At 38.6% G+C, this 72,089-nt stretch overlaps 2 protein-coding genes across 2 annotated transcripts; both read right to left on the bottom strand.

The window, feature by feature from the left end:
* Positions 1-13,312: 13,312 nt before the first annotated feature.
* Positions 13,313-59,945, bottom strand: LOC136679487 (major facilitator superfamily domain-containing protein 3-like). Its single transcript, XM_066658024.1, has 5 exons — positions 59,249-59,945; positions 35,869-36,016; positions 28,791-28,891; positions 21,304-21,413; positions 13,313-17,470 (listed from the first exon to the last, which is right to left on the bottom strand). The coding sequence occupies exons 1-5, from the start codon at positions 59,937-59,939 to the stop codon at positions 17,267-17,269; spliced, it is 1,254 nt and encodes a 417-aa protein (XP_066514121.1). The 5' UTR covers positions 59,940-59,945; the 3' UTR covers positions 13,313-17,266.
* A 2,687-nt stretch (positions 59,946-62,632) lies between these two features.
* On the bottom strand, positions 62,633-69,928 carry LOC136678143 (annexin A1-like). The gene is made up of 13 exons (XM_066656030.1): positions 69,850-69,928; positions 68,906-68,975; positions 67,922-68,006; positions 67,441-67,535; positions 66,715-66,828; positions 66,184-66,274; positions 65,691-65,770; positions 65,508-65,564; positions 65,026-65,119; positions 64,485-64,580; positions 63,590-63,648; positions 63,333-63,455; positions 62,633-62,832 (listed from the first exon to the last, which is right to left on the bottom strand). Exons 2-13 carry the CDS (start codon positions 68,960-68,962, stop codon positions 62,773-62,775), a joined length of 1,011 nt encoding a protein of 336 aa, XP_066512127.1. The 5' UTR covers positions 68,963-68,975; positions 69,850-69,928; the 3' UTR covers positions 62,633-62,772.
* Positions 69,929-72,089: the final 2,161 nt, after the last annotated feature.

Raw genomic sequence — 72,089 nt, 5'->3', positions numbered from 1 at the left:
GAGAGAGAGAGAGAGAGAGCGAGCGCAGTGGTGTGAAGGGGTGGAGGACGCCAGGGGAGGGGGAGGGGCAGAGCCACAGACAGAAATCATACAAGGCTGCAGATACGCTTTCTTTACAGCTCTCTCTTCCTCTCACTCCCCCTCGATAACCCTCCCCTCTTCCTCTCTGTCCCCACTTCTCTAATTAGGAGAAATACCCAATACAAACAGTGCTGTGTGAAGCGTTTAGTGTTAAAGAGGTTCCAGTGTGTCACTGTGAATCAGAGAAAACAAACACCCCTTGGCTTTTGTATTTTGATCCCTTCATTTCAAAGCAAAAATCGACCTAAAATTAAAGGCCAAACATGGCACGGTTTATTAAAGCAGTCATTTCACTCATTCATTTTTTTATACAACTGCTTTATCCTGTTTGAGAGTTGCAGTTGGTCAGGTGCCTAATAAATATCACTGGGCAAGAACGAATTAAAAAAAGGCAAGAAAATATTCTGGACAAGGCCCTAGTTCATCACAGGACATTCCACCCCACACACACCCTGTTCTTCATTGCTCAGGACCTCCATACAACTGCCAGAGCGGGTACTGATGGACTTTAAACTGGTGTGTTCGCTTGAGTTTTTAAGCATTTTATTGTGACTGCTGAACTGAGAGTAGTCCACAAGCCATACAGTACATGCTCTGTGGTGGTCCTGTGGGGTGTTCTGACCACTCAAAAACAGAGTGGTCAGAACGTATAGCACAAAGTATGCAGAGCATCAGTTCAAAACTGTGTGTAATTGTAAAACTACAAAGTTTTAAGAGAAGCAGATGCAGTGGACAATAATGCATAAAAGTTATGGCTGATCAGTGTATGCTGCTACATATATAATAATGTATTTACACTTGGATAGTGTAGGAAAATGGCAGTAATGTTTATTCTAAGGACTGTATCTGTCAGCTTTTGTAAAGGCATAGCTTTAATGTAGTGTAGAGCTCCATAAAAACATACACAAAAAAGCAGAGAAGAGATAAACACACACTCTAAAATATTCATGGTGTTTAAACACGCTACGACGTGTTGGATGTGTTACTCCAGTCTCTATTTCTTAAACCAATATCTTTCTTCACTTGTTGGTGGGACGTCTAGAAGCTCAAAACATACACATGCAGGCACGCACACACGCAGCCTATAAACACACACACAGTGTCTGCCACTCCCACCTCCTTCCCTTAAGCTTGGTTAATAATGACAGATAGAATTCATACTTATCCATTCATTCATTATCTGTAACCCTTATCCAATTCAGGGTCGCGGTGGGTCCAGAGCCTACCTGGAATCATTGGGCGCAAGGCGGGAATACACCCTGGAGGGGGCGCCAGTCCTTCACAGGGCAACACAGACACATTCACTCACAAGACCTTTTGAGTCGCCAATCCACCTGCAACGTGTGTTTTTGGACTGTGGGAGGAAACCGGAGCACCCAGAGGAAACCAACGCAGACACAGGGAGAACACACCACACTCCTCACAGACAGTCACCCGGAGGAAACCTACGCAGACACAGGGAGAACACACCACACTCCTCACAGACAGTCACCCGGAGGAAACCCACGCAGACACAGGGAGAACACACCAACTCCTCACAGACAGTCACCCGGAGCAGGAATCGAACCCACAACCTCCAGGTCCCTGGAGCTGTGTGACTGCGACACCGTGCCGCCCCATACTTATCCAGTTTAAGGTTAAGGTTTGTAAATACGCCTTATAAAGAGTGAATTCCCCCAGATAAGAATGGGATGGTCTGGAGGAGTTGTACATGAAGCCTAGGTCGCCATGCCCAATGTCAAGTGTCATGAAAGAGGAAGTATATTGTAAAGAGTTCTAATACACTGGCCAGTGAGGGTATAATGTATACTATTGTACACAGGGACAAAATATTCTCAGTCCGTGACCTTCATGACATCTAGAGGGAGATGGGCAGTTCCAGTTAAAGGCAATTTTAATATACATCTTGGGATTCCACCTGTCCATCACGGCCTTATCCTGTCCAAAAAGGGATCAAGGATACAAGATTTTGACACCAGTGTAAACAGGGCTGTCACTTTGGTGATTTGTGCTTCATGAAAGATGTGAAAGCAATTGCTGGTATTTCTCCAAAGAAAAGAGCATCTTTTTTTTACACAATATGTGTCTGACCAGATATTAAACAAGAAATCAAGACTTAAGTAGTGTCAAAGAAAAGCATTTTCCAGACAAAGCACTGACAAGGGATGAGCAAAAATAATTGAAATACAAATCACAGAATAAACATGTAGACGGGGAGTGGTGCTGTGATTCCGAGTTCCCCCCTCCCTCTCCACTGTTCTGACTTTGAGAGGAATTAAGGAAATACGATCAGTGACATTGGGACACTCACAGATTCCCTCTCATCATCCTAACACATCTCTGGATCACTGTTTAATTATATTTGGACATCCTGACGTATCCCGCTTCCTTGGGCCGTCCTTGAGACAGTCCTCTTGCAAAGTCAAGCACCGCCCCCAGCAACACTGTACTGTAGGTGTTTTGTTTTGTTTGTTTAGGAGGAGCCAGTAATGACAATGACATACACTTACACAGATCAGACATCTTGTTTCTACACCCACTGTCCGTTCTCCCAGCTCCATGGTCCACAAGAGGACTTTGTATTGTATCTCAGTGCTACAGTGATTGATGTGATGGTTACACGTTATTGTGTGTGTGATGCTGGTACAAGTGGATCAGACACAGCAGGGCTGCTGGAGTTTTTTTTAACCCATTAGTGTCACTGCTGGACTGAAAAATGTCCACCAACCAAAAATATCCAGCCTACATCCAGTGTACTGTGTCAACTGATGTAGGACTAGAGGATGACCAACACAAACTCTGCAGCAACAGATGAGCTACTGCCTCTGACTTGACTAGGGCTGGCCATGAATATCCAGCTGTTCGTTTGTTGGGTAGGAATTTGGTTTATAATTTTGATATTCTTTTTTTTTTGATAAATGTGGCAATAAAGGCAACCCTCCACCCCACATGTCAACATAAAAGTCTTGAAAGAAGCCTAAAACAGCCTTACATGCTACAGCAACCGACTTACAGTGAAGCAATTGCAAAGCTACAGTTCATTTTGTCAGCTTTAAACCTCAAATTAAAACACTTGCACACGCTGTGCCCTTAGTGGCAGTGTCTGCACCAGTTAGCAAATGACTCCACCAAGACTCAGCGAGTGGAGCCATGCCGGGAGCCAGAGTACAGCCTTAATTTTAAAGCAGGCGCTGAGTGCTGATTTTCCGAACAATAGGGCCGGCCCAAAATTTGTTCATTGGGTATGTATTGGGTTTCTAATTTTGAGATTTGGATATTCAGATTTTTGGATAAATGTGGCTATCGATAAAGGCAATGCTCCACCACATTCAGGCTCCAGTGCTCTCCCCTCTCCACCCGTATTCAAGCTCATTAACATAAAAGTTTTTGTGCAAATGAAGCCTAAAGCTCATATAAAACAGCCTAACATGCTAAAACAACACACTAGTTTCCTCCGGGTGCTCCGGTTTCTTCCCAAAGTCCAAAAACACACGTTGTTAGATGGATTAATGACTCAAAAAAAGTGCTTGTACGTGTGAGTGTGTGTCGCCCTGTGAAGAACTGCAACCCCCTTCAAAGTGTGTTCCGGCCCTTTGCCCTGTGATTCCGGGCAGGATCCGGACCCAACGTTACCCTGAACTGGATAAGCTTTTACAGACAATGAACGAAAAAACAAGTCTGTTTCAAAGCTACTTTTAGAGCAAATGAGTTCACCTCACTTCAGTTGGCATTTTCATCTCATATTTTGACTGAGATGATGTTTCTGTTTCTCTTATGGACAATAGAAAGCAAGGCTGATATCACTTTCAGACTATGTGCTGTAATTCAGGTATAAATTGCATATCAGTATGACTAATTGGATGGCATTGTACTGCAGGTAATCTCTGCCCTTCTCTACAGGTGTTAGTGTGAGATTAGATGAAACTCAAGCCTTGCTGCCCTACTGGCACAGTTTTCCAGGAGCATACTGCTGCAGAAACCACAGACATCCACCACTCTTACGTTTACAGCAACGGAATTAAACTGCAGTGTGTGTTACATCAGTCTCATGTGGCTACATGCATGGTCTACAGTAATATGGAGTGACACTGGCCTCCAGTGTTGACCACAGGCGTTTAATTCACACTTTTCTGTCTTCATTTTGTCTTCTGTGCTTGGTACTGTAGAAGGGAACCGCACTAGAGGCCCACCTGATTATAGATAATCCTAATTGGTGAATTCATTTACTTAAAGTGCACACTTTGTGGACAAATCAATTTTCTAATTTCTACAGAAAAGAACTGGCAATAGAAGGGGATACTTTACAGTGTACAGCAGCAATGTGAGTCTGTGACCACCGTCACACAGCTCCAGGACCTGGAGGTTGTGGGTTCAAGGCACGCTCCAGGTGACTGTCTTGGTGTGTTCTCCCCGTGGGTTTCATCCGTGTGCTCCAGTTTCCTCCCATGGCCCAAAAACACACGTTGGGAGGGGGATTGGTGACTCAAAAGTGTGCGTGTGTGTTGCCCTGTATAGGACTGGCGCCCCCTCCAGGTTGTGTTCCTGCCTTGCGCCCAATGATTCCGGGTAGGCTCCAGACCACCGTGACCCTGAACTTTGATCTATGTTCCAGGGCATGATTTTATTTTATTTATTTTACAATTATTTGATTTTAAGTAGGCAACCATTAAAACATATTCTTGTTTACAACAGCAGCCTAGCAACATTTTAAAGTGGCCAGCTGGTGTGACACTATACCTGAAAATTCTAATGCACCTGTCTAGCCAGGTGTAGTGTCAAACTGGCCAGCCATTTTAGTCTGAATCAAATCCTCATATTTGAAGACCTCTGTAGTATACTGTCCACAGCAGCTTGCTTGGCAGTGTGTTATTTTATTGCCAGCTGTTTTGTTATTTTTGATCAAACGAGTTTTGAATTTGAATTTGATTTCCCGGCTCTCAATTGTCCTGTAGTGCTTTTCAAGAATCCAGCATCTTCTCTAGTCTACAGCAGCTTGCCTGACATGGTCTTCATTCATTGCTAGATCTTTCGGTTTTCAGTGGAATGTGTTCTGAATTATGATTTCATTTCAGTGCCTCCCTAATTCTTGATACTCGTAGTACTTTCCTTTAAACCATCCAGTATCCAGTCTTTCCACAGTGTCCACAGTTGTTTGCTTGACAGATAAGTGTATATGCACAAATGAGGTATTGAATAAGTGCCCCCCTCAAACTGCACCCCAAAAAATGCTTCTGCTTTGCTCAACTCTTTGTAATCCAACCAAGGAGCACGCCATGATGTCATGAAGCACCCGAGCTGAAGGGATGGCGGGAGAGAGGACAGACGAGTGGGGGGTGGATAGATTGTATAGGGTAATGAAGGAGGAGAGAGGAGGATGGGCAAGGCATGGAGTGAGTGTGTAGCATGTAGACGTCTCCTGCCACTATAGTAATGGCCCAAACGAGCAGGAGGGGCGAGGCAGGAGCGAAGGCACGAAAGACATGGAACTGACTCAGCCTCCACGCCATATGAGCTGGCAGCATGTCATAACTCAACCCATCACACACACACACACACACACACACACGGTTGGCTGTTACCCCACATAGCGGCTTAGACCTGCTTGAGACCAGTGCCAGTGGAACCGACAGATCAGCATTAACCAGCGCTTACTGTCCAAACCATCATCTACATCACTCTAGTTTTCATCACATCAGTCTGCCCAGTGTTTGGCCCCCTGACTTAACAGCTCGTTACCACAATCATCATCATCATCATTATTAGTAAATTCATGGGGTGCTGACCACTGTTCAAACATGTCTACTACAGTTGAACCAGATTTGTTTCCACAATAAATTCCAGATTTAACCTTCAACCTTCTTTGTACTGATCTGTGCTTTACCTGAGCAGGGAATTGGACCCTTGTCATCAGCTGTGTGCTGAACTGGAAATCTTTGAATAGACGTCGGTGGCTTTACCAACTACACCAATCCACTCCCCACAACAAGTTCCTTTTTCTGAAGAAATCATTTCATATACAGATATGAAATGCAGTAATTAAGATATAAGATGCCAAGACACTTGTACTTACACATGTAGTTTCACTGCAGTTTGAGCCTGTAACTGTCTGTCAATCACACTGTACCTGAGCATGTGAAGATGAGGTAAATAGAAACAATTATAAACAATGGAATGGGTATTCTGCAGTGCTAAAACTACATTAATTCAGACAATCGCCTTCATTTTGGGGAGTGCAGGATGGGGTGGGGTAACTGCCATACACGCAACAAATTACAAGTGCTGTTAAGCAATAAACAAACTATTTATGGCCAAATTAAACTTGTCATTGTATTACAATATTATTTCCTACTTATATACATGTTTTATTTTAGTTGATTTGATCATTTCATGTTGTCAACGGTATCTATTTTTCTTTTCCTCTCTCCCCTTTTTGGTATTTCTCTTTCCCACAAGTGGCATCTCCTGCCTGCTTGCTAGGCTGCCACTGTAAATAAGTATTTCTTCTTAATAACTTGCCTGGCTGAATTAAAGGTTAAATAAAATAAAAGTGCTACTTAAGGTTCAGACTTGAGGGTCAGTGCAACCTAACCAGCATCAGCACATAATCATAATAAAGACCACAAAAACAGAGACTTCACTGTAATCTTGGGGAAAGGGTCTGCACTCGAGAAAAGAGCCAACATTTGGTGGAAAAAAAGGAGGCTGCAAAAAAATAATATATAAATAAAACAGGATAATAATTTAACAGTGTTATTATCAAAAGAGATATAAAAGGGGGTGCCTCAACCTCTCGGGTCAGCGTGATCCTCTTCTTCTGCTCTCTCCATTAAAAGACCAAGCCTTTATCACTGGGAAGGTGATGAAAAGTCACGTAAACACTGCTAGTTCCAGCCGTTGGGGAGCAGTGAACACGTAGATGATGATGCCCCTTTTACACAACTGTACCTCTCAGTGAACACAGCGTTACTCAATCCGTGTTAACACCTCAGCTCCCTTCCTTAAGCCAACACCAAGCAGAGGTGCCATTTACCAAATGAGCTCAATTAAAGGGAGAGAAGACCCAAAGGTGAAGAGAAACCGAATGATTAAAATTACACAGTAAAAATTAAGGATTTTAATTACTTGTTTGCACACTTTAGCTCTTCTTACAAGTTGTTGGGAAATTGTTGCAAAAATCTGACTGAACTAAAACATCAGTGAGTACTGATATAAATGATTAGCTCTGGATCAAGACTGTTTACCACAAATGATAAAAAACATATCAGTAATATAAACATGGGAAACACCTTTTAGTCAGAGATGTACATACAGGACTGCACTGGGAATTACACAGGAGTATTTCCAGACCTCCTGACGCTCCTGTCAATTGGGCCAGAAATTCTCATTGACACACACTTCCTTTGCAATGCACTGAGGAAAGAATCTTTTTGAACGTCTTGTCCAGCCTCTACAGGGATCAGCTGTGACGTCCTCAAACGCTGCCTCCATAGCAGCCAGCAGGGTCATCTGAGTATGCTGCTGGCTCCTTACTTATTCTGGGGAGTTGAGCCTGGTTATTTGGTCATTGTTCTTCTATTGTCAGAAAACGTGTTGTGATCTGTCTATATATGTTTGGTAACAGAAGGTTCACGAGATGCACCTCTGAGCTATTGTAGAGGACTGGTTGATCACTGTTTGATCTAAAGCTTCAAACACTCCCCTTTATCAGTGAAAGTCATGATTCACCTGAGAGCTAATCATCAGTTCAGTAGACATTTACTAAAAACAGAAATGTATAAAATACGCTTCACAGCTCATGACAACTAGATTAACATTTCTGAGTGTACTGACATAGGCAATGGACTGTACAAAATCATCCGCATGATTAAACCAAAGCGTGTGCTGTTTATCCAAAATCAACGAGAAACATCTGAGTGCTCAAGTAACTAGATGGTGTCGACTTTGAACAAGACATTTTGAGAGATTTAATTACAATCTGAGAAATGCTCCAAAGCGACTGAGAAAAAACTGTAAAAACGAAGGTGTTACAAAGGGGTCTTTGAGCGATGCCATAGAAGAACAACATTTGGTTCCATAAAGAACCATGTTTGTTAAAGAGATGTATGAGTGTGAGGAACCTTTTAAAGATATAAAAATCCATCATTTGATCTCAAGTCTAAAATCATTTGATCTTAAATCTAAAAATGGCTCTTTATGGAGCCAAAAGTGCTTTTCTATGACGTCACTTAAATAATCTTTTGTAGCACCTTTATTTATTTTTTAAGAGTGTTGGACTGCTTTAAGGTGATATATTGTGCTATATTCATGCCATAAATAAGACTGGTTACAATACGGTGCCTGAAATTTTTAGATACTTGCAGCAGCTATGATTAAGCCTGGCACAACTATGATCCTGATGGGATATGACCACCCTAAATTGTTTGCGAACCAGACCTCAGAGACTCACAAAAATGTTACTAACACAAGCCCAGTGTTTCAACAGTGCCTCCTCAGGCCTGGCAGATGTAGTAGTTTTCTGCATTGCCTGAGCATCTTAAACCCGCTCATGGACATCTGAGCTCAACACAGATCCAATCAGGAAGGCAAGCATTTAACACCAGCTCTAAATGGGCCATAAGTGTTAAGAAACTGAAGGCAAAAAGAGCCTGAATTGGATGGAGAAAGAAAAGAATGAGGAAGAGTGTGAATATAAGAAAGATAGGAGATACAATGTGTGTGTGTGTTTGGGGCAGAAGGGGGGGGGTGGAAGAAAGAGGGGTTAGCCGCGTGTGGAAAGCAGATCTGATCTCATCAGGTTCTACAAACAAACAAAAAAGGCGGGTAAAATAGCAAGGGAGAGGAAACGGAGGGGGTCATCTGATGCCGGCGCGTCCGCGCTGGGCCCGCACCTCCCGGCTAGGATTTCCCTCTCCAACAAAGAGCCACCAGCGAGTTCTGCCGGCCGTGGCACAAAAGCCGCAGCCAAAAAAAGAGCCAACACCTCGTCCCTTTGGGGCACCCCAACAAAACGCCTTTGTTTGGCCCAGATTGCAACATGTTGCAAGATCACCCCTAGGATGCTTTATCCTGGACACAATGTAGAAATACATAGGCTTTTTAATGTCAGCTGTTCCTTTTAAGATATTTATATCGGGTTTTCTACCTTGGAAGGTACTGAAGCATTTTGGGTTTCCCAAGGTTGCCATCACTTATGGCAGAATCTGCCTGGCAGCAAATTATGGAGCTGTGTGTTTCTGTCCTGGTAAAAAGCAGCATCAGTACTGAGTGTTTGCATCACTGTCCTGTCCAAAGCCATTTCCTAATACACAGCCAAATCACCTCCATGATCTGAAACTAAGATCTCATGTAACAGTATGCTCTTGTGTAGTCTAGAATTACTTGACTTTTGATTACGTGATTTTGATATACATACAGTGATACCATTTTACAGTAAAACTACCTTTATAAAGGGTTTTTAAATTGCATTAGTAGTTGTTAACTAGATCATAGACTGATAGTGGAAAAAATTCCTGGGATGTGAGCAGGGGTGGGGGGGCTATGTATGCGACACACTTTTAACACGTAACTTGTTGGCCCCCAGGCCCAGATATATAAACAACTTGCGTAAACCTGATCACCATTATTTTCAAGCAGGGTCCAGGGGTATGCTTCGCTGGGAGAAAAGCTTTTGAAATAGCACCTTAAATGACTGGATCTGTATCAAGGCTGGTTTATACTTCTGCATCACCTCAACACGCTGCTGTCCGCATTTATACTTGTGTTCATGTGTCCGAAACTCTGCATTGCTCTGTATGGAATTCCAAGAGGGTCAATAAATGGCATCTAGATGTGTTTTCTTTATAAAACGCTGAAAAAACGGCATTTATCTCGGTTTTCAACCATAAAAAACACAGGAAAAAAAAAACAAAACCCAAAAAGAACGTCATCCTTAATGCTGTTAAAAGACCAAGAGTCAAAATGCCTTTCTTCAATGGTCAGGAACCCCACAGGACCACCATATAGCAGGTATTATTTGGGGGGGTGAATCATTCTCAGGAAATCCGGCAGGGTGACCAGGACAGTACATTGACAGAGGAACCCTAAATTGTGTTCAGTGAAGTAATTCTCCAAGAACTGAACTGTGTGCTGGTATGAGAAGGCATGCAAGTACAGGCTGAGCCCACAGACGCAACTCATTTAGACTTGGAAAGGGTCGGAGCTGCCAGAATGCCAGGTCCACGGATTCTCCGGCTCAGCTGGAGAAGCTCTCCCAATCTCGGCTCCGCGGTCAGTGGTCCCTCTCCAATCGACACCATGGGACAGGCAGCCCCCTGAGCATCTCACTGTCTGCCAGCTCCTCTGATCCAGCCACAGTACTTCTCCCAAGATGCCAATGTTCAGGCCTCAATTCTTTCACAGAAAATGGAAAGTGGTGTCACTGAGAACACCACCTCCAGAACTGTTACATTCTTCTCTTATGATAGCTCTTCCACACCTTCAGAAAGTTATAAAGCAGTGAGGGTCTCGCTGTTTCTTGTTGACTGGTACTTGTGCTCGGCCTTATAGATTGGGTACATGTTGCTGAAATCATCCTCAGTAAAATGTTAAAATGTAGTTGCAATATGCTGGATTTTGTATAAATTAATACAATTAAATCTGATCTACATATACTTATCTTTACAGATTTTTATTCATCTGGCAGAGGAGCATCTAACTTTTTAATCTTTATATTTTAATAGCTGAAAAATCTGCTGTTAAATAATAATTATCAATAAAATCCATAACAACAGAAATAATACGTCAATGGTAACCATGCAAATCTAATCAGCAGTGCTTTCCCAACAGATTAAAAAGACAAATTTGAAAAAAAATAAAATAAATAAATTTGAGCCAAATTGTAGTTTTTATTTATCTTGTGCAAAGCGTTGCTGGTATAATCAGAGAATGTGTGATTTTTATTTTTGTGATTTCCAGATGAAAAAAACATTATATAAGGACATTACCTTAAACGGTTGTTTCAGACAGCCATAAGATATTCTATTACTTGTACTGATTAAACTACTCCATGCTATAGTGTTATGTAGCTAGCTTGTCATGTTATCTAGTAACATTTATTTACGCTGAAATATATATATATATTTTTAAACATATTAAGGCCTCAAAACTCAAATGTTTTAATGTTTAATATCATACATATATGTACAGAAAATAATCACCTGATGTTTGGAAATAAACATGAAAATTCAAGTAAAACAACTACGTAAGTAAAAAAATAAATAAATAAATTTAAAATGTGCAGCCTCATTTTACTACTTTATAATTCAATATCACAGTAAACCGACAAATGCAAGGGTCACCAATGAATGTTGGTCCCTGGACAAGACTCTCATTGTTGTACCTACCATGGCTTCTGGATTTTTTGCCTAGAACTACTCAAATGCTAAATCTAAAGTCTTTGTCAAATGAAAACACAGCTTATTTTAAGGATAAAATTAAACATATAATTGCATTATTGCATAGACAACACAAAGTGATGTGCTCCAAACAAAAATATTGTATATCCAAACACTTGAGATTTACATATAGAGCAGTTGCGATCTGTGCCAGTACCATAATGGAAATACTACAAGAAAGTGTTAATAAAATTTGACATTTATGGTTAATTTCTTACTATATTTATACAAACCCATTTCCAAAAATGCAAATATAAACAGAAAGCAATTTTTCTGTAAACCCACACTGCCCTGCATTAAAACAACATCAGTTAAGAGACAAGATATTTACTTTTGTCATGATTCAGTGTTTTTGTAAATACCGCAGGTCATGTCTTATTTGTCAAAAATAAATAAGCAAAGAAAAAATAGGGACCATATTGATTGTTACCCGCGTGACGTTTATAGGTCAATATCTGTCATGGAATAAGGGTATGTCTGTGCCAGTGCCGATGAAATTATGCAAATCTTTGAAGGCAACCTAAAATATAACTTGTACATAGATGATGTATTTTTCAAGAAGCCAATGACAATCCAAATCCACATTCTACAGCCTGGAGTGCCAGCAAAATATACATGTGCTAAAATGGTTTTCGATTTTAGCAAATCTGTTTTCAACTAAAAATATGTAGCCCATTATAACGTACAATAAACAACAACAGAGACCTCTATATTTTCAGCAGCTGACATGTTACATCAAGCATAATTTGGAAATTCCCCTTTCACAGCTAAAGTAGTTGGCGTTCTCAGTTCCCAAATGATATCTAAACATATTTTTTAATGTAAAGGTGTAACACAGTAGCAAAAATTCCTGGCAACATTCATTTTTTCAACTCTACTGACACTACAGGTGCGCTTCACAGTTCTAAAATTACAGACTGAAGTCCATCTGCTGTTCTGTATAATTTGTTAGCCCCTTTTCACCCTGTTCTTCAATGGTCAGGACACCCACAGACCACCACATAGCAAGTACTATTTGGGTTGTGGATCATTCTCAGCACTGCAGTGACACTGGCGTGGTGGTGATATGTTAGTGAGTGTTGTGTTGGTATGAGTGGATCAGTGCAGGAAAGAGCAGTGGTACTAGAGCTTTTAAACAGTGTCTACACACTGTTTACTGCCTTAGACACAAAGTCAGAGGCAGAAACTCATCTGTTGCTGCACAATTTGTGTTGGTCGTCCACTAGTCCATCAGTGAGCACAGGACTCTGCTGGCTGGATATTTTTGATTGTTGGACGATTCTCTGTCCAGTGGTGACACTGTAGTGTTTACAAATTCCATCCAGCAGTGCTGATGTTCCAGATCCACTCATAGCAGCTCAACACACATTAACACATCACCACCATGTCATTTCACCCAAAAATAACAGAGTGAGAGGGAGGTAACAATGCAGGCAGAGCATCAGATGGACTAATATCCATTTGGTCCAATTATATTGTCAATGGAGCGGATACAATGGACAATTTTTGAAGAAACACGTTCACTTTAATGTTTTTGGGTGATCAGTGTATGTAGAAAAAGAGATTTCCATTGCTGACTCATGAAGAAAAAGCTGTGAATCTGACAAAACCATAAGAGAGTTATTTTTGTTTTTATTTTTATTTTTTTTTTGTATAGGTTTGGTTGACATTTTTTCTACAGCCTTACTATTTTTGGAACTGAGTTTGTAAAACATATTCATTAGAGAATGATTAGGGAATAGAGATATAATGTTATGATATAATGAGACAATTGCATCTGCAAAAAATTCTGTACATGATTTAAAAAATATAAGATATATTTAAATTTTCTAAATTAACCCACTTATTGTCATACATATGATATATTTTAATAAAATTGTGCCTTATTGAGAATATTATAATCACCTACATTTATGGGATATCATCATTTTGTAACATACTTCTATTACATTTTTTTTACCTTACTACATTCTAATACATAAGTAATAATAATTAAGTTTTAAGTGCATTAATAAGCTGGCAAACTCAAAGGCATACTCTTGATGCCGTGGCTCAGTTTGAAGAGCATTTAGAGAAACATCCACCAGGTTTAGTTGAGTAGAGAAAAACAAGTTTAGACATTTCTCATGCTGTAGTATCTTGTTACTCTGAGTGCTGTTGCTGTTATTGAGTAGCGGTGCTGCTGCACTTGGACGAGGACAGACAAAACCAGTCTTGAATCCAATGGCACTATTAGGATTAGTGATTTCCCAAATTCTAACAAACAAGAATCGGGTCATAAGTAGGGCAGCAATAAATATTTGATTAACTTGAGATATTGAGCACAAACATTGATACACAACCACTGTAAAAGTATATATAAGGAGGGCGGTGAAAAGGTCACATTATTATAAAACATGAGTTTTACCAATTACATATACATTTAACGTAACACTCATATTTTCAACAGAATATTTTCCTTTATTTTATGGTTATTAAAATTGGTATTTTACTGCCTGAAGTCAAAAATAATAAAAACATACCTTAGGCTTACTACTGAAACTTATTAATAATTCTCAATAAAATTAAAAATTCATGATTGCAGCCTTAGTCATGAGCCAATCAAGTCCTTGTTGTTTTTCATACTGGAATGGCCCATCCCTGGTCCAGGAGGTAGCGGGTCAGCAATTCACTGCTGCACAGCAAATGCTTTATCTTCTAGCTCTAGTCTAGATCTTTGCTGGCTGGTTAAGTCTAACTGCTAAATTTTATTTAGTTGCAAGTTATTTTTCAGCTACAACTGTTTTTTGTTATGTTAAACTTCATTCTCAAAAAGGAGATTTACATTCCTATACCTAGTTTTAAATACTCCCTCAAGTTATCCATCTACCAATGTAGAAACTTTATATTTGTTAGACATGAAGCACCTCATGGAACTGGTTGCTATAAAAAAAAGCAGCACTTGGCATTTATGACACTGTGCAAATTTGTGCTTATAAACCTCATTTCCAGGAATGCTGGAACATTTTGTAAAATGCTATATAAAAATAAATCTGTAATATGCTCATTCTCTTGAACATTAATTTAATGAATAACAAAGAAAATATTTCCAAAGTTTTCACTGACCAAATTTATTAATAAAAATTTTTGAATTAGACGCCTTTCAAACACATTTCATACAAGAAAAAGACAACTAGGCAAGCCCAGTTTAGCCGGACTGCTATTAATCATATAGCCATTGTCACGGAGGTGTTTCTGGCATTTCAAAAACAGGACATACTCTTGTCATTGGAAGGTCTGGAGAAGCTTTGGTACCTCCTATAGATGTCTTTGTTTACATGTGTTTTTTTATTATGTGATTGTGTTGTACAGAAAATATGGAGGGTAAGTAATAAATGGTAATAAATGTATAAATGAAAAACTGAGCACAAGGTTTTGTTAATAATATATAACACAGGCATCAGGGTATTTTCTTGTTCATTTTATATTTTAAATAAATACTAGATTATCTACCACCAAAGAAGAAAGAAGACCAAGAACGTGTTGTTGATTTTAAGAATTACAATAACTTATTTATTCAATGTAACAAGCACATTTTTTCTGGTTCGCAAACCAGTTTACGTTGGTGGAAATGCACCAAATGGTTCCAAATTTAGTTGAAAAACTGGAATATTTCTTCATTGGTGGAAAAGCGCTACATGAAATATGGCTGAACTAACAACAGAGTGTAGTAGCGCCACCTTGTGAAATATGGCTGAACAAAACACCTACTCGCACATGTGCGCTTCAACATTAGGAGTCAGTCAGTCAGTAAGCGAAAATGCCTCTTCTAGGCTGGCTCGGCAAGCGGTCTGGCAAAAAAGTTGGGACAAGGGCAAAACAACAGTGATGAATTCATAAAATTCATCCATGGCTGAAGTACCCTTGAGCATGGTACCTACCCCTACACCTCCCCACCAGGCTCTGGGAAAGCTGCCTGCCACTCTGGGTGTTGGTGTGTGCTTACTTCCCTTAGTGCGTGACTACAAGGATTAATCAGTAGTGTGTGTTTGTGCATTCACTACCATGGATCAGTTAAATGCAGAGAATCAAATGCCCTAACGGGAATTTCTAAATAAAGATAATACTTCTATTTAAAAAAAAAAAAAAAAAAAGTGTCTGCAGGCATCAATTTCTAAATTGGTTTATGATCAAATACATGAATTAAATATACCATTGAAAATCTTTTCTTCGTCACTTTGTCTGTTAAAATAAAGGTTCAAGTGAATTATAGATATTCAGTATTTATTGCATATTTAGGAAGTGCCCTAACTTTTCTGGAAATGAGGTTTTTAAGTACAACACAGATCATTCAGGGAACAACTGCCACAAATATCCAATCATCTCACTGCCCAGCCATCCTACTGTGTTTAAAGCCGTTTTATGGCATTGTTCTTTTTCCTAGCAAGAAAAACTCAGACCCTTCAACTTGTCTACTGGTCTGAAGATAAAGCTGCTCACTGAAGCTTTGTGTTTTTCTTTAAGTATACCTACTCTCACACTAGGGCTCCAATGTGGTTGATATTAATACCAATTTTACATGGCTAAAAATTCTGATAACTGGTATTTTTTAAGCAGATTTGATTTCAAATGTATGTACAGTCTCTGCATACTTCTCTAAATACATTCATCTTTTGTGCCTCTTTATTTCCCCAATTTTATTGGTCTATTTTTATTTATTATTTTCATTGTATTTTTGAATAACTTCTTAAATAATGTAAATACTCCATGTATTTGTTTGCTTTGTATGTTTCATTAACCAAACATTATTTGTACATGTAATACCTGGCAAAATACATAGATTTGATCAAAACATTCATACTCAAATTTGCCAACTTACCTATAGGACTGTTATGTGTGTACACAAATAACAGGCTCCATAAACCAACTGAAGCTACCCAGAATACCTGTGTGTACTTCTTTTTCTTTAGTTCCCTATTGCAAATTATCAGTTGATAGAATCAAACAACAGATATGTTGGCCCTTTAGTGGGAGTGTGCGCGCACACACACACGCACACACACACACACACACACGAGGCCATCTAGGGCAAAATACACTAAAACACAACACACTGAAAAATATTTATGTGCACACTACACTGAAAAATATATGCTGACTCATGCATGCTCAGAAGCACTGAGGGAAATAATATTTGTTGAAACTTTAGATTTTTAACTCCTGGGCTTTGAGTTTTTAAGAAATTTACAGATATTTGTTCTTCTCGGTTTTACCGGAGACCCAGTAAACTCACAGCAGTCTGCGGCCACAGTGCTCACTTGGTCGCAGTTCACAGTCATGAGCTCCGCTGTAGCACTGCTGTGTGTTTACTGTATTCATGGATTCAGTCTCGAATTCACATTTGATCAGTGTTTCAGCACCTGCACAGACCAATAAACACTGAGAGGAGGAAATGTTTGTTCATTTCTCAAAAAAACTCAAAGCTCGGGTGTTTATCAAACATTATTTCCCTCTGTGCTACTGAGCATGCTCAGTTCTTCAGAAACTACCTGTTACACTTTCAGGCATGCTGAAAATTACACACACTCACCACTGACTGCAGCTCGCTCTTCTCCTCTCTCTCGTTTAATGTATATATGAGTATAGAGGTGTAGTATGCAAGTGTTTTTCCGTGCATTTTGCCCTAGACAGCCTCTCATACATGCGTGCACACACACACACACACACACACACACACTATTTCTGCCTGCCCCCTGCACTGTAGTTAAAGCTGCTCATCGAGGCTGCTCCTTCAGCTGTTCCTTCAAAACTCCTGTCTCAGTGGCTCTCCACACGTGCAAAGCACTGCTGGAGGTGAGGAAGAGGAAGAGAAGGAAGGCTATAGGAAAGCCCACTGTGTCCACCATGCCTCCGGCCAAGGTGCTGAAGCTCAGCTTCCCCAATACCTCCAGAGTGGCCAAGTAGCTGTAGTGAGTGGCCTAAAACAAAATATGACAAGTTGATTAATTTCAATATGAACTGGAAATCATACTTTTATTTTGCTACATTTTTTTTCTTTCCTCGTGTATAGGGATTTGGGAATTTAAAAAAAAAATACTGGTGTCAGCTAAGCGTTTTCTCTCAATGATTGCTGAGTTGTTGAAACACGATTAGTAACAATTACATTTAAGCATCTGGAAAATGTTCTTATTCCAAATGTACATATATGTGACTATACAGTTAGGGACCCAGAAAGCTTTACCCAAGTACCCAGTTGGTAGTCATTTTACAGAGAATAGGAATTAAACCCCAGGATTATTCCATTACCAAATTATTATTTTTAATTAGGGTCAAGCATTGACGAAAAGAGTCCCCTCCTTGTATTACATTTGCATAAATTAAGGAGAGTTAGTGCGCTCCTCCAACTGTATTGAGAAGCCCAATGATGCTGCGCAGCTGTGTGAAAATGATCTGTGGCTGGCAACAAATGACTATGGGCTCCCAGCTTGGTATTATTGTGTGACTGGGGGAGTTACAGGTAACATGTAGAATGACTAACTTTAGGACATGTATTAGATTATATGTAAAAAGTATATATACACGATAACTTTCCCAGTCAGCCACTACTTTACAATGACATAGGAAGTACTTTTAAATTAATTGTACTGGCAAACAATTATGTTGTGTTACAGCATGCAACTAAAGCATGTGTTGTAAGGATAAATAATGTTCAATGGCTTTTCTAGAATGCGTTTTTAGAAAGTTTAGAAAGACTTTTTTGTTTGGGTAAAACAATTTGTGGGTGGGTAAAAACACTGCCGTTAATAGTTACTCGATGGCAGCTGATGCATTAGGATAACACCTCCACCTAATCCTCCAGGACCTGTAACTAACATACATTTTATCATTATATTTTCACATTGCACCACTGAGAAAAAACAGTGTTAATCTGTAGTAAGTGGGAGCATGTCTAGCACATACATTGGTACACAAAGTAGCAGCCAGAACAAGCATCCAAAGATTTAAGAAAGGGAAAACTGCCACCCATATTAAGAGAAGTGCTTTCAGTTAGAACCGCGTTCTCATATGAAGGCCTGAGTACGGGCTTGATGGCTGAAACACTAACCAGCACTCTTGCATTTAAAGGCCCTGCTGAAGACGAGAGAGCCATGGCTTCTCTCGCTCACACAGCCCTGCCACTGGAGTTAAGTGAAGCACTTTTATTCCTGCAGACTTGTTTAAGGTGTTCCGTTTCTCTCTCCAGGGCTTTTCACAAGCACTCACAGTATCAGCTTACCGTCACCCAATACTACCTTAAGAACACAAATGAACGGACGGCTGAACAAACACACACACATATGCATACTCATCACACACACAGGGTACAGTATGAACAGTATGTCATTAGGCCATTGTCAGTTCAACTTGACAGTTCCCAACTATTTTCATTTTCACTCAATAAATTTGTGTTTTTTTGTGTTATTTGGTCAGGTATGAATATGAAAAACAGCATTTGTGTGTATTCTTACTCAACGTTGCCTTAAGACTGTTGGTCTCCTACAAAATCATTTACCTGTAAACCAAAGGGTCAATAGTGGTCTGTTTAAGGTGGATAGACATTTTGTTCATACTGAAGGTACACACGGTTTTATTTTGTTATTTATTTATTTATTTTTTGGTCAAATCAGATTTTTAGAAAAAAGTATTCACAGTGCGAACGAGAAAATCCAAATCATTAGGTCAAACTGTAGTCGTTTTGTGTATAGTCAGTTAGATGTCATAGTAACAATGCAGGCAGGACTACAGTGAAGGCAGGAAGTCGTTCTACTCCTAAATGACAAATACTGAGTTAACACTGAGTTGCATTGAGATCAGATCCAAATTAGATTTGAAACCACCTACTATTGATGCTGAAAAAAAGTCCCTCTTCAAAAATAGAATTTGAGTCCTATTAACAAGGTCTTGAAAGCTCAAATATGCCTTTTTTAAATACAGGAATTATGTCAATATGTACAGCATACAAAAATACAGAGAGGTGCATCTTCTATTAGTTCAGAAAATACAAAATAAGGTTTATAATATATATATAGAACTCTTTTAAGCTTGTGTAACTTCTTTATTTTTCTGATAAGCAGAAAACCACATGGGCTGGAATAGGAGAATAAAGATTCTGTACAGAAAGTTGATTATGATTATTATTCATTAAAATTAGTTTTTTTTTTTTAAGATGACTGATGAGAATTGATGAGGCATGTGTGAAATGAAGGTAGCTTTATCCCTCTTGATGTGTTGATATAAAAGGCAAGAGGAGGCTCAGAGCTGACAGTGCGGAGCCGGTGAGTGACACTTGAATGGGCGTCGCGCTTGCTCTGAAGTTGTTCCTGCTTGTGACAGGCAGGTGAGTGCGAGCGGGACGAGGGCTGACAGCCCCGCGTCTGGATTCAAACAAAACTGAGTCCCAAAATCGCTCGCACTTCAAGCCCAACGCCGAACTAACATGGGGTAATGCCCGCTGTAAACTCACACATCATTCTGATCAGACAGGTCGGGGTATTTGTTACTTTTCTGACTCATCGTTTAATATGGAACAGGGTGACAAACAGCTATTTTGGCTTCTCTCACCGGGAGATCTGATCTAATCTGAGAGCAGGTAAAGCAGGAGGGAAGAGAGAGGGTTTTCATCTTATCCACCCTGAGCGAGCATGGAGGGCTTTAAAACTGATCAAGGATCAGGGAACAAGGTGGCGCATAAGACATCTGTAATAGTGGAAGATAATAAAACTGGCCTAGGATCAGGGAAAAATTATCTAGAAACAGCGAAAGAGTTGGAGTAAGATACCTTAAAAAGTATGGAAGGTTAGAAAACTGGTCTAAGATCAGAGAACAAGATCTAGGAACAGGGAAAGACCTGCAGCAGCTTATAAAAGTGGAAGGCTTGAAAAATAATCCAGGACCAGATAATGGGGTACTCTATAATATTTTGATGAGCAGAATTGAAAGAGATGTTGAATGGTCTAAGAGCAAGTAAACACCAGTAAAAATCAGAAAGTCAAGATTTTGGGGAGCCTAATGCACATTTGATGAATGTAGAAGACTTTTAATTTGGGCTAGGATAAGGGTAAATGGAGGTTTATAGTACCTTGATGAGTGTAGAGGAAATGGAAAGTCATAAAAAAAAACATTGGCCACAATTTCCAAAAATCTCAATAATTTCTGTCATAGACATATTTAATAGCTAGAATTCCAAATATAAACATGACACACTACAGAATGAAGAGACATGAGCTTAATTGTCTAAAATCATGGGTGCAGAGACCTTAAAGTGGAACTCTGATTAAAAATAGAACCTGACTGATGCTTAATTTAAACCAGAAGGTGGAAATTAACAGACTTTATATATCACACCTTCCACCCCAAAAAAAGTACTAAGGATAGGCCTCATTTATGCACTTCCCAAAACTCATGGCACCAAAAGTGGAATCCCAAAGCATGGTGTCACCTAAACATCTAGGATTTATATCTGCCACCATTATTCTGTTCATTCCCTATATGTTATTCGGATGAGGGATATATTGACTTATTCAAGTTTCATTATAAAGCTGTTGCACTTCAATCAATATAAAGTAGACTAAAAGATTAAAGACTTAAGGACTCAAGTTAGTGTCTTTCTTATTTAATGAGTTCTGGGATAAAAACTCTGCATGTGTGTCCTGGTATAAACAATCTCTTCTGTATGTCATTAACTGCTCTAAAATCCTGTAACAAGGTGTTATATGCATTTTTAGTGACTCTGGAGAGGTTTTAAAGCCTGGTCCAGGATCAGTTGTTGTACCTGTATGCTCTCCTCAGCTCTCTGTGTGCAGTTCATCATGGAGGTAAAGGTAAGTGTGGTGATAAGGCCTGCTATGAAATGCTGCATGCTGAGACTTAACACCGACATCCCTAAAAGAGAGGAAACACACAGACACACAAATGCAGACAGACACACACACACAGCCCAAATGGAGACAGAATCAGACTCAACACTGCTTAATCTGAAATAGGCAGCGCATGACACTAACTCAAAACAAAATAAAACCCCATTTCAGGAAATGTTGAGACTTTTTTTTTAATGGAAAATTTTTTTTTTCTTAACTTTATTGAACATTAACTAAAAAAAAGAAAAGGAATTAAACATTTCCATTTTTTTCATTGACAAAATTGTATTTTATAAATATATCCAAAAGAATTTGATGCCACAATAAAAAAAAAAATGCAAAGAGTTTACAGACTATTCAAGTTACATCACACATAAATCAGGTGAATTGGTAACAGGTGAATGCATCATTGTTGGCTATAAAAGAAATGTGTTGGTATTTTGGTCTTTCATTAAATATCAGTGTAAGAAAGCACTGCTGGATGACCTTCAAGCTCTCAGATGGCACTGCCTGAGAAATCGTCTACTATAGCTACTTTTTTCAAGCTACTATAATAAAAATATAGCCACATGGGCTCGGGAGTACTTTGGGAAATAGTTGTCCATTAACCCAGTCCACTGCTGCCTCAAGAAATGCTATCTGAAACACTATTAAGAGAATGATGTACATCAAAAGCCATAAGCTGAGTTCTCTGGGCTCAAGCTCATATAAGATCGTGCGGAAGTAGAAATATGTACTGTGGTCCAATGAGTCCCTCTTTAAGCTTACTTTCAGGTTAAACGTTGAGTTCTCTATGCCAAAAACCATCTCTGTGACCATCCAGACTGTTATCCGCGATAGGTTAAAAAGCCAGCTTCTGTCATGGTATGGAGTTGCATCATTATCCTCATTAAACATGAGTTATGTGTGAAGGTACTACTGACGACAAGGAGGCATATATTGGGATGTTAGGGAGACATATGATGCCACCAAGGTGCCAGGCCTCACTGTGCATTGCTGATGTCCAAAGAAGCAAATGAATAGAAGGAAAAAAAAAACGTTCATAATTTTCAACGGAAGAAGAAGATTTTATTCCAAGAAATTCTGGAGCATTTCTATTGGTTCATTCATCATGAAATTTAATGTAAATCCACAATGTAAAGACAGCGGCTGGATAGTAAATTATAAGTCGACAAAAATGGAGATACATGTTTGTTTGGACACCGATGCTATGCTTAATAGGCTAAACTGACCTGCCTGCAGTCCAAATTGTTATTCTACTGAGAAAGTATAGTTCATTATGTAGCTGGGTATCATAAAAAATGACCACTAATTGTTGAGCAGTTAAAATCATGTGTCAAGGAAGATTGGTCAAAAATTCCTCTTGTAAAACCGCAACAACATACAAACCGGATTCCAAAAAGTTGGGACACTAAACAAATTGTGAATAAAAACTGAATGCAATGATGTGGAGATGGCAAATGTCAATATTTTATTCGTAATAGAACATAGATGACAGATCAAAAGTTTAATCTGAGTAAAAGTAACATTTTAAAGGAAAAATATGTTGATTCAAAATTCCACAGTGTCAACAAATCCCAAAAAAGTTGGGACAAGTAGCAATAAGTGGCTGGAAAAAGGAAATTGAGCATATAACGAACAGCTGGAAGACCAATTAACACTAATTAGGTCAATTGACAACATGATTGGGTATAAAAAGAGCTTCTCAGAGTGTCAGTGTCTCTCTGAAGCCAAGATGGTAAGAGGATCACCAATTCCACCATTGTTGAGCAGAAAGATAGTGCAGCGATACCAGAATGGTGTTACCCAGCGTAAAATAGCAAAGACTTTTAAGTTATCATCATCAACCGTGCATAACATCATCAAAAGATTCAGAGAATCTGGAACAATTGCTGTGCATAAGGGTCAAGGCCGTAAAACTCTACTGGATACTGGATCGAATGTTAGCTCCTCTTTTGTAAGTCGCTTTGGATAAAAGCGTCTGCCAAATGCATAAATGTAAATGTAAATGTAAATGTAAATGGATGCTCGTGATCTCCGGGCCCTTAAACGTCACTGCACCTCAAACAGGAATGCCACTGTTAAGGAAATAACAGAATGGGCTCAGGACTACTTCCAGAAAGCATTATCAGTGAACACAATCCACCGTGCCATCCGCCGTTGCCAGCTGAAACTCTACAGTGCAAAGAGGAAGCCATTTCTAAGCAAGCTCCACAAGCTCAGACGTTTGCACTGAGCCAGGGGTCTTTTAAAATGGAGTGTGGCAAAATGGAAGACTGTTCTGTGGTCAGATGAGTCACGATTTGAAGTTCTTTATGGAACACTGGGACGCCATGTCATCCAGACCAGAGAGGACAAGGGTAACCCAAGTTGTTATCAACGCTCCGTTCAGAAGCTTGCATCACTGATGGTATGGGGTTGCATGAGTGCTTGTGGCATGGGCAGCTTGCATGTCTGGAAAGGCACCATTAATGCAGAGAACTATGTTCAGGTTCTAGAACAACATATGCTCCCATCTAGACGCCATCTCTTTCAGGGAAGACCCTGCATTTTTCAACAAGATAATGCCAGACCACATTCTGCAGCAATCACAACATCATGGCTACGTAGGAGAAGGATCCGGGTACTGAAATGGCAGCCTGCAGTCCAGATCTTTCACCTGTAGAGAACATTTGGCGCATCCTAAAGAGGAAGGTGCGACAAAGAAGGCCCAAGACGATTGAACAGTTAGAGGCCTGTATTAGACATGAATGGGAGAGCATTCCTATTTCTAAACTTGAGAAACTGGTCTCCTCTGTCCCCAGACGTCTGTTGAGTGTTGTAAGAAGAAGGGGGGATGCCACACAGTGATAAAAAATGGCCTTGTCCCAACTTTTGGGGATTTGTTGACGCCATGAAATTTTGAATCAACATATTTTTCCTTTAAAATGTTACATTTACTCAGATTAAACTTTTGATCTGTCATCTTTGTTCTATTACGAATAAAATATTGACATTTGCCATCTTCACATCATTGCATTCAGTTTTTATTCACAATTTGTTTAGTGTCCCAACTTTTTTGGAATCCGGTTTGTACATCAAAGTATAGTTAAATTGATCAGTGAAACCATCAGAAATATTTACTATGTTATTTTGTTTCAAGAAATTAACAAATATCAGATTCTTAATTTTACTGCTTATATCTCAGCTTATGAAGAATTACGATTTGAACATAAATAAATACGGTCTCCAGCATATGTGAATACAGTGGGTGTTCTTCACTGGCCAAAATATTAATGCCATGTCTGAGAAGGCTCACATACGCACAAACTCGTTGCACAGTAGGACAGCACTACATATCAATACGTTCAACCCCATCACACCTGAGGGATGCCTCACAATCTCTTTTTCAAACCACAAAACACAGATTCTAACTCTAGGCTATCTAAGCTAAGCTATCATACCTCAAAAACATTGAACACACCAATATTCATGTGACTATCATAACACCACATACAGTGAATGTCAATGCATCATCAGACACAACTTCCTCTGAAAAACTGAGCTCAAATACCATGTGCATATTCTGTTTAGCCATATTTCATGCATCATTTAACTTGCTATTTAAACATAATCAGGACAGTTGCATAACTGATTTTACAGTTACACAGATATACTCTTCAGAATGTATATTATCTGTTGAATGTCATGTGAATTAAACAGGTCTTGTATATTAACTGGGTCTAATATATTTGGTACCTGATTCATTAACAACGCCGGGCTCAGACCTGATAGGGCACCAATTAGCATTTCGCCAGGTCAAAACATGTTTACTAAGCAGTATGGCCCACACAGTTGGACCAAGGAGACATAACTGGTTCACAATAAGAGAAATGAGCAGAACACACAGATGCAAATTTAAATTTAACAATTTTTTTTAATATTCCTTCAAACTGCTTGGCTTCTCTTATTATCTCAATCTAGCCTCAGACGTGTCATGGCAGTTAAAAACAAATTCTGGGAAGGATTTGCACATTCTGGACCTGAATCCCCTACCTATGAAGAGAGCAAAGCAAGCAAACGTCACACTCGAACTTCAATTGGCCCTTAAATTACGGTCTGAACTTGAATGCATTCCAAGAATTTTATGTCTGACTATGTCCCCAGTGAGAGCTGGGGCTATGAGAAATTGAACATGAAATCAGAACATGACCCAAACCCAACACATACTTGTGCTGTTGGGTCCTGTCAAACCAGTTTGTGAATGTTTGCCATTCAGTGGTTTGGGCAAGCTGACTCTACTCTCAAACAAGAACAAACAGAGTTGCATGATTTTGCACCCCTTAAAAGCAGTTTTATCACTTTGGACAGTTATTGTAACTCTTTTGTGATTGCCCAGGATTCAGGCTTTTCTCACAAATGTAAGAACGCAAATTATTACAGAGTGGAAGGACACTGGTGGCCTCTTTAATTCATCCAGCCAGAGGAACGAGACAATGTTGGGAAGCCTCTGGACTTCACTCCGATCAACTCTGCCTAACAAGACTTCTCCATTACTTATCCTGGAACCACAGGCACACAAATCATACACGCTCATACAATATTGAAAAATATTTTCAGCTGAATTTTTTTTTTCCATAATAGTGGAGAGAGGTGGAGAAGGGGTGCAGAGTGAAGCTTTGTTCTGTTTTGGGGGAAGAGAGAGTAAAAAGAAAGAAAATTCATCAAACACACTTACTGATTTAAAAAAAAAAAAAAAAAAAAAAAAAAAAAAAAAAAAAAAAAAAACCCACCCAGACTAAAAAGCCACGACTTCAGGGGAAAAAAAAAAAAAAAAACCCAAACGTGTGGCTGCTAAAACCCCAAGCTTTCCTCTGCATTTTCTCTTTTTATTTTCATTAAATAAACATTCAAAAAAGCCATGGTGGAGGAGAGTGTCGGGAGTTGAGAGCGGAGGGGTTATTCATTTATCAAAGAGAACAGCGAGAATACTCAACGAAAACACGGTTCACTTCCAGACGTAAGCGACAGAAATCTCCATTACCAAGCAAAGCTGGGAAGCAGAAACAATGTTTGACACAACTTCAGCATGATCTCCTTCATAAGACTTCTGCAGAAATGCTGTCTCCCTGAGATTTAGAATGCAAAGACCTGGGGTTGAAAGGTAGCAGCATTCAATTCTATGAAATTTAAATGTAAAAAAGCATATATCATAATGTATCAACTGGGAATGTGCAAAAAAAATACCCTTGTTACTAAATTAAATTAAATTATTCTTTTGGTCATGACTCGATTAGTTTATCTACAAATGGCAGAGAGATCACTAATGTATTGAGGGGCAGGGGTTAAAGAAAAATCAGAACCCAAACAAAATGAATCCACAGCATATTGCACTTTTCCCCAAGATTTTTTAAACAAAAAAAAAATTTGCTAAATGCAAATGTTGTCATTGTTAAAGCACCCAGCTGAGCCCCTCAGATGACATTTCTTGAGCCTTCTTCTAGGGAAACAAAAAAAGTTATAAAGTCATCGGCTTGTCAGCCAGACTAGAACTTAACAAATACAATCTTTAAAAAAAAAAAATCATCTTTATATAGCTTAGCTCTTGGTTTATGTTTGCTTTCAGGCAGGCTCAGCAGCTTCCAGCTCACTGAAGTCTTTTATTGAGCTTCCTTCTACATTCAGATTTTTGTGGAGGCCACTGTCTCAGTCTTTCCATTTTTTTTAATGTATTTTAAAATAAAAACCATTCAGTGCTACCAACAATTTGTGTGTGTGTGTATATATATATATATATATATATGTATATATATATATATATATACATATGTATATATATATATATATATATATGTGTATATATATATATATATATATATATATATATATATATATATATATATATATATAGGGTCAGCTTTTTGTCGGTTAATTAACTTTTAGCAAGCAGTTAACTAGCTATTAACAAAGAATTAACCACTACTTATTCAATAGTAAAATATCAGTTGTGAGCACTTACAAATGTGTAAAATACAATACATTTACTTAATGTATTTTTAAAATACATATTTCTCTGCAACCTGTTTTTGCAAGCAATCCAAGGGTCATGATCCAAGGTTTGAACAACCATGCATTAACTTTCACTAACTAAAGCTGTATTTTCACTGTATGGTATTGGCTGGGCCCAACTCGCCTTTTCCTTGGTCCCTTTTCTACTACTACAGTTCCCACGCGAAACGTAGCCAATGACATTGTAAAACACAGACTAACATAACTGTGGACTTTGAAAACACAGTTTGTAGTGCTAGGCACTGTTTAGTCGCTTTGAACCCAGCGAAAGAAGGGTTCAAAAAAGGTACTGGCTCTCAGGGACCACATACCAGATTTGCCTAGTGGAAAAGCAAAATAAATAAATAAAAATAATAATATAAAAAAATAATAATAAAAAAAAAAAAACCCCAGATGAGCCAAGTTGAGTAGGTTCCATGCAATGGAAAAGAACCATATAACTGGTATTGTACTAAAACCATATTTTGACAGAACAATTTTAATTTCATGCAAAAACATTGATTTGATTGGTTGCAAATTTTAACCCAGATTCAAAATACTCTGTGCGCGTGAATTAGGTATTGAGCTTATCTAACATGACCTACTTGTATAAACTAAACATGTTCAATATGTGACATTGTATATACTGCATTTCTATTCATGAACAAATCAAATCAGTCAAGTACATAATAAACAGATGTGGTAAAAATAAAACATATTACCCCAAATTTCCATGTGAAACTATTCCTATCCCAAAAGACACTTTCATATTTTAGTATTTCCGAATGAAAAGAAATACTATTTTGAAGCAAATATGAAGAAATAAAATAAAAAACTGGAGATATATCAACACCAATCAGAAAACTGTCAGGAGAAAAAAAAAAAAAAAAAGCTACTGATGGTGTGAGGCACCTATGGGACAGTAAATATGAGAATATGGACAATAGAGAGTTCAATAATGAGTGCAAGGCAAGGTTACAACTTCCAGAAACAGGTTAAGAGTTCACACAGAGGTTAGTAGTCACGAAGCTCATTACAAATCTTGGCAGGAATCTGAGGGGAACTGAGGGGAGACATGACCCTGTCCTTTCAATGACCTTGACACAGTTTGGCTTTTCTTGTGTGTGCGCACGTTAGAGATCTCCTGCTACATTTGTAACCCAAACTTAACCTGTACCCAATGAAACCATATGAATAGCAATATATAATCAAAGGCATAAGTGTTCAGTGGTACTGAAGCTGAAAAAGTACTTTTAAAAAAAAATAATAATAATAATAATAACAAATCAAATGCATATTAATGGTAAATAAACTCTTCAGACTACAATACAAATCAGACTTCTAGTGTGTGTGTGTGTGTGTGCACGTGTCTCACCTTTCATAAGAGGAGAGGGCTCCAATACTGTGAGCAAGGAGCACTGGAAAACCATGCTGACGGTCCGAATCACAAACACGCGTCTCATCAGCAAGCCAATGCTGAAATAACACATACAAAAATGAGAATCCATTACAGCCATTTGTGATATCTTTTTGGTGACACAAGTTAATGATACACAATATATCTTATGTTAAAAATTGTTGTAATTCAGACTGCCTTATTCTGCAGCCAAACCTTTACTGTCCACGCAAAACCAGCTGTAAAATGGCTTTAAAATCAATACATGAGCACATTTGTCAGAACTATTTTATTACAGAACTATGGAAATATTAGGAAACAGCAAACTAACAACAGCAAACACAAGACCTTGGCACTGGGGGTCACAGCAGCACAAACGGAGAATTTCTCCCTCTCTCACAAATACACACACACACACTTTTTCTTCAGACAGTCTAATTGATTCCCTGTTAGCAGTTTAAGAGCCTCCTAGTGAGCTTGCTTCGTGGCATAATCAATAACACGACAAGATCCACAGCCACTGGCTGATTAGACTGGGTCTAATTAGTGACCATCAGATGCCACACACATACACACACTATTATCTCTTAGTGCCAATCAGAGCACCCAGTGGACCTTGTCAATCATGCACCAATGTGTGCGTGCGCACACAAACACACACACACATACACATATATATTCCCCAAGTCCCCTGGGGCACAGGAAGTGTGTGCATTTACAGGCAGTCTGAGACGACAAACTCTGATGTTAGTAGAATTCACAACTCAAATCTAGCAAATTGCTGTAGTTAATAACTGACCAGTTGACTGACCTCCTGTGAACCCCCATTTAATCTTTTTGGCCATTAAACACAACCCTGATTCACACCGACACACTACCAGTCATACCTGATTGAAGGCATGTTTTTCATCATCTTATTCAAGTCCTATTCAGATGGGAATAGTTTTACACGAGGAGGTGGTGTAATATAATTTTTACCAGAGTAACCTTGTGACTTTACTTGTGTCCGATTGAACCATGACAATGTTTGTCTTCATGCATTAGTGAAGATTGCAGTACCCTTTAGGTACAAAACAGCCCTCAGAAAACCTTAAGTTGTACCAAGCACAGCACTCAAATCCAAAGGTGATCCAAAGGACACTGCAGTGTCACTCAAATTATTGTGTAGTTTAGTATACAGCCTGCATGTGTCTTAGGAACATTATTATATCGGCACATGCGTATTATAAACATCCTGTAATTGTCTTCATCAATTTCTGGCACACTTTATTGTGTAATTTGAGTAGCCAATCTCACCTCTGCAATATAAACAGATTTTATAACTCCCTGTGCACCCACGTTTAAGCTAAATTTTGCTGCTGATGTAAATTCTCGTTGCACTTGAACTAGGCTAACCAGACTAGCCCTTGTCTGACCCAAAAGGTCTAATTACAGCAGAAGCCATGGGACGTCAGTATTTGCTAGCGTTAGTGTCGAAGAAACTGAGGCGGCTCAGCAGAGGCTGTGCTTTGACAGGCAGTCCAATCAGATTTAGCTTTCCACATGTCCAATGTGTATCAGATACATTCCTTTAAGGGTTCAAAAAGAAAAAAATAAATAAATAAATAGAATGCAGCCTGGAAGAGAAAGACAGATGCAGCCAGGAGGAAATGTCTATATACTAAAATGTTCAGGATTGGGGAGAGGCACATAATGTAATTTTCCTGTCATTTGCTGGAACATATATAAACAGTCAGAACCTGCCCAGGTAACCAAGAATCTGGTTAATCTTTCAAGCAGCCAGTACAGAAAAACTGAAATAATTTCTTAGCAACAGGCATCTCATCAACAAAAAAATACTGAAATTTGATTGATACTCCCATCTGCTAACACTCAGGTATATTGCTGTATATTTCACTGCTGTAAACATTCAAAAAGGTTTCAAATAAGTGTTATGATAAACTTATTTTTTTCAATCCAGCAACTGCATTTGCCTCCAAACAATTCAGACAGAAAAAGAAAAATAGGAGAATAATTTAGAAAGGGTAACAGTAAGAAAAGATGGGTGAGAGAGTGAGCTAGAGCAAGAGAGAGGGAACCTGAGAAACAGAAAAAAAAATTAGAAAGAAGGAGCCTGAGAATGAGCAAGAAAAAAAAAGGAGCACCAAGAAACAAACAGGGCCCTATGATTTCCGCAGTGAGGAAAACATGGGCAGATTTACTGAACTAAGGGATAAAACGAACTTCAGACAAGTGTACAGAATTTGAAAATCAATTGTGAGCCCGAGTCTCACTCCGTCCAAGTTGTTCTTTAAGGATCGGACATTTGTGAGCAGTAGGCTGGAAAGTCATAGCCTGGTTAGCTTTGTTAGCCTCACTCAGACAACCACGCACTTCCTAGCTTCTTTTTACATTAGTATGTCTGGTGTCTGAAGCAAAGCCACAGTCCGCAGCAGGCCTCTCATTTCAACAATGGCCAGTGTCTTTATAATGATAAAATTTGCACCCTGCACTTTTCTTAATTTATTTTTACAACTTTCATTTCAATAAGAAGAAGAAAGTCAAAAAACAAAGGGTAAATAAATTAGTAAATAAAGAGTAAAAGAAAAAAAAAAGAGAAAGTACCATGTTGGGTTATGACATAGCCTACAGGCTGGTGAGATATGAATCATAACAACAGTATTCAACTCATGTCTTCCTAATTAGCTTGCATGTTTCTTTTTTGTGCATACACAACTGAAGCAACATTTACTTATTTTCCAGTGAAAACAAGTGAAGACTAAGTAGAAGGTTTTCATTTTTAGGACATTTCTGAGATTACATACAAAATAATCCAGTTACAGTATAGAAGTGAGGGCAAGTCAATAAGCTGTTTGTCCTTCCCTGAGAACACTTCAGCACTAGAGAGAAGCCCTTACTAAAAATAAATAAATGCATACCCTTTTAAAATGTAAAAAAAGTAATGATAACAACCTAAAATAAATAAATAAATGACATAAAAATGGATATCTGCAAATCAGAGAGGCTGGTGCTCCCAGGATCACTGACTGTTTGCCCCAAGCCCATGTATGAGCACAGACCTCAAATCGCTGAATGTGCATGGGGTAACTTGAAAAGTTGAAAATGCTATTTCTAAGTAACTTTATAAAATGAAAGATACAATAAAAACAAAGGGCACAGTAAAGTCAGAACAATCTGAGTTCATATATATTTGCTGAGAGAGAGAGAGAGAGAGAGAGAGAGAGAACAAGAATGTGATAAACAAAGAGTGAGTGAAAGACATAGATGCAGCGATAGAAAGAGGCAGTGATTGTGATTTCAGTATCATGCACAGTAGGCTGATAAAACGAGTCACTCTCAAATTGCTGATGGCCATCTCTGTGTTTAAGAGAGGGTCAGGCTTTGGCCACTCAAGTGCTTCAGATGGGGGCCGGGATAAGTGTCCAAATTAGCTTTTAGCAGCTCTGGACGGACAACAGTTGAAACTTAATCTGTGGGAAGCAGGAGCCTGAATGAGCAAGTGTGTGAAACACACCTTCTCCCTCTATTCAGAGGAGGAGGGAGAGAGGAAGAGAGAAAGACAGAGATACAAATAACTTTACATTACTCCACACATCCTACTCTATACTTCTCCATACACTCTGACAGAAGTCACACTTCCTCCCCTTACATCAGCTTACGTTTTGCAGAGGTGACCATTTTCAAACAGAAAAGGAGGAGACCTTTAATATAAGGGGAAAAAAACACATTACAAACATCCAGCACTGGTCAAAAATGTGGACATATTTTATCTACTCTCAAGGCAATTGGTGGAAAAAAATTACATTTACAAACAATTATAGTTTTTTTTTCCCCTTTGCCCAAAATTAAGGTTTTACACTGTGTTAGAAGGCCAACGTATCTTTCAAGTACCGAAGCTTATTTCTGCTAATTTAAGGTACACAGACTGTGGACAGGAACATGTATAATCTCCACAGAAAAGTCTGCAGTTGCTTGAAAGTTTTAGGCCACAATGGCTAATGCCAAGCTTTGGCCAGAGCTTGGACTAGTGGAGCAAATAACTGTGTGTTTGGAGTGATATCTCACATAGAACACTGATTAATACTGAATGTATTTTCAATAGCTTTGGGATGAGTTGGAATGGTGTTTGTGATCCACAACTACTCATTGAAAATAATCCAACTTGATTTCACTAATGTTCAAATGGCTGAAGGCCATCCAATCCTCACAAAGATGTTCCAACAACTGCTGTAAAGCCTTTTCAGAAGAATAAAGTCATCAGTAAACAAGAACAAATCACCTGATGATTTTACAAATTCATGCAATCAAGGAGAATCTGAACAAAACAATGTTCTTCAAACTCACTCACACCTACTACTTTATAGAAAAAAAATCTTATATTTATTATTTGTAGTGTTGCATCGATACCCTATCACATACTCCTTAGAAAGACAGATACATATGGACTTAAAACTTGCTGTTATTTGTATAGATTCACAAAGAAAAAAACATGTTTTTGGGTCGTGGATAGGAAAACATCTACACACTGCAGCAGTTGCTGGAGATTAGTAGAATAGCACATAGTTGCGGCTACGTTCCCCCTGCGCGCCAGTGTTGCGTCATATAAGGTGGAACGAAATTTGAATTCAGTTGGAATAAAGGCTGTAACAGCGTGTTGTGTGGAGCACCATGTTCTCCTACAGGTAATACTTGTTATTTGAGGTCATGTGTATCCAGCACTATGTAATATATTGTAGTTTTTCATAGTTTTATCTGTCCTTCGCTGTAGAGCTCCACTGCACCCGCCCGTGTTTACCTTCTGTGCTCTGTTCTCATTCGCTGTTGAAGGAACCGGTTCAGCCTTGAGTTGGTGGAGAGTTTACACTACACGCCTAAGTCTGAATTCAGGTTAAAAAAAAAATAAAAATAATAAAATCAAACGTTTGATATGCTGCGACTGGTCTGAAATGCGATTTCGAGGCAAAAATATTTAAAATCAGGCTAAAAGTCGTGTAGTGTAACCCCAGCTTAAGGCATACCAAAGAACACCGACTTCATTCAAGCAACCACAAAGAAGCACGCTAACACAGGTCAGCAGCAGTCCTTAGAAAATGCATTTCACACTTGTGACAAATATCCTCATAACATCGTAAAAGCTGTTCAGTCAGGCTAGACTATGTGTTCTTACTTGTACTTGTTACTGCATTGTGGAAATATTGATTTTTTTCATGGCTCTAAATCTTTTTAAAAAAAATTTAAATGTGCAGTTAATAAAGAAGTAAATGTTGTTCATTCGGGTTTATTATATCTTATTAGTGATACAGAACACTGCTTTAAAAAAATAAAATCTGTAAGTATAGCAATATAAATATCTGGATTTATGGTATCGGTACTGGGTAATGGCAGATACTTGAAAATGAAATATTAGTATCAGTGTCGGAAGGGAAAAAGTGGTATCGGTGCATCCCTACTTATTTGTTTAATATTTTTTTTTTTTTGTATTTACTGTTATTATATATTACTTCATACAAGCACCATGCTTTCTGAGAAGGCATTAGTTTAAATATATATCATCATCTTTGGTGCCTAAGACTTCTGGACAGTATATTTTTTTTAATGGTCAGACTGTATTAAAAAAATAATGGTCAGATAAAAAAATAAAAAATAAAATATCATATTCTGCTTTTAATCAGAACTGCATTACATCACCTTTGTCAAGGGCCCCACCTATCATATGAGAGGGGGCAGGTGTGTGAGGGGGCTTACATAATCTAACATGAATGCTGTGTGAAGTGTGCAAAAAAAATCCTTTCTGCTTAGTGGCAAAATGCAAAGCGACCCACTCAGACAAGAGCAGTATAAGGCAAATGTGAACTTTAAGCTATGTAGTGAAAGACTTAATAGCAAAATATGCAGCAAAACTATTTTTTGAAGAAATGCAGAGGGAAGTAAACATCAGAATAGAAAATATTATTTATAAGTTAAACTTTAATGCCATAGTTTGATACAATATTTAATTATATGTTTATAGGTAGATACCTAATTAATCTATCTCTGTTGAAACGTTTGAGTCTTGTTTCCACTTGTTTCCATTTGTTTCAATGTCAGAACAACAATAGTGAACAATGAAAAGTTTGTTTCTGTGGCCTGGATTTAACATTTAGAATCTGGACCTAGTTTCTGTAAGCTTAATATTATATATATTATGAATAATAATTAATAATATGAATCATATTATATATACACATACATACATATTGAAACTTATCACTGAATTCAGGTGTTTCATTCAGTACTGTTGCCACAGGTGTATAAAATCAAGCACTTAAATATGCAGTCTGCCTTTACAAACATTTGTGAAAGAATGGGTCATTATAAGGTGCTCACAGATTTACCTAGGATGCTAGGTAACGTTGTTGAAAAAAACATTTGTGAATTTTTTTCCATCTTAGATATTCCAGAACCATCTGAGAGTAGTATTATAGAAAATTGAAAGTGTTTAGGAACCACAGCAACTCAGAAACTAAGTGACAGACCACGTAAAGTTAGACTGGGGTCAGAGAGTGCTATGATGCACAGTTTCAAAAGCTGCCAACAAACTGCTGACTCAGTAAATGCAGATGCCAATCCTCCTCTGGCATCAACAGCAGAACAAAAACTGGGACAGCATGGGTTTCCATGGCTGAGTAGCTGCATGCAAACCTTACTGGGACGAATTAGATAGGAGACTGCAAGCCGGGTCATCTCATCCAACATCAGAGTATGATCCTACAAATGCACTTCTGTATGAAAGAGCAAACGTTCCCACAAGACACATTCCAAACTTTTGTAGAAAACCTTGGCAGGAGAGTGGAAACTGTTATAGCTATAGATTTAGGATGGCATGTCATAAAAGCACCTATGAATTTAATTAATTATGATTTAAATATGTAATATGTATTTCATCTGGTATTATGAGTTGCAGAGTAACAAAAAAAATTAAGTAATACTCTGGAGATAAACTCCATGATAAGCCTTTGAGGAAACTATATGGTTTTCTTACCACAAAATTTGTAATAGGTAAGAAAAAGACAATTACCTGTAACGCGAGAGTAAGAATCCTCCAGCTGAAGAACCACAGATACTGAAAGCCATGGCCACAACACCATTCCACATGCCCAACTCTCGTGCAGTCATGTGATGGTCCAGAAGGAACATTGGGAACATGGTGATGGCTCCCTGTTCACCTGGACAAAAACAATCAACAAACAAATATACACAAATGCTTCACATAAGCAATTTCGCAACACCATTTATATTCTAGGTTAGGACTACTGGGCAGTCAGAATCTGTACTAAGTATCCGTTTAATGTTATCATCATATAGATATCACTTAATTACTCTCCTATGTAGAGTGCATAAACGTTTTTTTCTCTATAGCTTTTCAACAGAAATTTATTTTACATTTTAGAACAAAAAATGGACTGCAATGGAAACTGATGACATGCACCGGAAAGACCTTTTCCTGGCTCTATGAACAGCAGAACCCCTCACTGCTTTCAAACACACTGAAGATTTACTGAAATTTTCTTGCTTGTTATAAATTGCTGAGTTTTGTGTTTCTCTTCTTCTAGGACTCAACATTGCCTAACCTAGTTCAAGGGTTCTCTGGGATCTAAACTCTTGTACTGGTGAGGATTTAATCTATAAGTAGACAAATAAGAGCATCTGCTGTATGCTGTAAATGTGAAAATGCAAATGTAAATACATAATGAAATATTACATCCTTCTCAAAATCCTGCTCTTGCCACACATGCTACTTCCACTCAACTCTGAACTCCCTAATGCATTACTTGGTTCTATATTATTCAGTCATGACTACTATCATTCATTTTTTATTGTCAGCACTGTTATTTTAGTGGTTTAATATGTATAGCAGACCACCAAAATATTAAATTATTGTCCAGATAATTTGCAAATCTTTGCACCGGAAAGATTAAGCATGGGTTTACATGGCAGTGGACAAACTCCACAGCCACATTCATCACTGATGCTATTAATTAGATCGATGAAAACATTTTTTGGGGGAAACAAGGACTTTGTCACTTTAATTCAGACAGTTGAGGGGGGAAAAACAGATCAGTGAAAACATCTAGCCCCACTGTTCTTCACTGGTGTTGTGATGAGTGAGAAAAGAGCGCGAAAGAGACAGTGGGTTTAGGCTGCTGCCGTGTATTATTTAACGGAGCTGGCATTATTTATGGAGTCTGGCTTCCGTGTGACTGACAGCTTTGAGACTGACTGGTGAGGGGAGCGACGTGCAACAAAAAACAGAAAAGCAAATCAAAAAACAGAGAGAGAGAGAGAGAGAGAGAGAGAGAGAGAGAGAGAGAGAGATATTCGACAGACGCCAAATTTCCCGCCAGAACGCTGACAGCGCCACGTGAGTGCTTTGACTGCTTTTGCTTTCAACACACTCCTGTCTCTGTGGAACGACTGTGAGGTGGTGGCACTGAAACGTGTAAAAAGATCCGTTGATAAAAGCAAAAACACGAAACAAAGACGGGGGACGGGGGTATTTTTCACATTCAGCAAATCTGTCTCTCCCTTTTACTCCTTCATTTAGGTATGACAACTCAAGCAGTCGGCTTGTTGTGTTTTTTTTTCATATTTTGCTTCTTTATTAAAAAAAAGTCACATTGTCTTCACTTTTGGGCAAAAACTTTAAACTTAGACAATAATAATATCTTCAAAACAAATCGATACTATTCCATGTACTTAAGTAAACTTTTGATGTATTTATACTATTTTGAGTGTCTTCTGTTACTCAGCATTATTTATGAGGAAAGAACTTTACTACACTGGCTCCATTCACTATAGCCTAGTACGATACCACACAATATTTTGAACTGGACATATTTTGAAAGGACACCAGCCTTATATATCCAAAGGTTTCTAGATAGCTCTGCTAGTTTAAGGTACACTTCACTGCTGAGGTTCTGATGCGCAAACACACTGACCAACAGAATAAGAAGCTCTACAACAGAACAAAAGCTCTTTTGAAATAGTTAGTGCTCTAACTAATATTCTAACATCAGTACCTGACTTCACTGTTTGTGTGGCTAAATACAGTCAAATCCTTATAGCAAGGCTCTATTATCTTGTGTAAAACCTTCCCAGAAGAATAGAGATTCCACCTAATTAGCCTTTATTTTACATGAGACATTGAGCGAGTGTCTAACTTTCAGCCCTATAGTGTATTATTAGTTCAGTTTTCCATTTCCTCTATCCTTGTCTTTATTTCTGTACTGCTTCGTTGTTGCTCCCATCTCTCAACTGACTGGCTTTAGTATTTTATATCAGAACAAAAGGATCCCAAAGAGAGGAAGAGTGTTTCAAAGGGTTCCTATGCTGACAGATGCATTAAGAAGTTCCACTGCAGCTCTAAGGGGAATCTAGTACTTTGGTCATGATACTTTTTAAATATTTCGTTCATGAATATTGGTGTACTTAAAGTAACAATACTTTTACTTCTGTGTTGTTATAGGGTATGTCACTGTTCTTGTTGCTGATGCAGCAGCTCCATTAACATTTACTTATGTTTGACAACTTAGAAGGTCATAGCAAGCCACTAAATATCTCAACCATTCTGCTGGCCTAACCACCTCAAAACCAAGATAAAAACACTTATTATACTACTTCCTTTACAACTTCACATTCATACATCCAACTAACACTGGTAGCTATTTAAGCTTATATTTGTAAGAGAATATAAGTTTGGAGATAAATTTGTGGAAACATATTAAATGCAATACAAATGACATTACTAGCAACGTTGCAGTTTTCAAGTCGGAATAAAAAGAATGTTATTCCACTCCCCATTGATTTCAGTACAGTGCTGTAAAAATGAATACTAGGTGGAGCACTAAGAGAAAAAAGAATCTTACCCAATGTTCCTGTAGCCCTATGAACCCTATGTATATAGCTATTAAAGATAAAAATACACAATAAATAATTATTTAAGCTTTTTAGTTTATATTTGTTGATCTAATGCATTATTATTTGATGTGAAACCTACAAAAACCTTGAAAACCTATAAATCAATAATAGGAATATGTTTTTGCTGATGACTCATAGTTTTCTGCCCCGAGACAGCGTGAGATGACGTCATTTGAGTGAAAATGAAACTTAAAGTAAACGCCGTCTTTCTTGTTCCTTTGCAGCCTCTTAATTTCTGATTATAGGGAATATCATTAGAATCTTTCATGACGAACATGACATACACATTTTGAAGGAGCACCTTGATTTTTAGGTGGTTTTTACACTGGATTACTCCCAGAGGCTTCACAGCACCGCGATAAGAGCGCTATTTTTAGAAACAGTAGGATCTGCGCTTTCTAACGGTATACGGAGCTCACAGACGCATTCAGACATTCAAGACTTACAAAGCTGATTATATAAGGTGTGTTTCTACCCCGCAAAATGCGGGGTTAGGGCAAAACATCTACTAATTTGTTTTCACTTCACTCAGTTTCTTAAGTTTGACACTAATTCACAATAAAAAAAATGCACAATCATCTTAAAAATGGTGCATTCAATGGGGTAGAGCTGTGAACATGACTAAACAAAACACAATATACATCACTGCATTTCAGTCAAAGAGCAGTGCAGTGAAAGTGCCAGTGACACATTCTGTAATGATACTATCCCTATCCAATCACAGCCTATTGGCAAACTGGGGTGTGGCTAGGGAGAAATAAATCAGACACAATTGTTCTTAGCAATAATTAGCTATATCTTACACATACAAACACCATGGATACCCTTCCACATATTGCAGTAGAACAGAACTGTGGGTACAACTGATTTAAATAGACAGACACAAATAGAAGATATAAGTAGACAGACACTACTGCTTTACACATTGATGATGTGCAAGCAGCCATCTTGGATTCTAAAATCTGGGTTGGTTAGGCTCTTCCGACTTTCTGGGCAAGAAATCTGACTTGTGGGGGCATTTCAGTTTAAATTTCCAACTTGGAACACAGAAATACAAATGGAAGGCACTGATAAGTTCAGTTCTTTTTCATTTTTTCCATTCTACCTTAAACTGTAAGGAGGTCATATTGGTCTTTTGTCCTACCACCTGCCTAGTAACCCAACTTCACCCGAGATGCTTCAGGTTTATTAAAATCGCCTTTAGGATCAATTAAGTCTCAAGGTTTAAAACATACTCTGAATAAAATGGCAAAAGTAATACACAATTAAAGGTCAGGTCGCATATTTTGAAAGGATCTTTTTAATTGTAAATATTTCAGAAGATATATAATATTTTATAATTCAACATTGTGAAATGCTGAGCAAATGTTGAGCAACATGAGCAAATAATCTTTACGTCCCAGTAATTAAAAGTCTAAGAAATCCTCAATATCCTGAAGATTAACAGAATTTGTTACTCATTCCCAAACTATCTGATGAATTTGACAACAGAATTTAAAAAGTAAAACAACATTCTTCAAACAAGTAGAATATCATGGAATTTTATTGAAGTATTATTTTATTTTGACTCTGTAAACATTATTGCAAATATAGAATGCAACTAAACTTTTTTTGTGCTCAGTTTCGGCAGAAATTGTTTCAGAGTGGAAAGAGTGCCTTGAATGAGAAACTGTCACATGTTCTCCAAAAGCCAATTTTGAAAAGCACAGTCTGTAACTAAGGAAACCTCCTTCAACTTGGAGGAGGAACGTTTATTTTTTTCTTTCACTCTATCATGAACAGATATTTATTGTGGAAGACAGATAAGAGCGACTATTTCTGCTTAGTTTCTCAACCATGCCCTCCAAAATTTACAGCAGGTTGCGACTGGATATTGATTACATTTCAGTGTAGCAATTTTACTATGCTGCTTCTTGACTAAAATGCAAAGCAAAGCCATGTGAAATTCAGTATATTAGTGAACTGACTGCAAGTGTGGGCTAACACAAATTCAACATTATATTCTTTATTAATAATAATAATGATCAACATATAACAAAATGTGTCTTGCACATTTAACCTTAATCTGTGGCAGTGAGAACACACACACACACACACACACACACTCACACACACACTCACACACACACACACATGCATTAGGGGCTGTGTACACACACCCAGAGCGGCGGGTAACCCGGGGAGCATTTAGGGGTTCAGTGCCTTGCTCAAGGGCCCTTGAGCCATGGATGTTCCTGCCAGTCTTGGAGATCAAACTTGCAAAATTCCTGTACCAAGCCCAGCCCTTTAACCATTAGGCCAAGGCTGTGCTTGTTTCATCTCATCCTATAGATGCATATCAATCTGATATCTGAGGAAGCCAGGTCAAAACCTTGTGCTCATTATGGGACATAACTTGCTAGTTTGTCTGATGAATATTCATCTGGTATTATAATGCAATTGTTTTTGTTTTTTTATAAATTAAGGTCCAGGCTTAAAGCATCTCTATATATGGTTGTGATGTCACAGCAAATTAACATTTGGTTCCTCATCTATGTTTTACTGAGATACATTTTCATGGCTGTAAATAAATTTGTGGCTCTTTCAATCTGAAATTTCCGCTTGTTTATATATATTTTTTATATATGATTTCAATAGAAAGTCAATTAAGATTTCAGAACAAAGCATACTCTCTGGGACAAACAGAGTTATGGTACAGAACACTACAGTGAAATCTGGCCAGGGTTTAATACACACAGTCTACTCTAGCTCTTTCTCCAGCTTGCTTCCAAGTGTTTTGGTTTCTTTGGTTCCTTTATTCCAGCTACGCTGCTTCAAACTAATTATTTTTTTAAAGCGGGGACTGCAAACAAACAACAAGGCTGATTATTCATTTCTATAAATAATCTCAGAGCAACAATTGTCCATTTCAGCAGGGATTTCATTAGACGTCCACAAAAACACAGACTGGGGGGAAGAGAAGGAAGGGGGAGGGGGACAAGGAAAGAGGCGAGAGAGCTAGATAGAGAAAAGGGATGAGAGAGCAAGAAAGACAGCGAGAGAGAAGCTATAGTGTGCAGGTAATGATAGCTAATGGGGAATAGAAGGAGAACAGGGCAAAAAGAAAAACAGGAAATAGAGAGAGAGAAAGAGAGAGATGGCAATAAGAGTATGACATAAAAGACATAAAAAAGATCATACACCCCAATGCGGGCTCACTCTCGCTCAGAAATAAGAGACAAAATATAAGTTTATGTAACACTGTTTTTCTGCAGTTTTGAGCCAGTGGAAGAAGGCATTTTAAACCACAGGACTGTACTACACTCAAGTAGAAAAGAGAGAAATTATTTTTATTGTTCAATGTTCTTGGAGTTTTTTCTTTTCACTACTGTCTAGTTACTTCTCCACTGATTTAGAAGCCAGTCATGCTGTACTTATTTCATGTGAATTCCATCCAATGGTAAAATGGTGGAGAATCAGGGGGAAAAAAAGAAAAAAAAAAGACTCAGAATTTACTCAGAATTAGTCACAATTTCAGAATTTTCAATTTCTGCACTAGTGCTTTAAACCTTAGAACAATAAAATATTGTGAAATACATTGTGTACTGTTAAAACATCTTGCATCATTAGACCATTATATTCTTGTATGGCTTTTCCTGGATCGGGGCCTTGTCGTGGCGGATGGGCTTGTGTGGTCTAATGACTGGTCTAAACTAAGTGTACCCTGCCCGGTAGAGGGTTACTGAGACCTACCCCTTGGACTCAGGCCTGGTGGTGGTGTTCTATGGCGAGTGACCTGACCGGGCTCAGCTCAAGAAGGCAACTTGGGAGGATCATGTGGGTTCACCACCCGCAAAATCCAGAGTAGGGGTGCACACAACAGGGGCCCCTTCGCCAGGAAACCAGGAGAGGAGTAATTGGGTGGAATGGCCTGCCAGATCTGAACCCGAGTGGTGTGATGTTATTGGACTTCTGAGATATGTTTAAACACAAGCTCAAAAGTGTTCCAAAGGAGGTAGGAGGAATGGAGTCTTAACGGACCCCATTCCGGACTTCCATTGTGGAAGTGGCTGCATATAGCTGTGGTCAAAAGCTCGTCATGTCTGTTATGGTGGCAACCCAAGAACCCGTTGGTGGACACCAGGGGTGAGGGAAGCTGTAAAGCGGAAGGAGGAGGCTTTTCGAGCTTGGCTGGCTCTGGGAACTCCCGATTCTGCAGATGGGTACCAGCCGGCAAAAAACTGTGGCAGTTGCTGAAGCAAAATCCAGAGCATGGGAGACGTTTGAAAAAGCCATGGAGAATGACTCCTAGGAAGCCTCAAAGAGGTTTTGAAAAACACTCCGGACCTCTAGAATGGTGCCTTTAGATTGGCAAACGAGGATGGTAGTTCTCATTTTTAAAAAAGGGGACCAGAGAAAGTGTGCCAGTTATCGTGGCATCACACTCCTCAGCCTCCCTGGGAAAGTGTATGCCAAGGTGCTTGAAAGGAGAATCCGTCCAATAATGGAACCTAACATTTTGGAGGAACAATGCAGATTTCGCCCTGGCCGTGGAACTATGGATCACGGATACAAGCGGCTGAAATGAGTTTTCTCCAACAGGTTGCTGGGCGTACTCTCTGTGATCGGGTGAGGAGATCAGTGATTGAAGGAGGCCCTTCCAATTGGAAGGAGGCCCTGGGGTAGATCCAGGACACCCTGAATGGATTATATCTCCCGGCTGTCCTGGGAACGCCTGGGGATCCCCCAGGAGGAGCTAGTGGAAGTTGAGGGCGACAGAGACATCTGGGCTTCTTTGCTCGCCCTGTTGCCACCACGACCCTGATATGGATAAGCGGAAATAATGATGATGATGATTCTTGCATGGGCATTTCAGTCAAATTATTTTCTGTTAATTACCTGATTAGTAATCAATTTATACCTGTTGTAATATTAAATACAGCACAATTTATTATTTGAAACATTATCCTTCCCATGTTCTTTTATTAAACTTTCCATTTTTCTCTGCATGGCAGTGACATTAAAGTGGTGGTGGTGTGTTAGTGTCTTGTGCTAGTACACGTGGGTAAGACACAGCGGTGCTGCTGGAGTTTTCAAACACTGACAGTGTGTCCACCAGTGGGTCATTTGGGGATCCTGTCCACTAAAGAACAGGGTAAACTGGGCTACTAAAGTATGCAGATCAACAGATGGACTACAGATTATACCTATGTTAAGCAGAGCTGACAAAATGGAAAGTCAGTCTAACAAAAGATGCATGTCTGGTCAGTGTATAAACAGAGGCAGTGAAAGAGAGAGAAGGAGAGTGAAAGATGGGGAGACAGAAAAGGAGAGAAAGAGAAAACGGAAGGGAGGAGGCATGGGTGTTCCCTTTTTTGAGAGCAAGCACCCCTAATGATAAGAGGAAAAAGCTTTTTTTAATGTCTCATAAGCTAAAAAAGAATGTTTAAAAAATGTATTAATATCAAAACAATCCAAAGAATGTACAAAGTTTTCCCGCAGTGCTTTACAGTTAGGTGGGAGGGGGTGCTTGACAACAACGTCCACCCCCTCCCCTCACCCCCATTGTAAACACTCAATAATAAGAGATCAGTTATTCCTCAGTTTTCACAAACATGCATTTTGAAGTATAATCCAGTGTTTGCCCTGACACCGTCCCTGCCTCTCTTCCTGAAACCATGCGTGAGCACACTGAAGGGGTTAACAGGTGAGTTCAGTAAGTGATGTTAATTCTGATGAGGATTTCTGTGCTTTATCACTCAGCCAGTATCAATACATTATCATTAAAGCCACTTCTCATGTTTACTGAACTGAATCACGCATCAGTCAGTTAGTAAAGGAGCAAAATGTAATACTGACACCATTTAAAATCGGAACTATAACACACAGTTTCAAAACAGTGGAGAGAGCTGTCTGCCTCCTCCTTTCCTCCCCAGAAGTGAAGCTTGAACCAGTTTGAAGAAAAATTCAAATGCTGTTTTCCTTGCATTTACAAGGATGTAATGTCTAAACCACATTACAATTTAGACTAGACAAGGCTGGTGTTATTTTCCCTTCAACCATAAATGCCATTTTAGGAGGCAGATCCTTGCTTCCTATTCACAAGTTTCGTATTCAAGCATTTAATTCCACCTTAAATGGGTTCGTTTAGGTCTCCAGCTACTTACTGAATACTCATTTCCATGTTAAACAGCTACGCGAAGCTAAAGCTAGCGCTAGGTTTATAAACAAAACTCATTTTGAAACACTTACTTCCTATTTTATCCATTTAAAACAGGATCAAGTGTACATCATGTCACTAAAACATCAACCTACTGAAACACTTATTTAGCTATTCTTAGGTGGAACGGTGAAATCAATCTTGGTAGTACACAGCAAATATATGAGAGGCTTTTCAAACACAATTTTTACTCCTTAATTTGTTTAAACACACACACAACATGGAGAAACACATGAATATGCATCAAAATCTTTAAAACAAAGGTATTTACACCTTTCAATCATATTGTTATTAACCTTCTTCATATAAAACACAAAGAAACACAGTCCTGACAGTCCTTTCAAATGTTTCTATGCCTCATTTTCTTTATATAAAACACACAACCTATGGCCTTTACTTCTTTTTAATCTACACATAGGTGTCTATATGTACTTCTACATTTTTTTTTTTTCAGAAATGATTTGCTGGCTCTGTTCTGTAGTGTTGCTGCTTGTAAACTGCCTCCACTTTTCAAACACAAGGCTAATATTTCCTCTCATTTTCCTCCATCTCTGGTAATGGAGATTTTAAGAAGGGCAGTGGGGCTTTTTGGGTCAGGTAAAATATAACATTAACTCTGTTCACCTGGTCATTTCATAGCTGCACGTAACTGTTTGTAGACCTGGCCACACAGTGGACTGTAAAATGAATGGACAGAGGGCAGGATCACAGGCAGGACCTCGGAGGGCGGGATCATATGAGTTCCGCTCTGGACTGGGCACTTCTCAAGGAGAATATATTGCTTTAGCAAAGCAGTGAGAGGCAGTAGTGTTTTAGCTTTGACTGTTTCCTTAATCTATGATCACACACCTTGGACATTTTATGACTAAGTACAGTAAATACCCTACAGATTGCTCCTTTAAATGTTATTTAGGGGTTAGGAGTCTGACTTTATTTAATCTAATGTTGCACTTTGCTGGTCGATGCCCTCAACTCCTAACATGCATTGTGTGTTTGTCTGTGGTCAGCCAGTAAGCCATGGATATTTTATTTTTTCCAAGAAAAAAACAGCCAAGTTCAGGGGAGAGAGAAAGGTGAAAATGATGACCAGATGCCCTAAAAAAAAAAAAAGAGAAACTGATTAGTCCGAAATTCTGAACAAATATTTCTTAAACGGTAACTGATTTTTATGTTGTCTATATGTTGAAATTACCTATGTAGGCAATGCTTTTTTGTTGGGGAGTGGGGTGGTCTGCGTACTGTGTAGAGTCTGCAGGGCTGCTAGGCTCACAGAGTGTTTAGCACCCCAAAAGCTCTGATCCTAGAATCGCCCCTGGAAAGAGGCATTCTAAACCAAAAAGCAAAAGCCTAACTCTGGGTGGGAGTACACGGATGTGAAATGTTAGCAGCAGTGACTCAGGCTGATATTGAACATCTGATCTCCCAAACACCTGCAGCTAAACAGAATCTTGCAGTTCATATAGGTAGCTCATATATAGCTGCTTCAGACGAGAGAGAGACTGACAGACAGACGGTGAGTGTGTGTGTGTGTGTGTTTAACATGCCTAAAAGAACAGCCAAAAACTCACACAACTGTGAAACAACAATGGACTAGAGAATAGTACACATATAGGTCACCTCAGTTTTTTCAAATTTCACCATCCATCATTTGCCTACCTGGCACTGTTTACCTTCGTTCCTCCCTCCCTATTACTCTCTCCCATTTACTATCCCTACATCCCTCTCATATCTAGCACCATGTGGTAGCTCGTCATTAATTCATCCTCCCCTTAGCCTCCTGGTTGTTTCTGAAAAATATCTGCCCCCATCTGCCCACTCCCCAAACCCACAGCTCGAGTAGCCCCCACAACTCCCCTCAAGGCAAGAGCGAGAAGCGAGAGAGAGAAAGAAAGAAAAGAGAGAGAGGGAGAGCAACACTCCCCCCTTTCTCACCTTAAACTGGATGTGCTATATTTATCACATTATTTTGTTCTTCTCAGATTTTTCGAGTGGATAGAGAGTATAATAATAAATAATCAGTAAAACAAAACAATAATTAAGAGCACAACATTTTGTTTTACATTTGTTGGTGATGTAGCATGTAAAGTTCATATGGAACTGGTGGCACTGAGCATGCATTAACGGTGTCAGTGGGGCTGGGTACAGCCTTAGTCACCAGGGAGGCCAGTGTGGATTTACGATTGTTGATGGTCAAGGGTAAGGTAGGACTGTAAAGCTGACTTGGAGGGGGTGTGTCTGGGATGCCAGACTTCACTGTTGAGACTTCTGGAGGTGTTGTGGGCTTAATTCAGCAAAACTCCAACGAGAGGAGTTACCTGGAGTAGTGATACAGTGACTTGTTTGTGTACTCAATGGGTTTGGCTGGGCTCAATGAGTAACCGTAGTCGTTAAGAATAGCTGGTTGCTGAAAGGATCATAAACGCCCACAGCAACCTTCTTGCTGAAGTGTAGGATTCAACAGGAATTTTCGTAAGAAGAGAATGTTATGAGCCCTATGTGAAGCACTAATGGATTGGCATAGGATATTTTCTTGCGTATGATTATAATAATTGCTAAGAAACTGTTTCAAAAGTAAAATGACTGTTTCAAAAAAGTGGTAATGAAACATAAAATTAGTGGTTGTTATATAGATATAACTGTGAGGAGTTGGTGTGTTCTCCCCGTGTCTGCGTGGGTCTCCTCCGGGTGCTCCAGTTTCCTCCCACAGTCCAAAAACACACGTTGGTAGGTGGATTGGCGACTCGAAAGTGTCCGTAGGTGTGAGTGTGTGAGTGAATGTGTGTGTGTCTGTGTTGCCCTGTGAAGGACTGGCGTCCCCTCCAGGGTGTATTCCCGCCTTGCGCCCGATGATTCCAGGTAGGCTCTGGACCCCCCGCGACCCTAAATTGGATAAGCGGTTACAGATAATGGATGGATGGATGGATATAGATATAAAATGTATAGTGGTTTGCAAAAGTATTCATACCCCTTAAACGTTTTCACATTTTGTCACCTTACAACCACAAACTTAAATGCATTTTATTGAGATTTTAAGTGATAGACCAACATAAAATAGCACACAATTGTGAAGTGGATTGAAAATGATACATGGTTTTCAAAATTTTAACCAAATAAAAATCTGAAAAGTGTGACGTGCAAACGTATTCAGCCCCCTTTACTCTGATTCCCCTAAATAAAATCCAGTGCAAGCAATTGCCTTCAGAAGTCACTTAATGCATTAGTATAAATACACAGTATAAATACAACTGTTCTGTGAAGGCCTCTGTGGTTTGTTAGAGAACACTAGTGAACAAACAGCATCATGAAGAATAGAGAACTCTCCAGACGGGTAAGAGATTGTGAAGAAGTTTAAAGCAGGTTTAGGTTATAAAAACATATCCCAAACATTGAGCATCCCACGGAGCACGGTTCAATCCATCATCAAAAATGGAAAAAGATTTCTACAACTGCAAGCCTAACAAGACATGGCCGTCCACCCAAACTGACAGATTGAGCAAGGAGATCACTGATCAGAGAAGCAGCCAAAAGGCCCATGGTCACTCTGAAGGAGCTGCAGAAATCCACAGGTGGGGAAATTTGTCCACAGGACAGCTATAAGTCATGTACTCTACAAATCTGGCCTTTATGGAAGAGCGACAATAAGAAAACCATTGTTGAAAGAAAGATATAAGAAGTGTCATTTGCAGTTTGCCACAAGCCATGTAGGGGACACAGCAAACATGTGGAAGAAGGTGCTCTGGTCAGATGAGACCAAAGTTGAACCTTTTGGCCTAAATGCAAAGCGCTGTGTGTGACGGAAAAGTAATACTGCTCCTCACCCTGAACACACCACACTGCTCATCACCCACTGTGAAACGTGGTGACGGCAGCATTATGCTTTAAAGATGATTTTCTTCAGCTGGGACAGGGAATCTGGTCAGAGTTGATGGGAAGATGGATGGAGCTAAATACAAGGTAATCCTGGAAGAAAACCTGTTGGAGGCTGCAAAAGACTTGAGACTGGGAAGGAGATTCATCTTCCAGCAAGACAATGACCCTAAACATACAGCCAGAGCTACAGTGGAATTGTTTAGATCAAAGAATATTCATGTTTTAGAATGGCCCAGTCAAAGTCCTGACCTAAATCCCATTGAGCATCTCTGGCAAGACATGAAAATTGCTGTTCACAGACACTCTCCATCTAACCTGGCTGAGCTTGAGCTATTTTGCAAAGAACAAGGAGCAAAAATCTCAAGACTCTAGATGCGCAAAGCTGGTAGAGACATACCCCAAAAGACTTGCAGTTGTAATTGCAGCAAAAGGTGGCTCTACAAAGTATCAATATGGGGGGCTGAATCATTTTCATTTCAGAAACACTTTTCAGATTTTAATTGATTAAAATATTTAAAATGTTAAGACTATTTTCGTTCAACTATGAGCTACTTTGTGTTGGTCTATCACTTAAAATCTCAATAAAATACATTAAACTTTGTGGTTGGTGACAAAATCTGAAAAAGCTTAAAGGGTTTGAATACTTTTGCAAGCCACTGTATATACAGTATATATCTTACATAACTGTATCACATCAATTATATTGTAAAGAATGTTAAAGCTACATCTTGCTATATGGGACTATCACTATTGTACACTATTGTATCTAACATGTTTGTAGTGTATGTTATTATGTCTAATGATACACAATTTATATCAAACAATATTGTACTGTATCAATCTACAGGGTGGGCCATTTATATGGATACACCTTAATAAAATGGGAATGGTTGGTGATATTAACTTCCTGTTTGTGACACATTAGTATATGGGAGGGGGGAAACTTTTCAAGATGGGTGGTGACCACCTGAAACTACGGATACTGGAAGCCTGTGCTAACATTTCTCCTGCGGTGTTGCTATCAGTGTGTGAAGAGTGGGAGAAGAGTGTTGCATTGACAATCCAACACAATGGGCAGCACTTTGAACACATTTTATAAGTGGTCAGAAACTAAATAACTCATGAAAGAATAAATTTATAACCAAGCACACCATTGTTTTTCTTGTGAAATTCCCAATAAGTTTGATGTGTCACATGATCCTTTTCTCATTGAAAAACAAAAACAAAAGTTGGATCCAAAATGTCCGACATGGTCACCAGCCATTTTGAAATGTTTCCCCCCCTCTCATATACTAATGTGCCACAAACCGGAAGTTAATATCACCAACCATTCCCATTTTATTAAGGTGTATCCACATAAATGGCCCACCCTGTATATCACTTGGTACTGTATTGTATCAAACCAAATTGCAGCGAATCACTTCAAACTGTTGCCAGGGTGCAAAGTTAACTTTTTTCCAACTTGTTGGCAAGTGACTGGAATATTTACTGTCCCGAACCTAATTACTAATGTCCCAAACTAATCTTTGCATCTTAGTGTTATTCAAACATAAATAAGCACACATAAAAATATATTTAGTTTAGATTATATATAGTTATGTTATCACTATACACTGTTACTTATTTTCATTAAAAACAAAATGTAAAAACATTTAATTAGGTTTCACACAAAATTCACCTTAATATTTTTTTCGCTGCGATACATGCAGTGTGAAAGAGAGATTTGTGAATGCGATTATTTCCTAAAAGTAGCAGTTCAGACAAAAAAAAAAAAAAGCAATTCATATCTGCCTTGTTCAGACATAGTTCTAGGCTACAAACTCTACAGAAAATCTCAGGTACAGAGGAGTCAATGTCAACTCACAAAAATTGAGCCTCAACTAAACCATTTTTCTCCATCAGCCCATCCTCTCACCCTCTACGTCCACTACAATGGTCAAATAAATCACTGGGTGGACAGAAAAGGAAGAGGTCGGCTTGACGTCTTAATGACTCGAGCAAAAAGTACGGATAATCTCCCACCCCCCCACCCCCTTGTGAGATTTAAGTCAAAAGAATTATATTCCAATAGATCAAGTGATCTTTTAAAGTGTCAGCTCCTAAGTCAACCATGTTCCAATGAGTGACAGCTGTGATTTGTAGATGAGGCTTTGAGTTCGCTACATGAAAACTAAACACAATTTAGCAAAAAAAAAAAAAAACATTTTGTTGTTTGTTAGGGTCAGGGTTTGCTGTCAAGAACCCATCAATTAAGGGTTCTTTTAGGACCATAAATCTCTGATTTTCAGGGAACAATTAACTGCATTATAAAATCTAAATTGTCACCATGATTTAATTCTACAGCATAATAATTGTGTAACATAATATGATTTGTGTGGAAATTATGCAGATGGAGCAACACAGTAAATACAATTTGTTGAGGACATGCACATTATGTATACAATCAATTTTAAATGGTTCTTCCACTGGTTCATAGACATTTCTCTTCCCACAGAACTAGAAATATACAGGGATGGAGCACAAATGCAGACTGCCCCAGTGGCTTTAAAACCACTTAGCACCTAGCAGAAGCACTTTTATTTAACCATTTTATGCCTATATCTCTGTTGCAGAAATATAAACAAATTTATTAGAGTTATTGATATGTTACATGCCTTGAAACTGTATCTCTATTTCTGACATAACTTTCAATGGTCTAAGGCAAAGCTAATTAATTCATGAAGGTCCAGTTAGAGAAGAATTTCTCAAGCCATGGTCCAAAACAGAACATATAATCTGCATTATGATCCATGCCAAATCCTGCATACTGAAATAGTTATATAGCTATAGTTATAGCATCATTTTATGCAATTAACAACTGAATGTCAAATCAAATGACACTTCCAATTACATTTCAAAATATTTTAACAAGATTTAAAAACAATTACAAATAATAGTCTAATTAAAATTACCTTTTCTCATTTCAAGTAAAATGTACAAATAAAACAATGATTCTGACAAATAAATGTATATTTAAATTAAATAAAGTCCCTAATGACTTTTGTAGTTGCAGTTGACTTTACTGCTTTCCCATAACCAGCCATTCTTTATGCAGATGGGTGGGACTTCGGTAAAACAGAATCCATGTTCAGCATTATGAGAATATTTCAACTAGTGTTGCCACGATAAAAAATTCTGACTTTCCATATGATACCTGCCTAAATATCTCGATACCGATACTGAAACAATACCATCGCAAAAAACCTAAGACATCAGGAAAAGTAATTAACGTTCTCAACAAGCAGATACAAGTGATTATGTAGACCGCCCTCAGCTTGTAAAATGTGACACCATACATGATATTTCTCAATTTCTGGGTCCAGTTGCGCCTTTTGCCCATGTCATACGGTCATAAGACATATTTGATGTTTGAATAAAGCTGAGAGCTCAATCAATTATGTGATTTCAGTTCAGGAGTTCAGAAAATTGGATTATTTCAACATAAAAGGAAGCAAACATGTCTTTTGCAGCACTTTTTGCACATTCACAGCTCATTCTGGTTTGTGTGAGCTGCCATGCGGACCGGACCGACTGTGCTGCTCTGTTTCTGGAGCCATGTTGAGGGAGCTGTATCTCCAGGAGCAGAGAAGCCTCAGAGAGAGTGCTGTCTCTCCTGCTCACGGTCAGTCCCAGTGTTCTAACGAGTTGTGCTACTGCCGATTCTCTTCTATATAAAGTAGCTAAAGTTTGTACAGAAAGTCACTGGTGCTAGTCTGGAGTTTTGTTTTCTTAAATAACTCGCTAGAAGGTCTGAAAAGTCGTTAAAACTATCAGCAATATCATTTAGGGAGGCGAATCGCTGCCGGCGCACACTGCCTCTCCTGTGGCACTTGTTGGAAATACAGCTCTTATTTTAAAACACTGCTTCTAAAAGTACCAGTACTCGTTATATGGGATATTGTACCGTTTTTAATGACAAAGTATTGAGATACTTTTCTAGTATCTGTAAACAACTAATTTCAACCGGTAAATATTAAAGTTTCTGGATTTACCTCACACAACATGGTCATCCCAAAAGTGTCCCTTGGGGTCTTTTTATTGGCCTCTGGACAGTGTTGTCTGGAGCCCTGCCTTGTGTGTGTCACTCATTGGAGTCACAGCACTCATCATAATGCACAGATCTGTATAGCTGTATAGCTTCACGTGATATGCAGAAACACATGCGATAAGCCTGGCAATTTCCTGTAGCGCTAAACCTGAACTGTAATGACTAAAAGAGTCACGCCACTTAAAACAAATACTCTGTTCAAAATTAAACAGCTCTTTATAGTTTATCAGTTACAGGTGCAGGTCCAGATAGGACAGCATCTGGTTCCAGGCCTGGCCCACGGTCCACCTATTCGTAACCCCTGGTCTAAGGAATACACATAAGCTCCTAATGTTTTATTTAGAGCTCTTTAGTGTTCTGTAGAGGATGAGATTGAATTGTAGAATTGTTTTCTAAACATGTCAGCATTCAAATGCTTGACTCTGTGTTCTATATAAGATATGAATTTTCCGTAATACATGCAATAATATACTCATTATCTTCATGGGTTTACTTAAGTATTCCAGTGAACTATTTGTGATAGTGTACAATGCAGAATGATCAAGAGACAAAAAAAATACAGCCGAAAACAAATGAGACATCATTCATTCTACCACATTAATCTAGTTAGATTTGAAGAGATACTAAATACGGAGCAGCTGGTTATAATACAACAACAACAAAAAAAAACACACAAGACAAAGAAAACTGAAGTGTGGTCGATTAGCAGCAGCAGAGATGATGTTGATGATGAAGGAAACACCATAAGACAGATTAAAGGGGGTCCTGGACACTTAATGTCCTGCCTGCTTTCGTTGTCTAGAGCTTATCCGTTTACTGCACCACCTCTGATTTACTCTCTCTGTTTCTCTGTATGTCTGGCTCTCTCTTTCTCAAACACTAACACCCCAAGCTCACACCCACACTCCTACCGTAAAAATGGACAGGTTTTCATTCAGGCATTATTTACACACTAGTGAAGGGACCCACACAGACTGTGGGTGCATATTTTTCGTTTTTTGGGTTTTGATGAAAACGCCACAGACACAAAGACACACTAATCCTTACATAATCCCCTTCTGCTGCCAAAACACCAAATTCAGCTCAGCGAGAGTCCCTCATTCACTAAGATCGGACCTGCTGGCACAGCCTCTGGTGACGGGAAAAACACACTCTAAAGTATACTTGTACAAACCAAAAATCAAAACATGCATTCCACTTTCAGAAGAATAGTCAGAAAGAGAGCACCTCGAGGTTGAAAAGGCCATATGACACTTCACAGCTCTGCAGTGTGGCGCGATGATTGAAGGTCCTGTTACACTGCTGCAAACATATGGGAAGACAGCCATCTAGTGGTGAGGGAAGGAGCTGTGTCCAGGAGAACAACCGAACTGTGATGAAAAATCTCCAACAATTAAACCAAGGGTGCATTAATGTAGTCCCTTCTTGGTGGTTTCACCACTCAAATACACATTAAATCTGAAAATTAACAGAAGTATATCATGCAGTCCCACCTTAGCACGTAATAAGCTATACAATTGGCTACTGCAAAGCCTGCACTATTTACCTTTTTAGGAAGGCATGAAAACACAGTGTCTTGAAGAAACTACTAGTGTTGCACCGATACTGACCCTTAAACTCAGCATGTGTATCGGCTACAGAGTGTACCAATACCATAGGTGTGTTTGAAACGGCCCACTTCTCCCTATTCCCTACATGTAGTACACAGTGCACTTTTCAGGACACACTCCATGAAGCAGATACTGATGCGCATGCACTCCGCTAGATGCAGCTTGAATTTAAGTCGGCGCAGACTGTAATCAGACTGGGTATTTCACACTACATGAACCCAAACGCCCCAACCAAACACACAACTCGCACTTTCTAGGAAACACTGATAAATACAGACGTACAAGTCTCTGTGGTTATGGTTTGCGCTGCAGTTTGTACAGATTCACAAAGAAAAAAAAAACATGTAAAAATGGGTCGTGGATATGAAAACTCAGTCAGCGCGGTCCCTACACACTGCAGCAGGAGCTGGAGATTAGGAAAATAGTACATAGTTGCAGTTACGTTCCACCTTCAGAAACTGTGCTAGCAGGAGCGCGTGCCAGTATTAGAACTCAGTTGGAATAAAGGCTGTAACAGCGTGTTGTGTGGAGCACCATGTTCTCCTACAGGTAATACTCATTATTTGGGGACATGTGCATCCAGCACTATGTAGTATATTGTAGTTTTTCATAGTTTTATCTGTCCTTTGCTGTAGAGCTCAACTGCACGCGCCCGTCTTTACTTTCTGTGCTGTTCTCATTGGCTGTTGAAGAAACTGGTTCAGCCTTGAGTTTGTGGAGAGTTTACACTACACGCCTACGTTCAAAGTTGGATAAAAAAAAACCCGTTTTATATGCTGCAACTGGTCTGAACTGGGCTAAAAGTCGTGTAGTGTAACCCCAGCTTAAGGCATGTCAAAGAACACTGACTTCATTCAAGCAACCACAAAGAAGCACGCTAACACAGGTCAGCAGCAGTCCTTAGAAAATGCATTTCACACTCGTGACAAATAACCTCATAACATTGTAAAAGCTGTTCAGTCAGGCTAGACTATGTGTTCCTACTTGTACTTGTTACTGTATTGTGGAAATATTGATTTTTTTCATGGCTTTGAAACTTAACATTTTTAATGTGCAGCTATTAAATAAGTAAATGTTGTTCATTCGGGTTAATTATATCTTATTAGCGATACAGAACACTGGTTTAAAAAAATCAAATCTGTAAGTATAGCAATATAAATATCTGGATTTATAGGCACTTATCTAGTATTTAAGATAGATAGATTTGGTATTGGTACTCGGTATGGGCAGGTATTTGAACATGAAATATCGGTATCGGAAGGAAAAAAGTGGTATTGGTGCATCCCTAGAAACTACATTCAATCTTTCCTACAACACATATGTGATATGAATAAAAGATGACTGACTTTTTTAATCAAAGTAATTATTGATACATAGAAAATTACATTACACAATTTCATATAAGACTAAAAATATTCAATATGAGCTGTTTATAAAGACACCATTTGTATATTCTCTTATAAAAACAAATTAAGCAGTGGCTTGGATGCAGGCAAATTCTTTTTTACTGCAAGATATTCAGTGTCAAGCAGATAAACTGGGCTGAGTTTACTTGAAGTGGGCACTGTGTAACAGTGTTATCTAGGAATATCTAAGTTTCGGATCAGGACTCAGTATCAGCAGGGGCAAAAAACATTCGGGACATCACTATTTTTCACCTTAGCTGTTTCCACCCTTTGGAGTATGCAAAATGTTGTAATCGCTGACCTAGATCTGCCATATTATTTCAAGAAACCCACAGAGCATCAAGATAGAGAGGAAATCTGCATCAATACCATATGAAAATGCAGTAGCCTAGAACACAGCTATTGATATGCTACTGCTTAGCATGGTTGAAAGAGTCTGGTTTCACTGCATAGGTGACACTTGTGTTGTCCTGTACCACAAGTACTTCACTGAGAAGTTACTGTCTTTTAATATAATCCATTAGATCTTGATGTTAGCTCACAAAGTTGATGTTGCAGTTTACATTGCATTCCTTTTCTTTTTCTTCTTCTTTTTTTAATGATCTTTAGAAGTTTTTACAATGTTTAATCTGTCTTACAAATGATTGGCTGATCTACCTTAAGTTTGACTTCGACTTTCTATATTTACATTTGAAATATTTTATTTACTAAGTTCAAGTTATTTAAAATATTGTGCATTTAAATGAATACAATGTAAGAAATTCCATTTTTGTCTCCTGAGTTCCCCTACCTGCTGCTGAGTGTAAATCACATTTAGAGTACTGTTGTCAAATCAAGTCTCACACCCATATCTATCTATCTATCTATCTATCTATCTATCTATCTAATACCGAACTTCTTGATTGCAGATTCTGCTGGGTAGACGTCCATAAGTTTTGTGCGTAAAGCATTACGAATTCCTCACGAGAGACTTCAGCCCGTGATTCATTCACTTAGTCCAGTAAACCAGCAGTGGACCTGGCGTAGCAGCTGGATGCTCCATTCTCTCTATAACAGCTCAGTGGAATATCACAATCATTTAGAAACTGTAATTTTCACAAATTTTGATGTGTGTTATTGGTATAGCTGGTTTTGTTATTTAATGTCTATATAAAGGTGAGATCATTCCATATTTATTTGTGTGTAGTTTTCTTTGTTGTGTTGAAAAATAACTCTGTCTTCATACATAAAGTGGTCAAATTTAAAATAAGGTGGTTCACTATGAAAAAGTTTTTAATTTAATTTTATTTGTAGTTATACTTATATAGTGCCTTTCTAGATACCCAAAGGCACTTTACAATCTACATTGCACAGAATGCCATTCCATTCAACACTCAATCAACAGTCTGGCGAGAAGCAGCTGTCGGGTGGCAAACTTGCTAATCACCGAACCACAGTGCTGCCCAAAGTCTTTAAATGTAGCCGTTTCTCTTGTTATTTATGAAAAAATACGTAATTGAAAATGATCAGCAATTATCCATATTGAATGAAATTAAATATTTTATAACATTTCTGTCAGCAATATCGCACAGCCCTAGTTTATATGCACTGTTTAAAATGTTTACTACTTCAAACTAATTTTACTTTAATTCTTATTAATCGGGTGCATGATTCAGGGATAACAGGACAAGGATTAAAGGAGCAACCTCTAATATATTTACTGTACTTAGTAATAAAATGTCCAGGGTGTGTGATCATAGAATAAGGAAACAGTCAAAGCTAAAACACTGCTGCCTCTCACAGCATTGCTAAAGCAGTCTATTCTCTTTGAGAAGTGCCCAGTCTGCCCTCTTGTCCAATCATTTTACAGTTCAAGCCCACCACTGCCAGGTCTACAAACAGTGACTTGCAGCCAGGTGAACAGAGTTAATGTTATAATTTACCTGACCCAAAAAGCCTCATTGCCCTTCTAAATAGCTCTATGACCACAGATGGAGTAAAATGAGAGACAATATTGGCCTTGTGTTTGAAAAGTGGAGGGAGTATTCAAGCAGCAACACTACAGAACAGAGCGAGATTCTCCTGAACAGGTAACAGCAAATAGTTTCTTTAAAAAATATTGAAATTCAGATGCCTATGTATAGATTAAAAAGAGTAAAGCCATAGGTTGTGTGTTTTATATAAAGAAAGTGAGGCATAGCGACATTTGAAACGTGGCAGGACTGTGCTTTGTGTGTTTTATATGAACAAAGTGAATAACAACATGATTGAAATGTATAAATACCATTGTTTGTTTTAAAGAAACTGATGCAGATTCGTGTGCGTTTTAAACAAATTAAGCAATAAGAACTGTGTTTGAAAAGCCTCTCATATTTAGCTATTTTAGCTGGAACAGAGAAATCAATCTTAGGTAGTACACATCAAATATAAGCGTTTCAGTAGGTTGATGTTTTAGTGACATGATGTACACTTGCTCATGTTTTAAATGGATTAAATAAGAAATAAGTGTTTCAAAATGAGTTTTGCTTATAAACATAGCGCTAGCTTTAGCTTCGCATATCTGTTTAACATGGAAATGAGTATTCAATAAGAAGCTGAATAATGATGCAAATAAAAGTCTTAAACTGACCCATTTAATGTGAAACTAAATGCTTAAATATGAAGAAGCAAGGATCTGCCTCCTAAAATGACATATATGGTTCAATAGAAAATAACACCAACCTTGTCTAGTGTAAAATTTTAATGTGGTTTAGACAGTAAATTCTTTTAAATGCAGTGAAAACCGTAGCAGTTCTTTAAATATTTGCATTCCGCTTAAGTAGGTAAATGTTTAGTAAAATCACATTCAATTGGTTTGTGTGATTTAAACGGATGAACTGGAATAGTTGCTTCAAAATTTTCAAAAGCTATAGTACTAGCTTCAGCTCTTAAAGTGTAACTGAGAATTTCATTAAGCTTGCGAATAACCCCAATAAGATTTGTAAACGGACACATAAGGTGGAACAAATTGTTTGACTACGAAAATTGTAAATAAAATGCAAGTTTTAAACGCTAAACAGCAGTCCTGTCTAGTTGAAATATTTCAGGTGGGTTTGGACAGTAAAGGCTTGTAAATGCAGAGAAATGGCAGCCACTCGTTCACTTTTAAGTCTTATTCTTGCATAGGTAGATGTTTTAGTAAAATGATGAACACTTTTTTCTGTGTAAATATTTTGATTATGGCACATTCTTCTTAGCTATTATGGTCTCTTGCTTGATTGTTCATTTTTCCTCAAACTGGCTACCTGGTCGAGCTTCACTTCTGGGGATACACCACTTGTTACACTCACCTAGTTTATATGTCAGCACATACAGAACAGTCCACGGCGTCCCAGGCACAGACATCAATTTCCTCCAGATCCTCCATGGCCGCGCCACATCCCGGGAAGCCCTGCGGGTCTCTCCCTGCGTCCGGCTGGGTTCTCCATCTAGCACTGGGGCACCCCACACAAAGAGAGCCACTCCTCCATAGACACACGCCAGGAGGGTGAACATCCAACCCCAACCAGCTACGTCAATTACGGCCAGCAGCCCCCCACCAGCAAACACAGAGCCAGCCTTATAGCCCACCACCTGCGCAGTGTTGCCCAGGCCCAGCTCACCCTGTCCCCGCAGCAGGCGCACAGCCGCCCCGTCCACCGCGATGTCCTGCACTGAGGCCAGCACGTTCATGGCCAGCAGGGCACCTGCCACTGCTGCATACTGAGACTCCGGGGCCACAGTGGCACTGGCCAGGCACACCATCGCCAGCCCCGCCACAGTGGCCACCAGCCAGCAGCGCTTGGAGCCCGTGCGATCCACCAGAGGCGCCCACAGCACCTTCAGCACCCAGGGGAAGTAAAGCACCTTGGTCAGGCCGATGCGGGTGAGGGAGTGGCCGGCACCGCGCAGGTACACAGGCAACAGGGATGACTGTAGACCATAGGGGATGCCCTGGATGAAGTACAGCAGCCCCAAAAACACCAGCTTGTCATTCATCATGGATAGAGGGAGGGAGGGAGGGAGGGAAAAAAAAAAACAGGGGGGCCTTCAGCTCATAGTGTTAACCTGGGCAAAAACATAAACAGGTCAAATTAGACTGTTGCCTCAAAACATCATAAACAAAAACAGCAATGACAACAGAAGCAATACTGATGGATCAATGTATTGGATGGATGATTTAATGACTGAATGAATTAATATCTGACTGATACTACCACCTCAAAATAAAGTATAAAACCAGACAAATATAATAACACTAATACTAATACACAAGAATGTAACAATAGCATTAATTAGGTTATAATAATAAATCTAATTATATAACTTTTGACGTCAAAGAATGTATTAATTAATAATTAATGGAAGTGTAAGGACCGGTTTTAAACAAGAATTTCAAAAACCTAAGAAAGAGTAAATGAAGGTTAAACGACAATTAACTGCAGAAAAAATGATGCAGAAATGATGCAGATTGCGTATGGAAAAGATAGCTTACTATGCAGTACATAAACCTTTAATTTTATTCGTGAGAAACTAAATTCAACCTAAATTCAATATCCCTGCCGTTTTTGTTCGTTTAAAACTGAAACCAAGCCTCCTGAAAAGAATGGAACGTGTAGATAGTAAAGCAAAAAGTGGACACAATAAATACGGAGATATCTGACATTACATTCAGTTACAGCTGCACTATTTAAGGTGGAACGAGAAATTAGTTCCAGAAGTGAACTTCAGCTCCTCTGTCCTCAGGTAATGTCCCTCAGTCCTATCTCTCATTTAACCACTTTGAGAGCAGATTTACGAGTTAAATAATATGAAATTATGTTTATTCAATTCACAGTCTTTAATGTAGAGACAATATTGAAAGAGGAACAACAAAATGGAAAGAAACTCGGAAGACAACACTGTGACCGGTAGCTAACGTTAACACAAATGCGACAATTCTGAAGCTTTTCTAGCCTCTTGGTTTCATACTTAAAGAGCAGTTTGCCTCCCAAAGAGTGTCACAAACTGTATTCACTAAAGACGCTGTATTCTGGGAGTTTCTTAAAGCTAAAATAAATTAATGTACAGTTAAGTATCACTAAGCTCCATCCGTTACCGCCACAGTCTTCTCCCTCTGCTCTACCACTCACCCCGCGTCACAGCGACGCGCTGACGTCACGGCCCCTCTTATCCAATCAGCCGCGAGCAGCTCCACACGGCCACCAAGGCGTATAAGCAGATTTCATTTTTTTTTTAAAGGTGCTATACATACCTGTCAACACTGGAATTAGAAAATAAAGGAAGCTTACCCCGGGCCGTTTCACCACCATCACCAATATATTCGTATTCCTTTAGATAAGTGTACATACAGTGAATCCTTAAATCACTCTTAGACAACCACTTGCTTCAAATATAAGAGCAAAAATCCTATGTCCAAAATGGCTTTTCATTCACTATTCCCTATATTTTTCACTATACAGTGTACTATTACAGGGCACTGAATTCAGGGTAGTAGAGAATGATTTTGCACTCTAGCACGAGAGTATTTTTCAGTGTTTGAGTGCATTGAAAATTGTCCCATTTTCAGACACTACTACAAAATAGTGAAAACCATAAATAGTGTATTATAAAATGAACAGGGAACACAGCACAGGACAGTTATCTAATTTTCAGAAATAGGTATCTGATTGAAAGTGAAATTATCTCTTTATCTTAATGAAAACACAAAGCGCATAAACTCATTTATTCAAACACTTATTTATATTCATTCATTTTAATGAAAGAAATTGAAAGAAATGCATTTTAGGTGTATATTCAATGCCCAAAGGAGCTATAAATTATATTTGTCACCAAAAAAAAGAACCAACCAATATTTATAAAAGTGATTATGTATGATTGTACATTCTTTCTATAAAATGGAGCTTACATGAGAGAAACAAACAGCTTTGTAGACCTGAATGTACATGTGTAAGCGCCATAGAGTGGGTTCCCCTTTTATTTCTTTCCTCCCAAATGTTCATGACCTGGCTTTCATCTCAATATCATATTGTAGTGTTATTTCCATGTCTATTCCATTTTGCAGTTCCAGCTGGAATTCTGCTGACAGATCCTCAAACTGGTAAGGGTTTGAAATTAATGTCACATGGTCTTCACAAGGTATCTTAGGCTCCTCAAACCACCTACTGAACTCTGCTTCCAGTCTCCTCAGGTTGATTTTGGAAAACATGTTAGCGTCTTGCATTTTATTGGAGATGTCCACAATGGTGAGAATCCACCACCCAGATCCTACCTCCTCTGCTGTGGTCTTTTGGGGTACGTGACACCCAAAAAACCATTTTTCCCCCCCTTATAGTATTATTTTGCTGAGGTAAAAGTTCTAGACACAAAGCCTTTTGTAGGTCAGGGCCCAGTTTACCAGCATCTTAGTGTTATGCTTACTCCAACACTTTAGAATTTACTTTTGGGAACTCACCGACATTAATGACCTTCTCCACTAGGGTGTGCTATTCAGTGCTTTACATGAAAGACTGTTCTTACGCATTTTTCCCCTTTGTCGACTGTATCCAGGCCCAGTCATGCATCAGGAACCATCACTTTCCCACACCCACTCACTATTCTTCATCATGCCCCACAGGCCTCTTCAGAGTGATTCACAGTATGATATGAGGATTTCAATTACTTTAACCTTTGCCACTGAACTCCAGACCACAACACAGGAAATGGCACTGAAAAGATTTATTTAATTACAGACGTCTTGATTAATTTACTTCTTTACACAAAGTTGTTCTTGGTTTAAATTTTGCAAAGACAGAATTGTTTTCATCTTGGTCATGAACAGAAAGACCGCAGCTCTTTACTCATTACTTCCACACAAGGCCAGCAGGATCCTCTCGTAATCTCCTTTGGTGTCATCCTGGAAAAATAGAACACACAAGTCAAATTGTCTCAATAGTCAGATTGCCTCTTATAGCTCAGAAATGAGACTGTGCCTACACAGATTGTTGCAAATGTGTGTTAGTTAATAAACCAATTTAAGCCAAGTGTGGTGCATTTGTTTGAGGTTATTGTTAGAGTTTAGTGTCTCACCATCCCAGTTCCACATTTGACTGACTTGGAATTGGCTTTAAGTTACATTAATAAAAAAATAATAATAAATAAAAAATAAATTGTGGCAGGCTCAATAAACACAGATTAGTGTCTGATATCAGCTTATAATCAAGTATTAGTACTGATATCAATATGAGCTGATTTTTTAAAAACTATTATGTTTTTCAAATAGTTGTTAATCAGTTAATTTTATTCCTCCATACAATTTAATGGGTAAAAATATGATGACCAAAATTCTCCCCTCCTACATCTGCTTCAGCATTTCTCACTTGTATGCGATCGGTGCCACCTGTAATCAGAACATACCAGAATGTCCTGGTAAAGGGTCTTGCCATATTTCTTCTTATATTCCTGCTTGATCTGCACCATATCCACTTCAGATCGGCACACCATGATACGGGTCAGGATCTTCCCTCTGTAGCCACTGCCCTGCAATTGCCAAAGTAGATTTACAAATATAAATGCATTAAGGTGAATTATTTGTTAGTGTGTGTTAACATGTAGATGACTGTACAACTTGTTTGTTAGGATCACTGACTGAGAACCCAAGACATTAAACTTGCCTTCATCGCCATGTTCAGTTTCTCAGCAAAAAAGCCAGGTTTGCTTCCAGCACATTTCACTAGGAGACAAACACACAAATAAAAGATAAATCAGCACCACCTTTTAACTCCAATTCGTTTATTAAAGTAATATTTGAGAAAACCCTTGTTAATTAGTCAATTTGTTTTTGGTTTTTAAAATATCTTAAACTTTGAAATGGATTTTACACTAACATTTTACATTAAAACCTGTTCCTGAAACAGTGGCAGTGTGACTGCATTTAGCACAGCAGGGAACTCAGGTTGCAACACATCATTCTTGTTATACTTCCAACTATTGAAATCAAGTAGGGCTGACAAGGGGTAGTAAAGAAAAGCACAGAAAAGTTCAGGAAATTATGGGAACTCGAGCTTGAGATGCTTATTAAAAGGCACAAGAGAATGTAACATTTTTTGGTTTCAATATTCTCCTGAATAGCTTTGTGCTGAACGCAATCACAATAAACGGAGTCCAAGTCATGTGTCATTCCCATATTGGACTTTATTATTATTATTTTTTTAGTCACAATTTTCTCCAACTTTAGTCATAATTTCCACATATTAGCTATGAATCAACCACAGCACTGAAGTTACAAAAAAGTAAGCCTACTATTAAATTTATACAGTATGATTTACCTCAAAAGTGTACTCTTCTACAGCTATATTTAGATATGCTAATTGCTGTTATTGAGGAATTAAACTTGGACTCCAAATTCCAGATATGGGCATGATGCTGGCTACACAGTATGACTACAAAATTTCAGTGTCCCCCCCCCCCCCCCCCCCCCCCACAAAGCCACAGTGTTCATCTCATTCAGCCCACAGAGAATCCTAATATAATTGCATACAATTGGGTTCAATGTGTCAAATGTCTTACCAATGGCAAGTAGGCAGTTTTCAATGTCTCCCTTCAGCTCCATGTCAATTGCTTTGGCCACGTCCACCTTGCTGTACTTTGAATACTGCTCAAACACTGGAGTGCAAATGAAACAACAAACAGAAGACTGAACAAAAAGTTTAAGTCTACACCCAAGAGTAGTTTATGAAGTGGAAAACTCGGGTTGTAAAATAAGGGGGTCCTTTAGCTTGTTTCTTGTAGAGAGTTGTGGCTTTGGGCTTAAAATGATCTGGGTAACGTAAAAATGTAAAATTCTACCACTACATAGAATTAGAAAAACACAAACTCTGACTGTAAAAATGTAATCAATCACAAGCCACCATATTCATAAGCAACACTGCTCTAATCATTTGTATTTACAATTACTAATTACTTTGAGCTACTTCAATTTTCCTTTATTGTGGTTAATTGTCAGTGATTGAGAGTTATGTTGAAATTCACCCAAATGTAAATTTTCTTGTCTTATTGGTGAAATGGATTATTCCTAGTATTCGAGACCTTTATGTGAGGTGAAAAATACCTTTCTTGAGCTGTGGAGGGCTCCTGCTTGTCAGGATGTCAATGAACACCTTGCAGTCTGTACCTTTCCTCTTCTCTCCAGCCTCATACAAAGCCTGGAGACATAGAAATTATAACATTCTCTTCTCTTTCTAAGGTGAACTAGACTAAAGACGCTTTTATTATTAAAAATGAATGCTGATTAAACTACAGCATAATTTTATGACAAATTGGACAGGGCTCAGTTTGACAGACAATCAAACTAATAACATGTTTTGAGGGAAGAAACCCCAAAGTCACAAGGAGAACATCTAATTTCATAGAGTTCTGAGGCAGGGCCTGAACCCAGGACACAGATCCTGGAACTGTGTGACAGTGACAATACCTTCAATAAGTTTGAACATTCTGTCAAATGACATGTTTCTTGACTGAGCGAGAATATGTAGAGGGGTGAGGGTGACCAATCCTTAGAATATAACTTTATATACAAAGAAAAACACTCACCCTGGCATCATTGTCTGCCTGTTCCACGTTCACGATTCGATCTTCACTCCTGGCAGCCTGTTAGTGTGAACGAGAAGAGAAGTTTCCTTGGTCAGAGAGGTAAATTCCTTGGTCTCTCCCTTTGTCTTACACAGAAACTTACTACTCAATGACTGATGTATTTGCATGCAGAATTAAAGTTACCTTTGAGAGAGCCAGTAGGGCATCCCTGAAGGGTCCGCTTGTGTCAGACTTGATGTCATCCTCCAGCTCCTTCTTAAATTCTACATTTAAAAAAATAAATAAATCCCACACATTCTCATGTTTGTACCAATATACACGTTAGGACATTCCACAGAATGATCAATTTAACTAATACTACATCTACACCTAACCTCAGGAACCAAAATTAAACTTGGTGTTTTAGTTTTTACTATTTGAAAATTTTTTTTTAAAATGTTAGGGCATGCTTTTGTGTCCTAACATATCACCAAAAGTGAATATTGTCCTGAGAAGTGAGTGTGTTGTCTGGAATCATGTCCTGATATTTCACACACAAGGTTTATCTTGAGTATAGCACTGGTAGTACACAAATTATTATTTAAATATTGTTTATGCTTCATTATGGAACTACAAATACACAGCCTGATGAATTAACATTAATGCTATAGGTTTGACACTCAGTGAGCAAGCTTACCATCCTTGTAGGCCTTTTTGATCTCTCTGATCTCTTTGTTGGTTCTTGAGGCCAAAATCTCAACCAGTGTGTCCTCATCTGTGCCCAGGCCCTAATCACAGATTTATGAAATCTTATAATGGACAGTTCCAAGTACTCCAACTCTTAATAGACCAATGAAGTGATATTCTGTAGTGTCATGACCAAGATTAGGAACCATTTATCTGCTCAATTTCAGAATAACAGAAATCAATGGGAATTTAAGCTAAATTTATATTTTGTCTCAGTAACAACCTTATAGCGCCTCCATTTAACCAGCTTCAGACAAATTCATTCAAGTTCCAGTGGCAGTGGACTTAAGTGCATACCTCATTTGCTCTCAGCTGATGCAATGGGTTTGATGTACCCTTTACATTTGATACAAACGCTGCACATATACTACAATCCATGTGAGTCACAAGATAGAGCTGGCTTTATCTATACAAAATAATAATAAAAAAAGGTTTTCTGTTATATATAGTTAGGTTGATGTGTGATATTGTGGTCTGTCACCTTCATGGAAAGTTTGAGCTGCTGGGCATCATACTGGGCAGGAGTCCTTAACAAAGCCAGCACCACATCCTCCAGCTCGCCTTTCAGAGCCGATTTCAGAGCTCCCTCCAAAGGCTGAAAACAGAAGACAAGAGATTCATCAAACACACACAAACGTGGTTTAAAGGTATTTTGAATCATCTTCAAAAGTTGGTTAATCTTAATTGAGAGGTCACAATATGCAAACAAACATGGGTGGGTTAAATTTACTCTGTATTGTATAAAATAATTAAATAAGAATTTAATAAAGCTGCATTTAGAAATGTAATGCCTATAGTGCATTTACAATTACTATACAGTGTAGAAAAGAGTAAAAATTAAACACAGTAAGTGATGAAAGAAGGTACAGTGGCAGAAGTTGAGTGTTTGGGTGTGCAAGGTCTACTCAATGGGTGAGCAAGCAACAGTTCTACTGAATGGGTGAGCAAGGTTTTCCGGCTTTTTCTAAGGGAGTACTGTGTTGACTGAGTGAGTTTGCCTTGGTTTACTTCTGCAAGTTGACACCTGCATTGTAAAGAAGTCTAATATCTACCAAGTGACTGGTAGGTTTAGTGAAAAAATGTCTTTCATAGAACACACCCACCCCACCCCCACAGCTTTAGCTTGTGTAAGACTACACAGGTGACATTTTTTTAATGGGTTAACTTTATAGAATGGCTGTTTCTCTTCAAAACTTTGAAACCTCACCTTGCCAGAGGCCTGCTGATAGGCAGCCTTGATCTGCTGCCGCTGGTCATTGCTCCTCATGGCGAGCACCTCGATGATAGTGTTCTCATCGACACCTGAAACCATTGTGACACACCAATGAACATTAAAAGTTGTGAATCTCTTTTAAATTGTCAATCATCAACTTTCATTTAATACAATTTAGCCTTTTAATCATCAATAGTTGAAGCCCAGCTACTGTTGCCATGTTACTCTCTCCAGGGGAGAGATGAAGTGGTAAGTGGAGATTGAAGTGGTGTCAAATTGCGTATTATTAGATCCATGTGTACTGAATAAATGCAAAAGTGTTCTATCAAAACACTAAGCATTACTGTATATATTTTTTTATCAGTTGTGGGAGCAGTTGTAAATTATGGAGTGCACTGCTGATTAAATTGTGGGTTGTTTCTTTAGGAAAAAATATGAGCAAGTAAGAAATGCAATATGTTACAATATTACTGACCCTTTGCCTTGATGGCTTTGTCCAGAACAGCAGCATCCCCACTGGCACTGAACTGAAGAGCAGGCTTCACAGTCCCCTGGACAGCCTACACACACAAAATCACTCTTAAATTCCCCAACAGATGCATGTTCAGCCGCTCCCTGTTAAAAACCAACATGCCGCTTAATCCCTACAAGAGTCCATTTGGGAAATCTAAATAAAACAAGATGTTTTAAAGAATGTGGATACATCTAACACACCCCTAGATTATAAAAACAAAACACACCTTGGTGACTTGGCATAGGCTTGCAGCAAAGAACCTAAACAGAGTCGACTGAAACTTACCTCATTTTATTTTCCACAATCACAACTGACACGATTACAGCTGAATATTGTGAAATCTGACCAATTTAATAATTTAAATGTTCAGACTTCAGCAGCCATTAGATTAAGTAACACATCTGTGAAATACTCACAGGGGAATGCTTTAGAAACAAATGCCTTACAACACCCTAAATATGTACGCCATTATTTTTTTAAAGATATGAGCCATTATTTTTGCACTCTATCAATCTTCTACAATTTTGCAATAAAGCTCTTTGTTTACATATAAAACATGGATGTATGCAGAAATTTCAATTGAAATACTCATTTAACGTCCTCTGTAGGTAGCATTAGATCAACCAAAAAGTATCAGAGGGCACAAACAGTTAAGGCATTTTCCTCTTGCACCAAAACGGATGACGGGTTACAATGGGAGGGGTTCAACATACCTCTGACTCATACACTCCTAAATGTGGCCCTCTCTCTCTCTCTCTCTCTCTCTCTCTCTCTCTCTCACTCCCTTCTTCACAGTTCTCTTACCTCAACCCTCCCCATCCCTTCTCTTTCTGGTCGCTGATTTCTCAGATTTTCCACACACTTTGGCAAATGAAAAAAAGAGGAAGAGAAAAGGAGATGCTTGTTTTTCACTCATTCCTCCAGTAAACTGAGGCAAAAACTTACCAAATCATCGCTGCCCATGTACATGGTCTGCTGCAGAAGGCTCTGGATGAGCGACATGTTGGAGGTGGATCTGCACAAATTAAACTTGGTTAAAGAGGTGTTGTACTAAAGCTTTAATCTCAGAAATCAGACTAAAAAAATATAGTAATTTGGCTGCATGGGCATGAACTGCTCTGCACTGGTCAGAAATCATAGGTTACTTTCACTTTTCCAAATCTCAGTCTCATATTTCATCTAAACCCAATGAACACAACACAAATAACTCATTCCTTACAGTTGGCTCCTGCACGTTGCCAATAATTATGCACCTCACCAAAGCCTTTTCTTTCCATGCTTAAGGATACAAAGCCATTGTTAGGTTAAAGTGATATTAAAGCCCTAGACTACGCTTTACCTGTTTGCACTCGTGAGAATTATATTCCTCATTCTCATAATCTTAGAATTCCTGCACAATTAAATCACTTAGTCATATTGTGAATAAGGCATTGTAGACTAATTAAGTGTGCATTTACACTGGCACACCAGTCTTAAATCATCAGTGCTGTCCATGATGAAAGGATGGTAAATATAGTTTATTTGGGAGCTCTTCTGTGTTGATTTTCTGTAAGGCAAATTTGAGTCTAGCTCCTCTCACGTGTCCAGTTAATGTAGATATGCAAATGTACATTTGTAGAAAGTTTGAAAAAGGGTGTCGTTCTCCTTTAGCCACTCTTTTTCATAAATCTGTGAGGGGAGGACCACGCCTTTATACAGCCATGTATTAGAGCAACTGACTTCAAACAGACTCTCTCTCTCTGCAGATTGAACATAAAGTCAAAATATAACGCCAGCTGCTTTTCAACAGCCCACATTTGCTTAATTACCATCAAAGAGGTTCCAGAAAACTCCATAAAACTGAGTTAGAAAAGAAAACTTTCACAAAATCATTTCTGCTTTTCACTTACCGTAGTTTTGTTGCGAGGAACGACGGAGACTCGGATCAAAGAGTTCAGAGCTCCCTCATTTATACACTGCGTTTCATTTTCATGCCCCACCTTTCTGTCTAGTCCCGCCTTCTCCATCGCTGTTCTGGGCTCTGATTGGCAGTGAGTTCACTCTCACCGTACGCCTCTTACCCTCGGAAAACGGGTGTGTAAAAAAAAAACATCCGCACAATGACGTAAGAGGCGTCGCCTGGATGTTTTGGTTTGTGGGCGTAATTATGCCACACCTATACTACATGTCCAGAAGTTTCAATCATTCGTGAATTCAGGTATTTTAAGTTGAGCTCAGCCTTTAAACTGTCAAACACTTTGTAAGTGTTTTGTAAGAAAATTCTGTACATTTGTTTTTCAGTAGAATATGTGCACAAACATGCTGATATGGTTTAACACAACATAACATTTGCTCTGGAACTCTGGATTTGAAATTATATTTAAACTTAAACACCCAGGGTTTAGATCTTGCTCCAAATTTCAGATTTCAACTCTCAGAAGAAGTTGGTAACTTCTACGTTGGTAATTTTCTGCTTCTCACAATTCAAGTCAACTTCAAATGCACTCACTGATTGGTTCAGTGATGAGTTCCAGACTCTGAGCTGGCCAATCTGTAATGAGGATGTTTCATGCTCAACTTCCATTGTTATGTGTTCCATTTTGTTAATATATTGGAATAGATTTTTGAACTGTAGTTCTGAAGAGAAGAGTGGTATTTTAACTGACAAATGAAGATATAATCAAAACATGACACAGAGCAAGGTGTGACACATTTGAACTAGGTAATCAATGTTCCGTAGATCTCAATAATGTCAGGTATGTCTGCACAGAAAACAATTAAAAGACAAGGCAAAAACAAGTTTCAAGGCTGAATGTAAGAATGTGAGTAGGTGTTTTGCATCAGTCACTCAACAAAGTCCAAGACTGTCTTGCAGGCTTGTCAGCTAACATCTTTTAACAGGTCCCAGCAAATACTATTCCTGCATATATTTTCAGCCTAACCTTTACAAATGACACATCTAATTTAATTTGCGGCAAGCATTGTTCAGACATAATGCCCCAACTTGTTTATAAACACTCTGAATACTTTGAGTTACAAAAGATACAGACAGGTACAGTTCAGCAAAGTACAGGCACCTGGACACAAGTGTTTCTGTTTATGATTCTTGAGCCATTTTGGTTGATCTCAGCTTTTGACACAACTGACCATGACACTCTTATAAAACACTTGGACAATGAGGTTGGTCTGCAGGGTCCAGCTTTAAATGGTTGACTTCCTAAGGGAGAGACAGAACCTTTTCAGTAAGAATAAAACAGCCCTTTATGCCCTGCCATCGAATCGAGCATGAATACATGAATAAGGTTACATAATATTCTTTTTATGTGTTTCCCTTGGCTCTGTCTTAAAGAAATACATTATTCTGCATTCTTTCTTATGGAAAAAGACCAAACCTGAAAGTGCTTGCTCCTTGAAGAATCTCTTTAATTGACAATGCACAACTGCATTTGCAACTCCATTACACTTGTTACAGATCAAATACTCAAATCAAATCTCCCTGTGTCCGCGTGGCTTTCCTCCCGTGGTCCAAACACACACATTGGTAGATGGATTGGCTACTCAAAAGTGTCTATAGGTGTGAGGGAATGTGAGAGTGTGTCACCCTGCGAAGGACAGGCACCCCTTGTGTGTTCCCGCCTTGTGCCTAGTGATACCGGTGTAGGCTGCGGACTCTTCTTAAATGGGTTAAGATGTTAAAGAAAATGTGTGTGTGTGTGTGTCTAAAATTAGTTATGGATTTAATATAAATTATTTTTATTCATTTAGCCATGAAGCAACAAACAAGAAGAAACATGAAAGTAAAGTAAATTTCCCTTACAGCACATTAGTTTCGGTTTCAGGGCTGTAACGGTGACAGGGTGAAAATGGTATGATGTTGTTTGATTTTTGTGGTATTTTGAATGTCACACACAATTAAGGACCAAGGGAACTCTGTTAACTCGTGGAAAAATGTACAAAGGTGACCTTTAAAAAAAATCAAGCATCCTGAAATATATCTAATGTAGCACAGAGTTTAGTTACATATTTCATAATATGTGTTTTGCCTATTTAAAATAATTTATAAATAAATTAATGTTTTATTGAAGTTCCCACCACAAATCAAGACAGCTGTTTAAATTTGAGTACTGTAATGTTCCGATATTAGACACCC

Source organism: Hoplias malabaricus, chromosome Y, assembly GCF_029633855.1.
Source record: "Hoplias malabaricus isolate fHopMal1 chromosome Y, fHopMal1.hap1, whole genome shotgun sequence".
Classification (NCBI taxonomy): domain Eukaryota; kingdom Metazoa; phylum Chordata; class Actinopteri; order Characiformes; family Erythrinidae; genus Hoplias; species Hoplias malabaricus.
The sequence above is the reverse complement of the archived record's forward strand: the minus strand, read 5'-3'. Positions and strand labels throughout refer to the sequence as shown.

Coding starts and splice junctions, on each gene's coding strand:
- LOC136679487 (XM_066658024.1), bottom strand. CDS start 59,939: ATGATGAATGACAAGCTGGTGTTTTTGGGGCTGCTGTACTTCATCCAG. Junction 21,414..28,790: donor GCCCTCTCCTCTTATGAAAG/GTGAGACACGTG, acceptor CCTCTCTTTTAG/GGATGTCGGTGTTAAGTCTC. Junction 17,471..21,303: donor GAGCTGAGGAGAGCATACAG/GTACAACAACTG, acceptor ATTTTGTTTTAG/GCCACTCACTACAGCTACTT.
- LOC136678143 (XM_066656030.1), bottom strand. CDS start 68,962: ATGTCGCTCATCCAGAGCCTTCTGCAGCAGACCATGTACATGGGCAGC. Junction 68,007..68,905: donor ACATGGGCAGCGATGATTTG/GTAAGTTTTTGC, acceptor TTGTGTGTGTAG/GCTGTCCAGGGGACTGTGAA. Junction 65,565..65,690: donor CCCTACTGGCTCTCTCAAAG/GTAACTTTAATT, acceptor TCACACTAACAG/GCTGCCAGGAGTGAAGATCG.